The sequence below is a fragment of the Pelophylax lessonae genome (assembly GCF_965119305.1).
Source record: "Pelophylax lessonae genome assembly, chromosome: 1".
NCBI lineage: Eukaryota > Metazoa > Chordata > Amphibia > Anura > Ranidae > Pelophylax > Pelophylax lessonae.
In genome coordinates, this window is record NC_138768.1 from 59,425,197 (window position 1) to 59,497,285 (window position 72,089).

Below are 72,089 nucleotides of genomic sequence, written 5' to 3' on the forward strand. Positions count from 1 at the left end.
CCGCTTTAAAATGCTTTTAACCACTTGCCGACCGCTCACATGGAGCGTACTGCGGCACAGTGGCTCGTTCCCGTCCAGCGACGTAGACCTACGTCGCTGGACTCCTCCCCCTGTAGGCGGCGCTCGCCCGCCGCCGGAGGCGCGCTCCCGCTGTTTTCATTCACAGCGGGAGTCGGGTCAGGGGAGGAGCAGCGGCGATCGCCGCTGCTCTGCCCCGATCGTCGGGGAATCGAGTGAGGAGATCCGCCCGCCTGTGTAAACAGAGCGGGCGGATCTCCATAGTGACAGGGAGTGACAGATCGGAGTGTTCAGCATAGCTGGACATCCGATCTGTCCCTGACTCACTCAGTCACCTCCCCCCCCCACATGTCAGTAAGCACCAGGCATACATTAACCCCTCCCTCTCCAATAAAATTAACCCCTTCCCTGCCAGTGTTATTTTTACAGTAACAGTGCATATATATAGCACTGATTACTGCAGTAATGTCACTGGTACCCCCAAAAGTGTCAAAAATGTCAGTCAAGGGTCCGATCTGTCCGCCGCAATGTCGCAGTCCCGCAAAAAAAATCACAGATCACCGCCATTACGCGTTAAAAAAAAACAACAAAAATGACAGAAATCTTTCCCTTTGTTAGTAAACGCAATAACTTTTGCGCAAACCAATCAAAATACGCTTATTGCGATTTTTTTTACCAAACATAGGTAGCAGAAAACAAATTGGCCAAAAATTTAAAAAAAAATAGATTTTTACATTTTTTTGGGGGGGAATTTCATATAAAAAATGTTAAAAATATTGTTATTTTTTCAAAATAAACGCTCTTTTTTTGTTTATAGCACAAAAAGTAAAAATCGCACAGGTGATCAAATACCACCAAAAGAAAGCTCTGTTTGTGGGAAAAAAAGGACGTAAATTTCGTTTGGGTACGGCGTCGCACGACCGCGCAATTGTCCGTTAAAGTCGCACAGTGCCGAATCGCAAAAAGTGGCCTGGACGTAAGACAGCAAAATCCTCCGGGGGTCAAGTGGTTAAAAGTGCAGTGAAAGTTATAAAAACATGCCTAGGGTGTATTTAATAGGGTCTTTCTATTTTCGGGGATTTTCCCTTATTGCGGGTGGGCCTGGAACGTAACCCCAGCGATGGAGGGGGGGGGGGGGGGTTACTGTACACGCAAAAAACAATCTGCTACAGGGGAAAAAAAAATCCCTGACCCTTTCCAAAAACGCAGCGGCTGAAAAACGCATAGATGTGAATGTGTACCATAGGGAACCATGTCTAATGAATTGTAGTGCATTTCTGAAAACCACATTAAAACACACAGGTGTGACCCCTATAGTAAATGTTTATTCAGTACACAATAATAATCACTCCACACCAACATTATTTACACAACTGAGTGAGGGCGGGCAAATCACCGCCACACCGAACTATATGTATGAGCGCGTATCCCTCCGCTGGGAGGTCGGGGCGCGGAGGGGTACGGCGTTGCTAGGTGGCGCTGTGACAGTGGGAGAGGCGGCAGGAGTGGGATATGCTGGTGTAGGAGGACAGTGAGCGCTGCTGCTGGATGGAGAAGCGGAGGATGGAGTGCCCGGCTCTGCCACCGGGCTGGAAGAAGGAGGAGGTCATTAGGAAGCTCGGTCCGAGCCATGTCTACTAATTCAGGTACCCGGGAACACCGAACTTTACACAGACAGGAAACGCCACCAACTTTGCAGCGGTTTACTGATAGCGCTGAGCTGATTGGCTGCTACTCATTGTCTCCCTTTCCTTATTGGCTGTTGCGGCCAGCGCTGCCAACACAGGAATCCGGATAGCCAAGCTTTCTAGGTTTTCACGATTGGCTGGGTGACTGAATCTGTGCGCTCATTGGCTGCATTTATTTCCACTGTTTTCTGCTTCCCTCATGATTGGCTGTTTATCACACAGCTGAGATTGTTACATTGTTTGAATATGGATGTGGGTGCGAGAATTCCTCTTCCTGTATTTGGTTTTGGGTCACTTTCTTGTTTTATTTCTATAGTTTTAACTGGGAAGAAATAATTTTAAATTCTATTAACCACTTCTGGACCGGAAGGATTTGCTCGCTGAATGACCAGGCCATTTCTTTGCGATTCGGCACTGCGTTCTTTAATTGACAATTGCGCGGTCGTGCGATGTTGTATCCAAATAAAATGTCCCCCCCCCCCCCCCCACTAATAGAGCTTTCTTTTGGTGGTATTTGATCACCTGTGCAATTTTTTATTTTTTTGCGCTAAATAACATCCCCCCCCCCCAATAAAAAAATAAAAAATCAAGTTTTTTTTTTTTTCATCCTTTTAGGCCGATTTGTATTCTGCTACAAATTTTTGGTAAAAAAATTACAGTAAGCGAATTTTGATTGGTTTGCGCAAAAGTTATTGCGTCTACAAACTAGGGTAAATTATTTATGTAATTTTTATTTATTTATTTTTTTACTAGTAATGGCGGTGATCTGCGATTTTTTTTTTTTAGCGGGACTGTGACATTGCGGCGGACAGATCGGACCCCTAACTGACATTTTTTACACTGAGGGGACCAGTGACATTACTACAGTAATCAGTGCTAAAAATATGCACTGTTACTGTAATGATGACACTGGCAGGGAAGGGGTTAACCGAGGGGGATCAAAGGGTTCAATGTGAGCCCAAGGAAGTGTTTTCTTACTGTAGGGGGGATGGACTTATGAAATGACCATAGAGACATGCGACTATATAGAAGGATCACAGGCGCTCTGTCTTCTTTCCAGGGAGAAGGACGGTCAGCTGTGTTCACAACCGCTGACCGTTGTTCTCTCTCAGCGGGGAACGATCGCGGGTGCCTGCCGCCGACTTGCCCCCAGGAGCGCTCCCACGGATCGCCATACAGGCACAGTGATTCGCGCAGTATATATGCAGCAAGCGGTCATCAAGTGGTTAATGTTCAAATAGAAAAAAATATAAAGAATATTCAAATGTATCAATAAAAAAAAAAAAAAAAAAAAATCTAATATATTTTATTATTATACAGGGTTTATAAAGCGCCAACAGTTTGCGCAGCGCTTTACAACGTGAGCGTGAATATTTGATTTTTATATTTTATTAGATTTGATATATTTGATCATTTTTATATATTTTATTGGATTTGATGTTGGAATTTGTTCATATATTTTATTGGGTTTGATATATTTGATCATTTTATTTTTATAGTTTGTTAGATTTTTAACATTTCATTTTTTTGGGGGATTTTAATATTCATTTTATTTTTACCTGAGGTGATTTGTAGCCGTCTTATTGCATTTGCAACAGAAACCATAGCGTACTGTCTGTAAAACATTTTTTTATTTGCACTAACCTACAATTTTTCAGGACAAGCTTTCGGGGTTTGTCCCCTTTCAGTCCCCGTTCACACTGGGGCGACCTGTCAGGCGACCTGGTCGCCTCACAGGTCGCCTGCCATAGAGAAGCTGCGGACCCGTTCTAATAGGAGCGACACAAGTCCCTCCGACTTAGAAAAAGGGTCCGGAGCTTCTTTGGGGTGACCTGCATTGACTTCAATGTTATGAAGTCCGTGCCGGCCGCTCCGAGGTCGCGGTGCGAGCTGCGCGCCGCGACCTGTGAGGTCGCCCCGGCAAGTCGGATCGCCCCAGTGTGAACGGGGTCTCAAGGTCCAAGCAGTTATGACACCAGCCATTGTGATGGTTTGACACAAGCAAATGTGACAGTTTACATTCCCAGCATTCCAGGAATGTAACTGTTTTTTTTTTTTAAAACCGTTAAATCGATGGGTTTAGTTTTGCTCTATGATTTACTGATGCTCAGGGGCTCTGGGCTTCAGAAAAATGGCGGCCTCCTGCAAGAGGAAACTAGAGCAATGCTGGAAGCAATTTACAGCACGCACTAACGTTGGTAGCATAAATATTATTGTAGAAAATACACTCGCTGGACACTTTTTTTTTTTTTTTTCCTAGGTTCACCTGTAAAAATTGCTTGGTAACACAAATTGCTAATCAGCAGCAACTCAGTGCATTTAGGCATCTAGACATGGTGAAGACGACTTTCTGAAGTTCAAACTGAGCATCACAATAGGGAAGAAAGGGGATATAAAGTGGGTGTTACCTTTCGAAATAAATTTACTGCCAGTCCCTCTATTTTGTCCAGGCATAACACAATCTGTAAATTTTTTTTTTTTTAACTAAGCCTCTTTTAAAAAATAGTAAATTGGCTTTCTTTTAAAAGTGGGGTGCGGCCCTTGCCCTGACAGACAAAGGCTTCTTTCACACGGGCGTTCCAATTTTTTCGTCCCTTCAGTCACTTTTTTTTTTCACGGACATGGGAGACACAAGTGTCATCCGCTCCGTATGTCTGCATATCATCCCATCCGTTTGCGAATGATATACGGACATAATGCATGTCAATGGGATTGCGGATGTCAGCGCTGACATCCAATTTTGCGTCCTTTCAGTTTTTTAAATGGAAGAAAAATAGGGTTCTGTTCCGTTCCAATAAAACAGAACAGAACTGAAAGGACGAAAATCGGATGTCAGTGGATGGTCATCCTCTGACATCCGCAATCCCATTGACATGCATTATGTCCGTATATCACCCGCAAACGGATGGGATGATATGCAGACATACGGAGCGGATGACACTTGTGTCTCCCATGTCCGTGAAAAAAAATTCCCTTTGTGAAAGAGGCCCAAGGCAGAAAACGCTCAGCCCATCCTAATAGTTCCAAATTAATAGAGTCCATAAAGCTATTAAAGATCACTTTGAAGTCCAACTAAACATTGAGTTTTTAATCAGCGGCTAAACACATTCCAGTTGCACAAAAACAAAAAGGTGCAAAATCCTACAATTTGTTTTCTTTAGGAAGTGGCCAAAGTCTGAGTAAAGTAACCGATCTCCTGCCAGCATGCTGTGAAGAAAGACCCTTCCTCTCTGTGGAAGCAGCCAACTCTCTGCGGAGGTCCAGTGTGCCCTCTAGGGCAGGGATTCCCAAACTACGGCCCTGCTGTTGTTCAGGAACTACAATTCCCATCATGCCTAGTCATGTCTGTGAATGTCAGAGTTTTACAATGCCTCATGGGACGTGTAGTTCTGCAGCAGCTGCAGGGCCTTAGTTTGAGAATCCCTGCTCTAGAGCTATCCAGTCAACAGGTGAGCATAAGCTTTGCTGACTGGAGAGCTGTAAGACCTCTGCAGAGAGACCACTACTTCCACACAAACCTCCTTCTCAGCTTTATGCTGGCAGGGGACAGGCTTCTCTACCCTGTGGCTGCTTTCTAAGGAAGATGGCTGGTAAGATTTGAACACCTTTTTGGTTTTGATGCACCTGGAGTGTATTTGCTGATTAACCGGTTCCCGCCCGCCGCCGATTTACTGCGGTAGTGCAGCCCTGCTGCACAAAACTACTTAGATCTACACCGGTTGTGCGCCTGCAGCTAGGGGGCGAGAGTACGCCACTGGTGGCACGCTCTCATCCCCCCTCGGCAGCGGGGATTTTGATGCCCTGGTCAGGCGGCTCCAATTGCCACCTGCGATCGCTCCCTGCTGAGAGAGAACAGTCAGCTGTTGTAAACACAGCAGACCGTTCTTCTCCCTGGAATGATCACAGAGCGCCTGTGATCCTTCTATATAGGATAAGAGGTCTCTATGTTCATTTCACAAGCCCTGCCTCCATACAGTTAGAATCACTCCCCTAGGCTCACATTTATCCCCTTGATCACCCACAGTGTTAACCCCTTCCCTGCCAGTGTCATTATTATAGTAACAGTGCATATTTGTAGCACCGATTACTGCAGTAATGTCACTGGTCCCCCCAAAGTGTCAAAAATGGCAGTTAGGGGTCTGATCCGTCCGCCACAATGTCGCAGTCCCGCTAAAAATCGCAGATCGCCGCCATTACTAGTAAAAAAAAAAAAAAAACAATAAAAATGACATAAATCTTTCCCCTAGTTTGTAGACGCGATAACTTTTGCGCAAACCAATCAAAATACGCTTATTGTGATTTTTTTTTTACCAAACATATGTAGCATAAAACAAATTGGCCAAAAATTTTAAAAAATTTAGATTTTTACATTTTTTTGGGGGGGGGGGATTTCATATTAAAAAAATGTGAAAAATATTGTTATTTTTTCAAAATAAACGCTCTTTTTTTGTTTATAGTTCAAAAAGTAAAAATCGCACAGGTGATCAAATACCGCCAGAAGAAAGCTCTGTTTGTGGGAAAAAAATGGACGTAAATTTTGTTTGGGTACAGCGTCGCGCGACCGCGCAATTGTCAGTTAAAGTCGCACAGTGCCAAATCGCAAAAAGTAGCCCAGACGTAAGACAGCAAAATCCTCCGGTGGTAAAGTGGTTAAAGTAACGCAGTGCCGAATTGCACAATATGGCCTGGTCATTAAGGCGGAAAATCTTTCGGTCCAGAAGTGGTTAAAACAGAAATTTCAGCTTTGAGCTGAGCTTTACTGCAATTATTTACATTTTTCTTTTATATGGATGCCTGAAAATAAATCTATAAATGTAATCAAAAGGTGTTTTTATTTTTTTATACAGTTAGATTGCACTGAAGAGGCAGGAAGATGGCCGGATCCACATCTCCAGACTCCTCCATATCCATCTCCTCTCTCCTGGCCAGCTGTAGACTGGATAACAGTAAGAGGTCCTCAGGTTCCTCCAGCTCTGTAGAATACAAGGATAGGCTGTATGACTCGGCGACGAAAGCATTGGAGGACTATATTGAGGACTTTGAAGAAAGTCTGAGGTCTCCCATGGCCAGTACAGGGAAGATAAACATCCATTCTACAGCTACACTTGGTTCTCCTAAGAAGAAAGGTACGATATGAAACAAATGTATGCAGGTTCTTGGCCCTGGGAACATCTCGGCATCCCTGAGATTTTTTCTTTTTTTTTCAGGTGTTTTGACTAACTTTGGCAGAAAGTAGCACAAATGCCAGCGAGCATCAGAAGGTTTTATTCAAGCTGGCCATAAATGGTGCGATTACGATTGCAGGAAAGAAAATTGTGGATTTTCCCATCAACACAGTCAGTGTTGATGGGGGAATCCCTCCTGCGGAACTATTGTGTTCTCCTGGTGGGAGGGACTCGAGGAGCCATCCTTACCTGGAGAACACCTTATTTTTGCTAGCAGCTATAGCTGCTGGCAAAAATCCCACATGCTGATTGTGCTCAAGTCAATCGAACGAATGATTTTTGGGTACAATCAGCCTGCCCATAGATTGAATCCCAGCTGTTCCCTGCTAAAAGCCAAGATTCGAACCATCTATTGCTGGCTTTACTGCAGCTGAAGGCTGGGCATGATGATTTAACCACTTGCCGCCCGCCCTATAGCGGATTGACGGCGGAAAAGTAGTTGTATTATCCTGGATGGCCGTCGTATGAGGTCCAGCAGGATAATGAGCTCACTCTGACACACCGCATCTCCGCTCTCGGTAAAGAGCCTACTGACGTAGGCTCTTTACCATACCATGTGACCAGCTGTGTCCAATCACAGCTCGGCACATAGTAAATAGAAAGAGCCGTTGATTGGCTTTCCTCAGTTCGTGCCTGACAGGCACGAGTAGAGGAGAGCCGATCTATGGCTCTCCTGACCGGGGGGGGGGGGTGTGCTGGTAATCAGAGCATTGGTTACCAGTGCAGACCCTTGGGGGGTGCCACTAGAGCAGGGGTCCTCAAACTACGGCCCTCCAGCTGCTGCAGAACTACACATCCCATGAGGCATTGTAAAACTCTGACATTAACAGCCATGACTAGGCATGATGGGAATTGTAGTTCCTGAACATCTAGAGGGCCATAGTTTGAAGATCCCTGCACTAGAGCCACCAGGGATGCCCACCCATGGCCACCAGGGATGGCAATCAGGGCTCAGGGAGGCTGCCAGTGCCCTACCAGTCAGTGCTGCCTATCAGTGCCAACCAACACTGCATATCAGTGCTACCTATTAGTGCCCATCAGTGCTGCATGTTAGTGCCACCCCATCAGTGCCTGTCAGTGCGGCCTCATCAGTGCAATGGTTTACTGTAGGGATGGGGGTGCCTTCCTTCTGTTACAAGGCTGACAGAAGTAGTCACAGCGACATCACCACTTCTGTCAGCCCAGCGCTGGGAGTGGCGAGGAGAGAGCCAGGAGACGGTGTGGGCTGTGTTCTCTCCCCCCCCAACCAATACAGTCCCTACTGCACCTGGCGTGATTCTACCCTCACTAATTGTTGTAAATAGCAAACTATTTTAAAAGTCTTAGAGAGACAACACAAGCGTGTGCCCATTATTAAAAGTAAGCACTTCCAGGTCAATGCAAAACCTGACTGACAGATCAGGAGCTGCACAGTGATTTTGACAAGCAAGTGACTGCTAGGCGTAGGATCCCCTAAACTTGCACATCATGGATGGGGGTCTTCTTTGCCCTGGGCACCGGATGACCTTGCCCAAGCATTGGATTCGTATACTTACCTATTTTCAGCTTGCTCTGTTCCAGTCATATAATCCACCTCCCTTGTGTCAGCCAGCAGCAGCTGCAGGGGAGAGGAAGGAGCCCTGACAAAGGCTGGGACATGGCAGCCACCTCTAACAGGCATTCCCAGCCATTGTAGAGAATTCTCTCCTCTCCCTTTGCAGCTGCCACTGGCTGACAAAGTGGAGTCGAATCCCCTCAGTGGAGCAGGCTGAATACATTGATCAACGCTGCAGCCGATTAGCTGCTGGTGCTGATCGAAGGAACATTTTTCAACAGTCCCGGTCGGGAGAATTTGATCGTTAGATGGACTTCTCTCTCAAACTGGAACGGCAATAGATGGTTCCAAATTCACCCGTTCCCTGCTGAACCAGACAAATTTCAATCCACCGATGACCAACTTTTATTTTTGAGAAAGCTGGAAACCAAGTGTGTGTGTGTGTGTGTATGTGTGTGTGTGTGTGTGTGTGTGTGTGTATGTATGTATATACTGTGTGTGTGTATATATATATATATATATATATATATATATATATATATGTATGTATGTACGTGTTCCCAACCCCCCTCTTTGGTTTGAAGGACCACAGTCCAGGCTGGAAATAAACAAAAACTTTTTTTTTTTCTCGTAAAAAGTAAAAAATCAAATTTACATTTTGTTTTTTATCTCTTACGATTAATTGTAAGGGAGAGATTTGGGGGCTTTTGACCGCAGATATCTCAATAAACCGCACTTTTTTCTATTACAAGGCATGTTTACATGGCAGGCCAGGGTGTCTGTTCAAGTCTGATCATTAGAGGAGAGCAGGCTGAGTTCCCAGCACAGCTATAGAACTGACCAAAGTGTGCTGTCATGCTTAGGGTGGTCAGTTTTTTTTAATAGGAGAGCAGAGGGATACAACGAGAACAGGAGACTTTTTTTTTTTTTTTTTTGTTATACAAGTACATGGTACAGCAGGCACATATCAGGAAGATGAAATGTTGGGTTTCCATATTATTTAACCTTTCGCACCAGCACTAACGTTTGCCATATTATTTATGATTATCTCCTATGGTCATCAGCCCCATCTAGTGGCCATAATTAAGTATTTTTTTCTTTTTGATTGAAGTATTTCAGGGAAATTCCACGTTATGGCCACTAGATGGAGCTGACAATAAAAGGAGATAGTTTTATTACAAACAATTGTCTGTGCAAGTTGTAACAAAGACAAGGGCACAGCAAATGTTTTAAAAATAGACTCCTAGGTGTTTTAGCTGTACCCAGCCACAGTTCATTCCCTGGTCTGGTTCATTTGTGTAGTTTTGTGAGCTCCGAACTGTGCATGTGAGTGCTTGGAAGAAGTGGTCTGGGGTACAGTCTGCTTCAGTGTCAGCGCAAAGCCTTGCTACTGCGCAGAACACTCCATAGATCACTGAATATAGAAGAGGGGATTGCTGTGGTCTGGCAGGCAGAGATGATGATGGAAGCGTCCCCATGTGTACTTCCTTTCAAGCACAATGTAAGGGTAGACCAGCAGGGTAGACGATGGTAGTCGCTGGGCATGGTTCTACTTGGCTGTGCCCAGTGTGATAACACTCAAATTGTGTTTTTCCATTGTGTCTTTAACCACTTAAGCCCCGGAAGATTTTACCCCCTTCCTGACCAGGGGGTATTTTGTGATTCGGCACTGCGTGACTTTAATGGAGAATTGCGCGGTCGTGCGACATTGCGGCGGACAGATCGGACCCTTGACTGACATTTTTGACACTTTTGGGGTTACCAGTGACATTACTACAGTAATCAGTGCTATACATATGCACTTACTGCAAAATGACACTGGGAGGGAAGGGGTTAACTTTATTTGAGAGGGAGGGGCTGTGTGTGTCCCTAGGGGCGTGATTCTAACTGTGATTGGCTGTGGCTTGGGCTGTAGGAACACTGATCAACGGTCCTACATAGTAGAACCGTGTGATCGTTGTTTCTACACAGGGAGAATGACAGGCGGCTTGTTTACATCAGCCGCCTGACTTTCTCCCTCTGCAGCGGCGATCGCAGAGTGACCGGCGGACATCGGGTCCGCGGGTCACACGCGCGGGGGGGTCCGTGACCACGCGGGAGCGCGCCTCCGGGGGTGCGCGCTCGCTCCCTAGACCCTCACAGGCTAGCGACGTAGATCTACGTCACTTTGCTTGTGAGGGGCTGACTGCCGACGTAAATCGTCGTTAGGCAGTCGGCAAGTGGTTAAAAAGCACAGGGCTCTAGTTGTTGGTGCCTGAATGAAAACCGTTCTTTCTTGCTGTCTGCGACAACCAGATTCATCCCCATTCTCCCAGCAAACTTTTCCAGACTTTAAAGTAGTTGCAAACCTCAGACATGGAATATGAACAAAGCATATCCCTCTATAGTGTGTACTTGTCTCAATTAAGAGCAGTGTCATTTCTGTCTGCTGTTTCATTCCTCTGCTATCTGCATGAATCACTTCTGACAAGTTTCCCTGACACCAAGAGAAAAAAAGGTGACAGGGGAGGGACCTCCAGCTGATTGAGGGCCTCAGCTCTGTTCCTGTGTGAAGGGTGGTGTGTGCCTTCCCTCCAATCGGCTGTCAGCTCTTCTCACTGAGTTCTGCAGAGTGTAACTTCAGCTCTCCGTCCCCTTTTTTTTCTGAACTCTCAGAAAAGCTTTATAAATTCAGCACTTCGAACAGATGTAGAGAAGACAGGGATGCAGATAGACAGATACAACTTATGTAGGAGGATTTGTTTTATCTCTGTTTATCACTTAACGGAAGTCACTTCACTGGGTGTATGTAAGGGTTTACCAACACTTTTAAAGTGTTTCTAAACCCGGGACCCTGCAGTCACTATATCTGGTCTCCCACAGTACATAGAACATGGAAATCCAATTATTTTAGTAAATATAAACTGCTAAATACCTTTTCTCATCAGCAGTATATAGCAGTCTTGCGAGGTCTATCAGTGTCTGGTAAAGCTTGTAGGAGGAGTTTTCATTCTCCTCTGATTGTCCTATGAGGCTGCAGGACCCCTGACCCTCTTGTCTGGACAGTGCTGATTGGCCCTGTGCCGATCACATGCTCTCTTCCAAGAAAAAAACTCTCTAGAAATACACACAAGAGTGCCCCCAAGGCTCTGTACTATCAGGAGATGGTTTGCAGACAGTAAAATAAGGGGAGGATCAGAGAAGACAGGATCAAACAGCCTTTTTACACAATGCAGAGGATTAACCCCTTAGGTTCCACAGTGAGTATAATAAGCATGCTTTAATGCATATACAGACTGATTTTACTGTTGTGAGTTTAGTAACACTTTATTAAATAAGGGCCACAGCTGTTTTAGGGGAAAAGATTATTAAAATTGTACTGTGCTGCCTATATAGAAAATTTCTTGCGTTTTTTTTTTTTTTTTTCTCTTTAGATGCAGCTGATAAAAATTTTCGACCCAAGCATTTATCTAGAAGACGATATGTTGCCCGTAACACAGATCTATTGAGCCTCACCACTGACGATCTCTTGGGTTTCCCTTCTGACGGGTCACTATCGTTCTCTCAAGTCTCACATTGGAAACACTGCGAAAAAAACCTGAATAATTACTCTGAACCTTCCTTCCCGAACCCCACGTCTCTGTCCTCTCCTCTACGGTCCTCCTTAAACACGAGGGCTCACCGTTACGCTTTACGTCACCATTCCCAGTCTTTAGATCTACAGAGGCTTGGAAATGACGTCAAAGAAAACAAAACAAACTTTCTCCATGACATGGAGAGAGAAAATCGTCCTGCTTATTACAAAAACCTGAACTATCCATATTTGTGGAGAGGATCTGAAGTACCTAAAAGTTATCCAAGATGGCTGACTAGTCAAAAATCTGAACTAAGCGTGTCGGGAATCACCAGTATTCCAGAAGTTAAGTATCCCCTCTGGATAAAGGACTATGGTCTTCTGGGAGAATCCCATAGCCCCAGCACCAAGAACATGTACATGACCTCAAAAACGTCTGCTAGAGAACCCTTTACAAGCGTACATGGCTCCTCACCTGTGGGTTCTTTACATCCTTTGTTTTATGATAGACGTGGCAAAGAAGCGGTTAATGCCAACAGCCCCGGTGGAAATTTATATTCGGGACTTTCTGATTTGGATGTTCTAAAACATTTGCATACACCTCATAAGAGTAAGTGTACTTCCATCCTTCTTCCTGAGTTCACCAGCAGGAAATATTTGTCTTCCCGTGACATTTTCATATGTAAACTGTGATATGTAACATGCCTGATTGCTTTGTTCTTAGATCACCCTGATGACTCACCTTTGTGGAAATCGCAAGCCTTTGGGTCCCCAGTCAAGGAGTTTCCTGACCCTCCAGAGAATAATGGAAGCCCCCGGACAGAAGATGTGCTGGAGGCGGAGAGATCCTGGGAGAAAATCTCATATTCATTGTAAGATGAACATTTTATTTGTATTCTGATATAACATGATATGGGACTCAGTATTCCTTTTTCTGATTAGTTTAACCACTTGCCAACCGCTCACATTGAGCGTACTGCGGCAAAGTGGTTCGTTATCGTCCAGCGACGTAGTACTACGTCGCTGGACTCCTCCCCCTGTAGGCGATCGCCGCTGCTCTTCCCCGATCGTCGGGGAATCGAGTTTGGAGATCTGCCCGCCTGTGTAAACAAAGCGGGCGGATCTCCTAAGTGACAGATTGCAGTGTTCAGCATAGCTGAACCTGCGATCTGTCCCTGACTCACTCAGTCACCTCCCCCCACACACGTCAGTAAGCACCAGGCATACATTAACCCCTCCCTCTCCAATAAAATTAACCCCTCCCCTGCCAGTGCCACTTTTACAGTAACAGTGCATATATATAGCACTGATTACTGCAGTAATGTCACTGGTAACCCCAAAAGTGTCAAAAATGTCAGTCAAGGGTCCGATCTGTCCGCCGCAATGTCGCAGTCCCGCAAAAAAAATCGCAGATCGCTGCCATTACTCGTTAAAAAAAAAAAAAACACCAAAAATGACAAAAATCTTTCCCTTACTTAGTAAACACAATAACTTTTGCGCAAACCAATCAAAATACGCTTATTGTGATTTTTTTTTTTTTTTTTTTTTTTTTTTTTTACATTTTTTTGGGGGGAATTTCATATAAAAAAATGTTAAAAATATTTTTATTTTTTCAAAATAAACGCTCTTTTTTTGTTTATAGCGCAAAAAGTAAAAATCGCACAGGTGATCAAATACCACCAAAAGAAAGCTCTGTTTGTGGGAAAAAAAGGACGTAAATTTTGTTTGGGTACAGCGTCGCACGACCGCGCAATTGTTAGTTAAAGGCGCACAGCGCCGAATCGCAAAAAAGTGGCCTGGACGTAAGACAGCAAAATCCTCCGGTGGTTAAGTGGTTAAAGAGACTTCATCATAATATAAACTAAATGAAACAAAGACGTTTTTAAAGTGATTCTAAAGGAAATAAAAAAAAAAAAACTGACATGTTATACTTACCTGCTTTGTGTAATGGTTTTGCACAGAGCAGCCACAATCCTCTTTTCTTCTTTTAGGGTCCCCAGCTGGTGTTCCTGGCTCATCTCCCCCACCCCCTCGCTGAGTGCCCCCAAAGCAAACCACTTGCTTTGGAAGCACTTGAGCAAGCTCATTCCCAAGCCACGCTCTGTGTGTCCAAACATACACAAGAGCAGGGCTCGGGTCCACCCCCTGTGTGAGCCAATGAGGAGGAAGAGACCCGGGAGAGCCGTCATGCAGATCGCTAGATCAAGAAAAAGGAAGGGAAGCCATGCGGCTTCACAGGTTGTTTGTTACTGCGCATGCACCAGTTACGCTTTCTGAATGGTCCCGCCATGCCTTTTGGGACCTCTGTGTGTCCCAGAAGGCAGCAGGGGGAGGTGGAGGAGGGGCCGGAAATGTCATTGATCGCCAAGCGGTGATCTTACCTGGAAGTGTGAGCGGGTACCTTACCTCCCCACCCCAAAAAAATGCCAAATGTGATAGTGGAGGGGGAAAGGGTGCGAACAAGCAAACCCTTTTGGGTGGAGCTCCACTTTATTGTAAAAAAATAAAAGTTGTGGGTGCGGATCATAAGCCGCTGGCCTGGTTTCCGAAGGGGGGATGGGTGGGATGATGGGGCTTCTCGGGCTTACCGTTACAGCTGGTTCACCCGAGAAACGATCTGGCAGTGCGGCTGTCTGCTCTCATAGGCGATCGAAGAGTTAACTCTTTGATCAGCTCTGTGGCCTTGGAGGACCAGAGCAACGTCATGACGTCCCTTCCGGTCCAGGATGGAAGGAAAAAAAAAAACTAAAGCAAAAGTTCATCTTTTTTTTTTTTTGTTCTTTTGCTTTTAAAGTTAAAGAAGAGATTTGGGGTCTTTTTGACCCCCAGATCTCTTCATAAAAAGAGGACTGATCATCCTTCTATTACAAGGGATGTTTGCATTCCTTGTAATAGGAAGAAGTGATCCAAAAAGAAAAAAAAAACTAAACCATGAAAAAATATAAAAAATAAAATAGAAAAAAAATGTAAAGCGCCCCCTCCATGCTCTCGCGCAGAAGTGAATACGTAAGTTGCACATGCATTTGTAAACGGTATTCGAACACACATGAGATATAGCTGTGAACGTTTAGAGCAAGAGCAATAATTCTAGCACTAGACCTCCTCTGTAATGCTAAACCAGTAACCTGTAAAGGCGTTTAAAGCGTTATCTATGGAGATTTTTAGGTCCCGTAGTTTGCCATTCCAGGAGCGTGCGCAATTGTAAAGCGTGACATATTGGATATCTATTTACTCAGCGTAACCTCCTCTTTCACATTATCCCAAAAAGATGGTGTAACACTTTTTTTGTGTTTTTTTTTTTTTTGTGTTTTTTTTTTTTTTATTCATTCATTAAAGTGTATTTTTTCTAAAAAAAAAAAAAAATAAAAATAAATTGTGTTTGCAAAACCGCTGCGCAAATACTGCGAGACCTAAAAAAATTGCAATAATTGCCATTTTATAACCTAGGGTCTCTGCTAAAAAAAAATTATAATTTTTGGAGGTTCTAAGTATTTTTTAACAAAAAATATTGATTTAAACTTGTAAACAAAAAGTGCCAGAAAAAGCCTGGTCTTTAAGTGGTTAAGAGTCGACATTTGGAACTTGCTGACAGAAGGAAAGTGCTCGGCGCGATTGGTGCCTCTTCATTATCCATTTGCCAGGCAGGGGGCAGATCAGTATCTAAGCTGCATCGCTTAGGAAACGAAACTCTGGTGGTGCTGCCTAAAAAGAAAAGGGCATGCAGAGGGCTGTATGAACCCTGTGTTCTCCCAGTAGATGATCTTTATGATCTTTCCTCCATTGCTTTACTGTGCCTTGTTCTGCCGTGTCGCTTTCTGGAGGTGGCCATCTTGGTAAAGGCAGGGCTTTGCTTCTTTGTGCCTTCTATAAAGAGAACAGTGAGCAGCACAGTAGCCGAATATGTTTTTTTAAAGTGTAAGTACTCTTTTTCAGAAAATCTTTAAAGGTGACCTAACACTGGAATCCCCCCCCCGGGTCCCGCTGTACTTTAGTACCGCAATCCTGCTCTGTCAGGGACCAGGAACACCACTTCATTGGTCCAGGGATTTGAAATTCTCCTGGCCTTTTCTCCTCCCCTTGCAGCACTGACAGGACTACTAGATGGATTCTGATTGGTCAGCGCCGTCCATTTGATGGTGCTGACCAATTACAATACCTCTCAGAATGTATGGAAAAGGGGCATTGTAAGAAGATTAAAGCAGAGTTCCACCCAAAGGTGGAACTTCCGCTCATTTGTTTCCAAACCCCCCCCCCCCCCCACACACATTTGGCACCTTTCAGGGGGGAGGGGGGGGGGGAACGGGTACCTGTTTTTGACAGGTACCCTTCCCCCACTTCTGGGATGTGGCGGCGTCCCTCTGATGTTAGGTCCCCTCCTCCATCCTCCACCGCCGAGCCAATAGGAATGCGCAGAAGGGACCTGACCGTGAATCTGCAAGACTTCACTGCTGGGTTCCCCTACCGGCAATGGCGGCGGCAGCACCCAACAGCCGATGGAAACATTGACTGCGGTGCCTACATTGCTGGACTCCGGGACAGGTAAGTGTCCTAATATTAAAAGTCAGCAACTACAGTATGTGTAGCTGCTGACTTTATTTTTGGAGGGGGGGTGGAACTCCGCTTTAAGCAGAGGGAAATTTTAAAATCCCTGGACCCGTGAAGTGCCGTTCTAGTCCCTGACAGAGCAGGATCGTGGGACTACAGTACAGTGAGACTGGGGGGGGGGGATGGGGAGTGGACCCAGTGTAAGGTCACCTTTACAGATCGTGAACTTAGACTTTAAGGGCTCTTTCACACGGGCGGTCCGATCAGATCCGCCTGTCAGTTTCTTAGGCGGATCTGATCGGATCCTCCATGCAGCTCTATGGGGCAGCGGGTGTCAGCGGAGGTCACCTCCGCTGACACCTGCTGCCATCCGTATCCGATCCTGTGCTGAAATCTGGATGGATGGAAACCCTATTTTTCCATCTGTTCAGTAATCGGAGCGGAGCGGATCTGATGAGAGCGGACAAGCGGTCCGCTCTCCTCCGATCCCCCATAGAGGACAGCGGGTGCTGAGACACCTCCCTCTCCGCTCTTCAAGCGGAGACGGAGCTGTCATCTGCCCGGCTCAGCGGGGATCGCGTATCGATCCCCGCTGAGCAACACGGATCCGCCTGCGGAGGCGGACCGTGTGAAAGAAGCCTAAGGACGAGTTAACCTTTAAGAAAAAAATAAAAATGAATGCACATATTTTTCCAGGAAACAAAATGTGCATTTATTATCATTTTACTACATAGCCTGCAGAGCATTGCACCTGCGATCAATGGATGAGGGTGGTGTGTGCCGGGTTGACAACACTGCAACACACAAGAGACGAAACATAGAAAGATGGTTTGGGAAATGCTCTGCATACAATATGTTTATTTTTAATTTTCTTTGACATACACTTTCAGTAGTCCACATCGTGAAAAGCAACACAATAAAATAAAACAGGAAATTTCCACTACAGTGTCTCGCCTTCTGAATTCAAACAGTGTTTGCCTGTGTAGGATAAATTGTTGTTCTGATTACAGCAAACCTCCAGTCACTATACCGTGCCGGGATGAGATCAATGAGGAGTTTGCGGCCCCCCTAACATCGTATCTTGTGGAAGAATCCCTTAAAGACAAAGTGAAAGAAGAAAGTAAAGTATGTTTGAGATTTCTTTATATTGGAGAATTTTGTTTATGAAGATGTTTCATAATGACCATGATCAGCAATGAAACCGATCATACACTTTTTTTTTTGTGTTTGGAAGTCCATGCGATATTTGTTTTAGATAGAGCAGAGTAGGGAAGACTTAGAAACTCTGTCCGGGTTATATTCCTATTTGTGATTTTTCCATCATTTGCTTTGGGGTCATTAGGATGGAAAGGAGATACAGCAGGGATACAGACTGCAATAAAAACTCTCAGAGGTTCTAATAGCCCCACCCCCCCCAACCTTCCTAAAACTCCCCAGCCTGTTCAAAACAAATTTTTCAAAATGTTTTGGTTGTGCCATTTGATTAGTAGCTTTTCTATGATTCCTAATGGTTAGATATCTACATATAACCTGGTAAGACGTACCATACACAGAATTTTATAAATCAGTATAGATATCCTTCAAAGATTATCGCTGATTTTTTAAAAAAATTGTTATGTTTTTTTTTCTCTTTCGTTCATTGACAGACCCAGGTCCTGATCTTCTTAATCATTGGGTTATACTGCCTCCTACAGGAGTAGGACACTAGGCAGAAAAAGTCTGGCTACGCCTGTGGACAGTCCCAGGGGGTATACTCTCTCTCTGCTATAGGAACTCAGTTTTTTATTCTGTCTAGTCAGGAGTAGGGTCTTAGTTCCTTGCTGGGTCTCTGGTCCTGGCCTTTTTTTTTTTTTCTTTGTAGATAAGTTTTTTTTTTTTTTTTTCCCTGTGACATCTACAATCAACTGCCGGACTGGGCGACAGGCTGGATAATCTAGATCCAGTGGTCACCCCAGTCTGGCCAGCAAATGCGCCCGCGCAGACCTCAGCTCCGCACTAGGTCAGTCGCGACCTAGCCCCACCGGACAGGGGCTGACCTGCGAGTTAAACGCCTCGCGAGGTTACATACACCGGGTCTCTGCCCGAGTTGCAGCGTTCCTCCTAGCCAACAGCCCCCCCATTTCGATGTAGAGGAGGTTCTGTCTGGAGCGATGCCCGCCTGGTTCCTCGTATGGTAAGTAACTGTCCCCCCCTCTCCCCAGGAGGGTTTTGGCGTGGACGTTGGCCCCTCCTTGGGACAGTCGGACCCCAGGGTTTCCCTCCCTCCTGTTAGGCACCCCCCCAGAGTTCCTGCCAGGGGCCCCCCTTTCCTGCCTGTCTTGTTTTCTGAGGCCTAGGGATCCCTCCTGGGTCCCTGGGAGCCTTGTGGTGCTGCGCGGGGGCCACCATTTTGCTGTAGCCTGTGTGCTCAATGCACGGCGGCCATATTTGTGTAGTCAGGTGGCCATTTTGCCGTGGTTTGCCATTGAAAATAGTCGTGGCCATGACAGTGGAGCCCTATTGGTGGCGATTTTGGCGGTGGGAGCCCCTTCTCATCCCCTGTTGCTGATGCCTGGATCTTTTCGCTTCCTGATCACCGAACCTGGAGTGCAGATTATCCTGGTGGCTGCAGGTGCCTGGTTCTGCTGGGTAGTGACTCTAGTGGGGTCCTCTCCCTCTCTGCTGAGGATTGATTAGGTGCTCTGTTACTGGAAACTGAGTGGTGCTGCCGGAGGGGTCGGGAGGGGGGGGTTACACCTTTTTTTTTTTTTTTTTTTTGTGGGGTCCCCCTGTTGACTCATGGAGTCTTTTTGGAGGATATTTCCCCACCTGATCCCCTCTGATGCTGCGGGGCCCTCCGGGTCCCAGCCATCCATTGATACACTGACGGCGGTCCTGGAGTCCTTTGTGTCCCTGGTGGAGGTGCTTTTTGGAGACGGACTAGCAGAAAGTGCCTTACCTGTATCCTCAGATCCTGAATCTGATTTGGCCCCCGCGAATGTGGGTCACTCTGCTGGGTCTGCGACCACGCGTCCTGAGTTCTCAGATAGTGAGGATGATTCCTTCACTCCTGTAGCTGTACACAAAAAGGCGCTGGTGGATGCACTGATTGTATCTGTGCACGAGACCTTAAAAGTGGAGGACACAGCTGAAGCTGCGACTGAGGCGTCGGTTTCCTTTGGCACTCACAAGCCATCCAGAGCGGCCAAGGTATTTCCTTTCCCGGCCTATTTTGACAGCATTGTCGCTAAAGAGTGGGAACAGCCAAAACGTCCCTTTGTGGTCCCTAAGCGATTTTCTATGCGTTACCCCATCTTTCTTTTTTTTTTTTTTTTTGTCCCTCAGGGGCGACTGACAAGGGATCAAAGCCTTTCAGGAACTCCTCTGGTGGATCCAAGCAAACTTGGTCTGGCAAGTCGAGAGCAGGCTTCTCCAGACCCACGGACAAGGCTCCTTTAGCATGAAGGTGCACCATCACCCTTATTGGGGGGACGTCTTCGCTGGTCTGGACACTGGTCGAGTCAAGACTACAGATCTATGTCTTGAAACTCCCAGTGATCAGACTGTGCCTGGAACATTGGACGGATGATCTTCAGGGATATCCATTGCGCATTTAATCGGACAATGCCACGGCAGTGGCTTATGTCAATCACCAGGGGGGCACAAGAAGTGTCCTGGCAGCTCTGAAAGTAGCCAGCATTCTAAGGTGGGAAGAACGGTTCGTTCCAGTCCTCTCCGCCGTACACATTCCCAGGGTGGAAAACTGGCAGGTGTACAACCTCAGTCGGCAGACGTTTGACCACGGCGAGTGGTCCCTTCATCTGGAGGCGTTTCATCAGTTGTCTCCAGTGGGGCATCTCTGATGTGGATCTGTTGACGTCTTGGCCTAACAGAAAGGTGCATAGGTTTGTGGCTTGGTCACGGGATCCTCTGGCAGATGCCAGAGAGGCGCTGGTGGCCCCGTGGGCTCAGTATTGTCTGATTTATGCCTTCCTTTCTTTCAAGCTTCTGCCCAGACTTCTACCCAGGATCGAGGCAGAAGGAATTCCAGTCATCTTAGTGGCTCCTGGCTGGCCTCGCCGGCTTGGTACGCGAATCTGGTGCGGCTGGTTGCCGACGTTCCTTGGAAGCTGCCGCTCAAGGAGGATCTGCTGTCCCAAGGACCAATCTTCCATCCTGCTTTACAGTCACTGGCTTTTACAGCTTGGCTGTTGAACGCCAGGTGCTGATGGATATAAGTTTGTCTGAATCGGTGATTCCAACGCTGTTAAAAGCTAGGAAATCTACTTCTAGAAAGATCTACCATCGTACGTGGAAGACATATATTGCATGGTGTGAGTCTCTTGGGGTTCATCCTCTTTCGGTGGTTCGGGTCTTGACCTTCCTCCAAAAGGGGGGTTGAGCAGAAACTGGCTTTGAGTACTATCAAGGGCCAGGTGTCGGCCTTAGTCTTCTTTCAAGGACCCTTGGCCACACACTCCCTGGTGCTTACTTTTCTTCAGGGAGTTAGGCACTTGGCCCCTCCAGTGCGGTCTTCGTTGCGCCTTGGGACCTCAATTTGGTGCTCTCAGTCCTCCAGAAGCCTCCTTTTGAGAATCTTCGGGAGATGGCCCTGCTGATTTTCATTTGAATGAAGACATTGTGTTACCTTCCCTGTGTCCCAGGCCAAAACATCTGAAGGAAATTGCCATTCGTGCCTTGGATGTGGTCCGGGCAATTAGGATGTACCTGGCAGCTACAGAGTCTTTTAGGAAGTCAGGCTCACTATATGTGCTCACGGATGGTCCTCGGAAAAGGTTGTCTGCGACCATTTCCAGATGGATCAGACAGATAGTGATTCCGGCCTATTCCATCAAGGGTCAGGTTTCTCCTTTCCCTGTCAAGGCGCACTCTACTCGGGCGCTCAGTGCCTCCTGGGCCTGCCGTCATCAGGCGTTGGAGGCGCAGGTTTGCAATGCGGCCTTCTGGTTGTCGGTGTACACTTTCACTAATGTTCTATAAAGTGGATGTGTTGACATCTGCAGATGCTTCCTTTGGCCACAAGGTTTTGCAGGCTGCTGTTTAGAGGACCTGGTCTTCTTTGAGGGTGTATTTCTTTTTCCGGTGGGCTCCAGTTTTGGTTGAGGTCCTGTTTACCTGGTTGGCTATTGTTTAGCCTTGGGAATTTATTTTTCGCTGTTCCCACCCCTCATGTTTAACTTTGTATGCTTTGGGACATCCAAATGGTTAATATCAGGAGCTGTGTCCGTCATTGAACGAAAGAGAAAATGGGATTTTTGATTTACCATAAAATACATTTCTTTGATGTTCATTGGGGGACACAGCACCCACCCCTCTGTGGAGTTGTAATTCTTCTGACACTGCTTGTAACAAAACTGAGTACCTATAGCAAAGAGAGGGAGTATACCCCCTGGGACTGCCCATAGGCGTAGCCAGACTTTTTTTTTCTGCCCAGTGTCCTCCTCTTGTAGGGGGGGAGGAATAACCCAATGGTTTAAGAAGATCAGGAGCTGTGTCAATGAACATCAGAGAAATGGATTTTACAGTCAAAAATCCCATATATTATGTTTTTTTTGTTTTTTTGGGAGGGGAAGCAAGTACCTGTTTTTCACAGGTAGCCATTCCCACTTCCGCTCAGGTCACCTAGGCGTTTTGAGCGGAAGTTCTCCTCCCCCTGGCCGCAGTCCTTTGGAACACGTCACAGGCCCCAAAAGACTGCGGGACCAGTCCCTAGGGGCAGCACACAGTTGGCAGCCGACTGTGAAGCTGCAAGCAGTCACAGATGGCTGCCCACAGATAAGATGCTGGCGCTGAGCACCGACGATCAGTGGAGAAACTGGCCAGGTGGGGACAGCGCTGGATCCTGGGACAGGTGGGTGGCTATTTATTAAAATTCAGCAGCTACAGTTTTTTTGTAACTGCTGACTTTTCATTTTTACAAAGGTGACTGGAGAACCATTTTAAAATTGTCCATGTCTTTTTGTGTTATTTTTCAGGCCAGCTCATTCTCAGGTGGAAATCATCATGGCCCAGTAGAGGCTCTGAAGCACATGCTGTTCAATCTTCAGACCTTCCAGCAGAACTTTACCCAGGTTCAAACCTCTACACAAGCAGAGGAGTTTCAGAAAGTAAGTTTTTCATATTAACCAATTAAAGTAGAACTCCACCCAAAAGGGGATGTTCAGCTTTAAGCCCTCCTCCCCTGCCATGTTTGTCATTTTTCTTTTTTTTTGGGGGGGGGGGGGGGGGGGCGGTAGCAGGTACCAAGTTTTAACAGGTTCCTGCTCAGATAGCCTAGGTCAGGGGTGTCAAACTCCATGTTATTGCAGGCCACATCACCATTATGGTCGTCCTCAGAGGGCCAGTTCTATCTGTAGCCCACCACTATTAGAGGTCAGGAGCCCCACCCTCCCTGACATCACAGTGCGTCCCCTTTACCATGTGCTGCTGCTGGGAAGAAGCTGGAGGCAGAGCTGGCAAGCAGCAACTGCAGGGTCTGGAGGAGGGCTGGAGTCAGCTGCCGGAGTCTGCTGAATGCTGAGACCAGTGGAGGCGGAGAGGTGGGGGTGCTTCAGCTGCACAGAGATGTGCAGGATCTGTAGGAGGAGTTGTGTCGTCCTCTCTGCTGCCAACTGCTGAGTTGGGGGGGTGGTCTTCTTTGCAGCTGCAGGGGGAAGCACAGGATCTGGCAGGGGAGTTCTGTCCTTTCTACTGCCGTCTGCTAAGACAAGGTGGGGGCAGGGATGAGGGAGATGGAGCAGCTGCAGGAAAGATGCTAGGGCCTCGTGAAATGGCCTGGAGGGCCGGATTCGGCCCGCAGGCCTTGTGTTTAACACCTGTGACCCAGGTGGTCAGAGCGGAAGTTCTTCTTTCCCCCTTCCTCCCCGCAGTCTTCTGGGACACGTTACAGGTCCCAGAAGACTGTGGGGCCATTCACAAAGCAGGGTTTGGACATTCGCAGTGGTCTCCTGGCTGCTCACAATTAGGATGCTGTCATTGGGAACCCGAAGGCTAGTGAAGAGCTAATACACACCTGTTTTGTTACTCAATGATGGAATGCCAGATTGCATTTGTGTCTGTTTACATGTTTCCACCCTCGGATATGTCACGTGTGTATCCCCAGAGGCTGCAAGAAGAGGCTTACAAACGATTCTTGACATGGGGGAAAAAAAAGTCCTTCCAAACAGCTGTTTTAAATTAGTGAATGGGGTGAGGTTAGAAAACTTTTGTTATTTTGGTGTGAAAGTCCTCCTTGGTTTTTTTCTTTTTTTTTGTATGCCCGAACATAATTTTTAACCATGGTTCCATTGGGTTATAAGACCAAACCAACAAGAGCGCACTGACCTAGTGCAACAAAGCTACTTTAATCAACATAAACTCCAATATTTAGACACACTGACAATGGTAAAAAATTTCCCTGTGTGGAATCCAGGTGTCCTATTGCATTGGCCTATGGTAGGGCACTGGCCACAGCATCTAGGGATGCTGGTATCGGCAAGAAGAAGCTGGACCAACCAATGTTTTAGGAGGGTGCTGACTTCTTCCCCTCCCATTTCCTGGGTTAGAGCATTCTATCACCAGGGAATGTGTTTTGGGGTGGAATACCCATTTTATTAAGCCCAACATCTTAGTCAAGTCCCCCATTACGTGGCTATCCAGAGGGCCGTTTACAGATGCTGACACCACATGAGTTAATACATAAGAGAGCAGGTTTAAAAGCCAAACTATTACACGCAATTTTAAAAAGCGCATTTTTACCATCAAAGCAAAATATAAAGAGATCATCTTAATTTAAAAAAAAAAAAAAAAAGAATGTGCACTTTTTTTGTCTTTCCTAGGACTAAAAATAAATCTTCTACGATGAATGTATATATTAATGTAAATAAAATCATTCCCTAGAGATAATTTTGTGTGTATATGTAATATGATGCAGTATATAATAAAAGTAGTATATTCTGCATCAGCGCACAGTTGGAGTTATGCCCTCTGCTTCCATAAATAGAAAACAGTCCAGGATAGTAGTTCTGCAGCACTTCAAGTGATTTATGTTTGCAAAATCTATATATATATATATATATATATATATATATATATATATATATATATATATATATATATATATATATATATATATATTTATTGTGTGTAGTAGATGTATGTATATAACATAGATGTATGTATTTTTTTTTATTGTTAAAACTAACTAATAAACCATTCCTCACATAAAAGATCTCTGTAAGATGCTGTAGGTTGCAATGTGAGATAACTAGCAGATGCCAACAAGCTTCTATATTCTCCTGTGTTTGCTTACTTCATTCCCACAGTATCTGTAAAATTATACTGCTTCAAAGATTTCAAAAAAGTATCCTTTAAGAATTTCAATACTGGGCCCTTTCGTGCCCAGGCCCGCTTTCAGCGCTGTCGCACTTTGAATGAAAATTGCGCGGTCATGCAACGCTGTACCCTAATGAAATTTTTATCATTTTTTTTGAGACATGGCTTTCTTTTAATGGTGTTTAATCACTGGGTTTTTTATTTTTTGCTGAAAAAAGACCGAAAAATGTTTTTTTTTTTTAAAGTAATTTGTATCCTTTACTGATGTGCTCTAATGAGGAGACACTGATGGACAGTGATGAGACAGCACTGAAGGGCACTGATGAGGTGGCACGAATATGCAGCACTGAAAGCCAGCAATATCTGGCATCACTGATCAGTGCAGGTCTCTCCTGTGAGAAAATGCTGCTGATCGGCATTTCCTTATTTACGTGTCTGGCCCATTTCCAGACGATGTCATATCTGAGGAACCGCATAGGGTGGGGCCTACGACAGTAAGTTCATCACGTTTGTCCATCCACGATTGGCTGGTTTGTTTTTATGCCGGGAGGGAAGCCCACAGACGCTGTTCTGCTGTGTCTTGTACCCGTTGACTCTCTGTTATTCATGGATCTTGTAAGTGATCAAATCTTGCCTAGCCAATAAAATCTTTTTAGTGTACTGCACTATGAGAGCGTTTTATTTGTTTAGATCTTTGAGTGCTTTTGGAACCACTAGGAACTACTTTAAAGTTGGAGGTAGACCCTAATTCCCCTTGTTTTATCTGACCACCTATGACTTAGTGGTCATTGTATTCTGGTAAGCAGATCCAATACTCTGTCTGGCTTGTGGTTCAAGGGTTTCTTTTTGCTGCCAACTCGGTCCAGCTTCACAATTTCTTACACCTGCTTGTCTATATATCACGGTGCAATTAGAACGTCTTTGAAGATTGCTGTGTTTTTTTGCTTTATGGACTTTCTTTCATCATTGTTAGTTTTATTTGTGCACATTTATTCGTGTGACTTTGAATCACTGTGTGGTTTTTAACGTGGGTTTTATCATTTCCCTCTTATATAAATATAATATTGTCACATTTTTTTACTGCTGCACTTTATCTTTTAATACCTTGTTTACATGTGATGAGCTGTGATTGAAAAACAGCTGATCACATGGGTAAAGAGACTCATCTGCTCTTTCCCGAGATCGGAGATGCGCTGTGTCCCATGGACACAGCACACTGCTGATTGCTACACGGCGAGAGTAAGACAATGTCACATGCCACCCCGCCACCATCATTTGGTCTATGTGGCGGGCAGGAGGTGGTTACATTGAAATACTATTGCTAAAAAGTTCTGTAATGAGTGCCATAATATTATATATTCTTTTTTTTTTAAATTCGTTTATTGAAACAAAAAATAAGGCATAGAACAAACCACCAGATAAACACAGTAAGCAGTAATAGTGTAACGGTAAGATGTACAGCTCTCAGGTGACATAGACAACATGGTATAACAGGACATCAGCGTAAAGAATCTTGGGGGCGGACATCCCCCGACAGTCAAACCTAGACATAACAAACATAACAACCCCCCAGAACCCTGCAAATCGGGAAATATGGCACCCAGAGCGTAAGCAGGAGCCCCAGGGCCACCGTGGGGCAGACCCCCGCCACCACCGGCATCCAACATATGGCCGGCCTCAGGCGCGCGGAGGGCCGCCCCCCGATAGCCTCCCAAGAACCCCCGAAGGGTAGGGGGGGACCGACATCTATACCTCCGTCTGAGAGCAAGATAAGAATCCCAACGAACAACCACATTAATATGCCTGTAAGAGTAAACCGGACAGAAAAAATAAAAAAAAAAACAAAAAAAAATAAGAAAACAAAAAGAATAAAGGGAGGGATGGCAAGAAGGAGAATGGGAGGAAAAAAGAGGAGTGAGGGAGAAGAGCGGGGGGGGGGGGGGATGGTAGGACAGCTCGGTCCAACATCACCCACAGCACAGAGCATTATAGCAGCAGATCACGGTATTCCGCTGAAAAAGTAAATTCGTGCCAATAGAACCAGCGCTTCGTGAATTTCTCTCTGGTTCCCCTCTCCGTCGCCAACAGATCTTCCAGTTCGTTAATGCATTTGACTTTACTAAGCCACATGGCCACAGTCGGGGGCTGGGTCTGCTTCCAAAGGGGGGGGATGCAACTCTTTGCTGCCGTGAACAATAACGGCAAGATGGATTTCCGATAGGACGCTCTCGGGAACTCGTGATGGTGGAGCAGGAAAAGCGCAGGGTCCAGCGCCAAGGAGTGGTCCGTGAATTTTTGGGCAATAAGGCGTACCGACGCCCAGAATGGTTGCACCCGTTCACACGACCAGAAAATATGGAGGTAAGTCCCCCGCTCCTTACCGCACCTCCAGCAGGTGTCAGCACTGGTCGGAAACATCCGACTCAACCGCGCCGGGGTATAATGCCATCTAGTCGGACATTTGTACCCCACCTCCTGGTAGCGAGAGCAGATGGAAGTTTTGTACGCGAAAAACAGTAGGCGTTCCACCTGCTGGTCGGTGAAGGACAGACCCAGATCTCTCTCCCAGCGAGCCACATAGGGAGGTCGGTACGGTGCCTCAGGAGTGACCAGAGTCTTGTACATGAGGGAGATAGTATGTCGTAAAGGAGATGTAACGGAGCAAAGTTCCTCAAAATAGGTGAGACGTCTGGCAAACAGGGGCGCTGCCGGTAGAGATCGCAGAAAGTGCGAGAGCTGGACCTGTTGCCAGAAACTCAGCCCGGAGAAGGCGGCGTCCGAATGAAGGCGAGACCTGGTGATCCACGACCCGTCCCGAACAAAGTGGCGGGCCTGACCAACTCCCGCATTTCTCAGAGATCGAAATCCCGGCTGGTCCACTCCCGGCGGAAAATCGGGGTTGTCAACCACCGGAAAAAGGGGGGACGGCAAGGTAGCCAAGGAGCCCCCGTGGCACAGACGCCTTCCCACCCGCAAGGTGGGGCCAATAGTCGGGTGGTCGGACAATTCCCTCTGGACCGCTGAGGAATATATTCTAATCTAATAATATTGCTTAATAGAAACCTAGCTAACCAAAGGGAGTGGGGGCACGGAATGGCAATACTGCTTTGTTTTTGTCACATTTGTGAAGTTCAGTCTTTACATTTGTAAATCCAATAAGTTTCTTGTTTGCAGAGAATTTTATATCTTTCTTTAGGTCATTTTAGGAGTGGTTTTGATAGAAAAATTAGATAGACCTTCACAGCTTTTAGTGTGTACAGTGGAAAAATTTGGCACACTGTTGTCGTCTGATCGGCTTTCTGTGTTCTGGCCATATTTGCCAAACTTGGAACGCAGGAACCTAATTGTTCTCACACAATAGAGGCCAAAAAGTTAAACCATATGCAATGCGGTTAATTGGAACAATGAATAATAGTCACCTTATTACCTTGGCTTATCGTGGAAATATTTTCTACCTTGTTTGGGACATTTGCAGGTGAAGCATTTCCTTTTCTACATTGATCTATTATTCTAGGTTTGGGGCATGCACGTACGCACCCCCTGCTGACCTGTGCTGTGATTGGACATCGCACGAGGTTTGTAGCAGATTTCGGCCATTGATTTTGGCTAAAACCTGCTAAACGGCTGTGTACAGAGAACAGCGATCTGGCTGAAAAGCAGGGAGAAAAAGCAGCCAGATCTGTTAGTAAAAGCAGCACACGTTACACATTGTTAGGCACACATTTAACCCTTTGATTGCCCCTCAATGTTAACCCATTCCCATCCAGTGCCATTAGTACAGTATACAGCTGTGGCCAAAAGTTTTGAGAATGACACAAATAATAATTTTCACAAAGTCTGCTGCTTTAGTGTTTTTAGGTCTTTTTGTCAGATGTTACTATGGTGTACTGCAGTATAATTACAAGCATTTAATAGGTGTCAAAGGCTTTTATTGACAATCACATTAAGTTTATGCAGAGTCAATATTTGCAGTGTTGACCCTTCTTTTTCAAGACCCCTGCAATTTGCCCTGGTATGCTGTCAATCAACTTCTGGGCCACATCCTGACTGATGGCAGCTCACTCTTGCATAATCAGTGCTTGAAATTTGTCAGAATTTGTGGTGGTTTTTTTTTTTTTTTTTTTTTTTCCACCCACCTCTTGAGGATTTACAACAAGTTCTCAATGGGATTAAGGTCTGGAGAGTTTCCTGGCCATGGACCCAAAATTTCGATGTTTTGTTCCCCAACCCACTTGGTTATCATTTTTGCCTTCTGGCAAGGTGCTCCATCATGCTGGAAAAGTCATTGTTCCTCATCCTAACTGTTCTTGGATGGTTGGGAGAAGTTGCTCTCGGAGGACGTTTTTGTACCATTCTTTATTCATGGCGGTGTTCTTAGTCAAAACTGTGCGTGAGCCCACTCCCTTGGCTGAGAAGCAACCCCACACCTGAATGGTCTCAGGATGCTTTATGACACAGGACTGATGGGTAGCGCTCACCTTTTCTTCTCCAGACAAGGTTTTTTCCAGATGCCCCAAACAGTTGGAAAGGGGATTCATCAGAGAAAATTACTTTACTCCAGGCCTCAGCAGCCCAATCCCTGTACCTTTTGCAGAATATCAGCCTGTCCCTGATGTTTCCACTGGAGAAAAGTGGCTTCTTTGCTGCCCTTCTTGACACCAGGCCATCCTCCAAAAGTCTTCTCCTCACTGTGCATGCAGATGCACTCACACCTGCCAGCTGCCATTCCTGAGTAAGCTCTGCACTGGTGGTGCCGCGATCCCACAGCTGAATCAACTGTACTGTCCTGCCAGATCAGAGACGCAAAGTAAACTTACAACCCTTCCGTCAGGGAATCCAAATCTGTTCATGTCTCTTCGGTGATCCTTGCCTTTCAGACAAATGTATTCTGCTGGGTACTAAACTTATTAAATGACACATTTTATTTAAAATAATTTTTCTCTCTTGTAGGTTTATACAGAAGCAGAATCGGAAATCCAGCGTGTGGACCAAGAGGCGTTTCCTGTAAATAAGTCTCTTCAGAAGTAGGTTCCCAGTTCAAAATTCTACCAAACCCAACGCCATGTATAATTGTTACTCATTTAACCACTTAAGCCCCGGAAGATTTTACCCCCTTCCTGACCAGGGGGTATTTTGCGATTCGGCACTGCGTGACTTTAACGGACAATTGCGCGGTCGTGCGACGCTGTATCTAAACGAATTTGGCGTCCTTTTTTTCCCACAAACAGAGCTTTCTTTTGGTGGTATTTGATCACCTGTGCGATTTTTTTTTTTGATCACGCGCTATAAACAAAAAAGAGCGTAAATTTTGCAAAAATAGCAATATTTTTTACATTTTTTTATATGAAATTCCCCCCCAAAAAAATGTAAAAATCAAATTTAACATTTTCGGCCAATTTGTTTTATGCTACCTATGTTTGGTAAAAAAAAATCGCAAAAAGCGTATTTTGATTGGTTTGCCAAAAGTTATCGCGTTTACTAACAAAGGGAAAGATTTTTGTCATTTTTGTGTTTTTTTTTTTTTTTAACGCGTAATGGCGGCGATCTGCGATTTTTTTTTTTTTTTTTTTTTTTTTTTTCCGGTACTGCGACATTGCGGCGGACAGATCGGACCCTTGACTGACATTTGACACTTTTGGGGTTACCAGTGACATTTCTACAGTAATCAGTGCTATACATATGCACTGTTACTGTAAAAATACACTGGCAGTGAAGGGGTTAACTTTTTTTTGAAAGGGAGGGGCTATGTGTGTCCCTAGGGGCGTGCTTTCTACTGTGATTGGCTGTGGCTTCAGATGTATGAAGAGTGATCAACGGTTCTACATAGTAGAACCGTATGATCATCCTTCATACACAGGGGAGAATGACAGGCAGCTTGTTTACACAAGCTGCCTGACTTTCTCCCTCTCCCCCGCCGATCGCAGAGTGACCGGCGGACAACGGGTCCGCCGGTCACACGCGCGGGGGGGTCCGTGACCACGCGGGAGCGCGCGCTCGCTCCCTAGACCCTCACAAGCTAGTGACGTAGCACTACGTCACTTTGCCTGTGAGGGGCTGACTGCCGACGTAGATCGGCGTTGGGCAGTCGGCAAGTGGTTAAAACCTTACAGAAAAGATTTGACTTATAAAGGATAAGTTCACCTTTTGAAAAAAAAAAAAAATAGATATGCATCGTTTTGCAGGTAAAAAAATTATTTTTTTTTTTTCTGCGGAGCCTGCAGAGCATTGCACCCACAATCTTGTCCAGCTCCTGCAGACTCTCAGGATAGCTCTTTGCCTTTACCTACGACACAGGCAGGCAGTTAAGTGGATGCTCACCAGTGCCCTCATAGTTCATTGAGAGCTACAAGGCGTCAGCCGCAAGAGCTGACAGTACTTGTAATCTATTCATTCACGGGAACTGTGACTGATTGATGTCATACTGTTTTTACATTTCAACGGTGCGGGGAGTGGGGGGCTGACTACTGTCACAGGGAGGGGGGAGGGGAGAAGATGCAGATGCTGGAACATGTTGAATCCTAAAAACAGGTGGAACATGTAACCTGTTCCAAAGGTGAACTTATTCTTTAAAGCAGTGGTCTCCAACCTATTTTGCACCAGGGATCGGTTTTGTGGCAGCCAATTTTTCCAGGGACTGAGGGGTGTGGGGATGCGGGGGTGGTTGGGTATTCAGGGAGGTCTGTGAAGAGAAAAGAACCGCACTGTAATATAAAGGGGGGGTGCACAAGCCCCATTAGAGTGCAGTCCTTTTTTATATCGCAGTGCCCCTTTATATCACAGCCCCCCCCCCCCCCCTAGTCACAGTGCCGCTTGTAGCCCCTTCCCTTTCCTTTCTAAACACAGTGCCCCATTTCAAGGAGGATATCTGCTAGCACAAGAGACATACTACTGACTGTAAGTGATGTCCCTTGTGATTTTTCTGTTTATTGCAGCTATACTTAAAGTAGAAGTTAATTTTAAAACTAAAATCTGTAAATCTACTGGCATCCAGAATCTAAGACTAATCTATCTAGCCGATACCTGTGGTCGGGTGGCCGATACCTGCTCTATAATTACTGTTTGCTGAATTTGTGAATATGCATTTACTATAAATTAATAAAAACAAATAGTACTGCGCCCCTAGGATGTTTTAAAGTAGAAAATAAAGGTGCTCCAATATTCCTACTACCCACAAAAGGTAAATATCTATATAAGTAAGTATGCATAAATAAATATTGTACCAATAAAAAAAAAAAGTGCTCCAGTGTTTTAGTGAATGACTATAAAACGTGCATAGCTAGACAAATCCTGTATACCAAGGATATTTTTAAACTTGGATAAAGTGCATATTTCTCTTACGTCCTCCGACAGTCGCCGCCTCTTCATATTCGTCACATATGGGGTATTAGACTTTGCTCCGAAGGAGTAGCTAGGCAACAGAATATGTTAACAATAAAGCTTTAACATATCCCACCCTCAAGGGGTGGTCCCCTCAGTCAATACCCTCCTACTTCCTGCAACCATATCTCAGTTTTAATGTCTAGCTTGTCAGGAGTGGCTGGCTCTCTCTGTGCTGGGACTTTTTGTCCCAGACTCTTTCTTCTTTTTGATATTTTGTTTGAGTTTTCTCTCTACCTTTACTTAGCTGTTATTTTTGTCAGCATTAGTTAGTTCTTCGGACGAAGAGGATCATGCGGACTGGGTCTCGGGCTGATCCCCCTGGTCGCAGGTCGTGGGTCAGTGGCTTCCCAGTCTGCCATCGAGCGTTCAGCCAGGTAACGCTCCTGGCACGGTGAACGACCCATCCCTGTTCGGTGCAGGGATGATTGGTGAGGTGGCTACCTCACCGGACGCTGTGCGGTTTCTGAACCGCCATTGTGTGCGTCTTGAGTAGCGACTTTCCCTGCCTCATGTGCAGCGGCTTGTTCGCCTGTGCGGGTTCCCCACGCCATGTGAGGTAAGTGTATCTATGTGGGGACCTGTCTGTCTGGGGGGGTCTCAGTCTGGGACTGTGTAACCTGCCTTTAATCACACTGCTTGTCTCCCTATCTCTCGGCTGCATGCTGTGGGCTGCAGGGGGGGGGGGGAGCTGTATGACACTGAGTATGTCAGGCTGGGCAGTGTGAGGAGCTGTGTGCTGTGGGGCATGTTTTTAATGGCATGTTGGGGCATATACAGCGATCGCTGCGGCGATCTAACATATATCCATATTATGGGATGATATTGTGTGTGATTTTATGCACTGTGGAGCGGCGATTTCGGCGCCAAACGGCGCCATTTTACCGGCGCCCGCTCCGGCCGCATGGTTTACATGCACGGCGGCCATTTTCTTGTAGCCTCCATAGGCTTACATAGAGCGCCCTGGCAGCATCACTTCCTCTCTCCTGGAAGCACCGATCGAGGCAGCAGCAGCAGCGGAGTCTCCTCAGGTTTTATCCTTCTATTCCTGTGTTCCATTGCCTGTATTCAGTCTGTATATTCCCTGTGGGGGTCTCATTGTGCCTGAGTGTGGTGCGGTGGGCTGCGCTTGCCGCGCTTGCTGTAAGGGGGCAGTTAACCCTTGGTTGTCTGGCATACAGGGGCAATGGATTCTCAGGAGGGCAAATTTCCCACAGTCTTGGTGGAAAGCCAGGGGACCGCTGTTTCCCCCCCAGGGGGGGATTTGGCCACTATTGTGGCTGGCCTTGCTGCACAGGTGCAAATGCTGGTGGCTGCTCAATCTACTAAACGGCCCAGAGTTGCTCTGTCCTCTGATTCTGAGGGTGAAGGTGATGGGGCTGTTCTGGCGGGGACCCCCCTATCGGGGTCCCGCTCCTCTCTGGATCTAGTGGGGTCTGAGGTAGAGGCTGAAGTTGAGGGGGTTGATAATTCTCCCCCTGGCTCGCCTGAAGAGCTTGCAATCATGGATGAGTTGATTGCTTCCATTAAGCAGACGCTACGTTTGCAGGACGAGGTGTGTCCCCCAGCTGCCTTGGCGGCTTATGGGACGCAGAGAAAACGCAGGACGCCGCAGGTCTTTCCCTGCAATGCTGATTTTCAGCGCGCTGTTAAGGACCAATGGCGCGATTTGCGCAAGCCTTTTGCGGTACCAAGTAAATTTAAGCTGCGTTATCCTTTCTCGCCTGCCACTGATGAACGGTGGTGTGTGCCTCCGCCAGTAGATCATGCTATTGCGGTTTTGAACAAAGCCACTGCGATCCCGGCAGAGGGATCCCCTTTTTTCCGTGATGCCACGGATAGGAGACTGGAGTCTCTTGCCCGTCATACTTATTCTGTTACGGGTTCTATGCTTAAGGCTCTGTTTGCTTCTCTCATGGCGGCCCAGGCGATCGCAAGTTGGACGCAGATGCTTAGGCGCGTCCTAGTGGCCGATTCGGCCTCAGCGGCGACCCTGGATATGGTGGATCAGATCCACCAGGGTGTCATGTATCTGTGTGATGCGGACCTGGACCTGATTCCGTTGGCCGCGCGTGTGCACAGCGTGGCGGTGTTGTCTCGCCGCCTGGTTTGGTTGAAATGTTGGTCGGTGGACCAATCTTCACGTAAAACCTTAGCCAATCTGCCTTATGATGGGTCTCGCCTTTTTGGGGAGTCCCTGGATGTGTTGATTAAGGGGATTACTGGGGGTAAGAGCACTCTCTTGCCCCATTTCCCCAAGGCTAAGGGGGCTTCTGGGAAGAAGCATGCTAATTTTCGGCCCCCTCAGGGGTCCTTTCGTGCCTTTCGGCCGCACTACAAGGGCAAACCGTTCAAGGGCCAGGGCTCTCAGAAGAAGCCCTGGTCTGGAAAACAGAAGTCCGGCCAATCCGGACCTGCGGCCCATAACAGTTCGGCCTGAAGGGGCGCCCTCACCCAGTTTTGGGGTGGGGGGACGCTTGCTCGGTTTTCTTCAGCCCTGGTTGGCCCGTGTGCGGGACAGATGGGTTCTGGAAATCGTTCGATCTGGTTACAAGATCGAGTTTCTCTCTCGGCCAGAGAGCAGATTTTTTCCCTCAAATCTACAACTGTCTCCAGAGCGCCTGCGGGATCTGCGCCTGGCGGTGCGGGACCTGAGGGCTCAGGGAGTGGTGGTTCCGGTGCCTCATCGGGACAGATTTCGGGGGTTTTATTCCAATCTGTTCACTGTGCCCAGAAAGGAGGGCAAGGTTCGTCCAATTCTGGACTTGAAAGCTCTGAACCGCTCTGTGCGGGTTCGCAAGTTCCGCATGGAATCCCTGCGCTCGGTGGTGGCTGCCCTGGTTCCGGGGGAATTCATGGCCTCCATCGATTTGAAGGATGCGTATCTTCACATCCCCATATTCGAGGGTCATCAGAGATACCTTCGTTTTGCCATTGCGGAGGATCACTACCAGTTCGTGGCGTTGCCCTTTGGGCTCGCCTCGGCTCCGCGGGTCTTCACCAAGGTGCTTGCACCGGTTCTGGCATTATTGAGAGCCCAGGGCATTTCTGTCCTGGGGTATCTGGACGACATTCTGATTCGGTCTGCGACCAGTCAGGGTCTGGAGAAGGACCTGTCTGTCACGATGCAAACTCTGCAGGAGTTCGGTTGGACGATAAATGTTCCAAAGTCGACTCTGAGTCCGTCGGTTCGTCTTCCCTATCTGGGAATGATACTGGACTCGGTGCAGGCGAAGGTCTTCCTGCCGGAAGACAAACTCAGGACTCTTCAGGAGGAAGTCAGGTCCCTCAGGGACGTTCCGAACTCGTCTCTGCGGACGTGTATGAGATGTCTGGGATTGATGGTCTCGGCTTTCGAGGCGATTCCTTTCGCGCAGTTTCACACGCGGGGTCTCCAAGCGGAGATCTTGTCCAAGTGGGACGGGCGACCTCAATCTCTGGATCTTCAGATCTCGTTGAGTCATCGCACCAGGGAAAACCTCCTGTGGTGGCTCCAGTCCCCGTTGGTGTCCGGGGACAAGTCGTTTCGTCCGATCTCGTGGACGATAATCACCACGGATGCCAGCCTGTCGGGCTGGGGTGGTGTTCTGGGCGTTCTGTCCGCCCAGGGGACCTGGTCGGAGGGGGAGTCTTCCCTCCCGATCAACATTCTGGAATTGCGTGCGATAAGGCTCTGTCTTCATCGCTGGACGGACCGGCTGCAGGGCTGCCCGGTTCGGGTGCAGACGGACAATGCCACGGCGGTGGCCTACATCAACCACCAAGGGGGCACCAGGAGTGCCCGAGCGGCTCGAGAAGTGGCCGACATTCTGTCTTGGGCCGAGACTCATGTCCCGGCGATAACGGCGGTTCACATTCCGGGAGTGGAGAACTGGCAGGCGGGCTATCTGAGTCGCCAGACCCTGGATCAGGGGGAATGGTCTCTCCACCCGGCTGTCTTCCAGATGTTGTGCGCGAAGTGGGGTCTTCCAGATGTGGACCTGTTCGCGTCTCGCCTCAACTACAAGGTGAAGAGGTTCGTGGCAAGGACGCGCGACCCTCGGGCGGACGCGTCGGACGCGTTAGTGGCCCCGTGGCATCAGTACAGGCTGATGTACGCGTTTCCACCGATTCAGTTGCTGTCCCGGTTCCTTCGCAGGTTACACTCGGAACGCAGCACGGTGATTCTTGTGGCACCGGACTGGCCTCGCCGGTCCTGGTACGCAGACCTCGTGAATCTGGCGGTCGACGCCCCCTGGCGTCTGCCTCTTCGGGACGATCTACTGTCTCAAGGACCGATTTACCATCCTGCTTTACAGTCGCTGGCTTTGACGGCCTGGCTGTTGAGACCGAGGTCCTGAAGGAGAAGGGTCTCTCTCCAGAGGTTGTTCATACCTTGATCAACGCGAGGAAGTCTTCCTCGGGAAAGGTTTATTACCGTACTTGGAAGGCCTATTTTGCCTGGTGTGAGTCCAGGGGGTTTTCACCCCGCACGTACTCGGTTTCCCGTGTGCTGTCTTTCCTTCAGACGGGTGTCGTTCAGCGTTTGGCGCTGGCTACGATAAAGGGTCAGGTGTCTGCGCTGGCCGTTCTGTTTCAACGTCCCGTGGCTTCCAACTCCTTGGTTGGCACTTTTATTCAGGGTGTGCGGCATCTGGTTCCTCCTAGGAGGGATCCCTTGCCCCCTTGGGACTTGAATCTAGTCCTGTCTGTGTTACAACGTGCTCCTTTTGAACAGATCAGGGAGATCTCGTTGTCTATGTTGTCCAAAAAGGTCGCCTTTTTGGTGGCGATCACTTCGGCTCGCAGAGTGTCGGAACTGGCGGCTTTGTCCTGCAAGTCTCCGTACCTGGTTATTCATTTGGATAAGGTGGTCTTGCGACCTAATCCTTCTTTTCTGCCGAAACGAGTTTCGGAATTCCATCTTAACGAGGATATTGTTTTGCCTTCGTTGTGCACGAAGCCTAAACATCCTAAGGAGGTGAGATTGCATTCTCTGGATGTTGTTCGAGCGATTAGGGTTTACCTTAAATCGACTGAGTCTTTTCGAAAGACGGACTCCTTGTTGGTTCTTCCAGAGGGTCCTCGGAAGGGCATGGCGGCTTCCGCCTCTACCATTGCCAAATGGATCAGGCAGACCATTGAACTGGCTTATGCCTTGCAGGGGAAGGTTCCCCCTGTGCCTGTGAAGGCGCACTCTACTAGATCTCTGAGTACGTCTTGGGCCTGTCGTCATGGGGCTTCTGTAGCCCAGGTGTGTAAGGCGGCGACTTGGTCGACCGTGCACACTTTCACAAAATTCTACAAAGTAGATGTTCAGGCATCGGCGGATGCTTCCTTTGGCCGCAAGGTTCTTAGTGCGGCTGTTCCCTAGGGTCCCTTGTTGGGGACTCCTGGCTGTTGGGATAAGTTTTGTATCCCCTGGTTTTTTGTCTTTTCCTGGGTTGTTGCTCCTGTTGAGCACTTATTTTTGCTGTTGCCCAGCTAGTTCCTTCCTTTGGTAAGGTTCCTTTCTTTGATGTGGAGACTGCGTTGCCTTTCGGCGCGGATGCGTTTCCCACCCCTCATGTTTGCACTGCTTTGGGACGTCCCCATATGTGACGAATATGAAGAGGCGGCGACTGTCGGAGGACGTAAGAGAAAACGGAATTTTTGTAAAATCTTACCTGTAAAATTCCTTTCTCTGAGTCCTCCGACAGTCGCCGCCCCCGCCCCTCTTTTGGGGTTTGTATGTATACTCTACTGCTATTCCACTAAAACTGAGATATGGTTGCAGGAAGTAGGAGGGTATTGACTGAGGGGACCACCCCTTGAGGGTGGGATATGTTAAAGCTTTATTGTTAACATATTCTGTTGCCTAGCTACTCCTTCGGAGCAAAGTCTAATACCCCATATGTGACGAATATGAAGAGGCGGCGACTGTCGGAGGACTCAGAGAAAGGAATTTTACAGGTAAGATTTTACAAAAATTCCGTTATTCAAATCTGTGCAAAGGTACAATTGTAAAATATAATTTATATATATTTGTTGAATATTTATTTAGAATATAAAGTGCAAACAATTGTGCGAAGTGTCTAGACCATTTCAAATTTAGAGTGACTCTTCAAAGTGTATTTCCTTTAGTAGTGAAGTCCTTTATATCATATATTAAGATCCTCCAAAAGAAATGAAAGTGATCAGAGATGCTCTTCAGTGGTGACACCTATATGTGTACTAACTGCTCACCTCCAACTAAAATCAGCAATGCCTGTAGGTATTAGGAGTTGGATGGCTTGTAATCCTCCTGTGTGTGCTCCGTTTTTCTTTCCACAGAGTATAGTAGAGAAATGGGGAACTTTTTCACCTTTACAGCTTTCGACTTTAAACGGTTCTAATGGCGGTCTCAGTTTACAGTGGTTTGTCCATCACATATCCTTTCCCTTGCCTCAATGCTGCAAGGGGTGACATCAACATCAGACGATATCTCAGGGAATGTCAGGTACCCTAAATCTTGTGAGATCACACTGCAGCACAGTGCTGTAGAATATTCTTATGAGATTTGTGCTATTCACCATTCTCCAAGATATTGACTGAAGGATGCTGACATAGTTCTATAGTGGAGATGGGGACTTCCCAACAGACCATATATTCATCAGCTGTCTCACAGGAGTTTCTCAGCGCTCCAGCGTTCAAAGGTTTACATCAACACTGTTTAGCCTTTAGAAATTTGAAACTGGCTGATTGCAGAGCTGAAAAAACAAAATTAAACCCGCGCTACACAACGTGAAAATAATTAATATGAGTAAGGTAATGAGCAGCTGCTGCAGACTCTAAGAAAATTCTTAGGAAAATGTGATAAAAACGAATTTATGCAGCACTAGCTTCAATAAAGTGATAAGTGCTGTGATATATAAACAATATTAAATAATTTTTAAAGTGCATAGTAAAGATCATATACACAAAGTGCTAAGTGCTAAAAAATATATGCAATATCCAATAAATTATAAAGTGCATGTATACAGATAAGTGGTTAGATATACTCCAAAAGAATGTTCAGTGCTTCAAACAAAAAGTCCTTATGGTGATCCAATTAAGGTGCCAAGGTGCCAAAAATAATTCAGGTGCTTGCAAAGTGACAAGGTGCCCCTCAAGGTTCCCCACTCACCAGATTGCAGATAAATTAAGACCTTCAAGATTAATGCACATTGCCCAGGATCTTTAAGGACCAGAACTTCTCCTGTGTAGCCTTCACACTTGTTGGGTCAGCTTCCGCCTTATGAATCCAGGTTGCAGTGATGGGATGGACCGTAATGTCACTCACATGGGATTGAATTTTGTAAGATGGAGATGACAGATAACCGCCTTCCAGCGGTGTAGCCTCTGACGTGAGATGCCTGACGTTCACACAGTGACGTAACCACGAGCGGAGAACATTAACTCCTTAGAGGATGATGCTCACTGAGCGGTGATGGTGTTCCTGGAAGATTCCTGGGCCTTTTCTGTCTTCAGCCAGTTTCACATTACAAAGGCTAAAAAATGTGGATGTGAACCTTTGGACGTTGGAGCGCTGAGAAACTTCTGTGAGACAGCTGATGAATTATATGGTCTGTTGGGAAGTCCCCATCTCCACTATAGAACTATGTCCGCATCCTTCAGTCAATATCTTGGAGAATGGCGAATAGCACAAATCTCATAAGATTCTACAGCACTGTGCTGCAGTGTGATCTCACAAGATTTAGGGTACCTGATATCGCCCAATGTTGTCACCCCTTGCAGCATTGAGGCAAGGGAAAGGATATGTGATGTATAAACCACTGTAAACTGAGACCGCCATTAGAACCGTTTAAAGTCGAAAGCTGAAAAGTTCCCCATTTCTCTACTATACTCTGTGGAAAGAACGAGCACACACAGGAGGATTACAAGCCATCCAACTCCTAATACCTACAGGCATTGCTGATTTTAGTTGGAGGCAGGTGAGCAGTTAGTACACATATAGGTGTCGCCACTGAAGAGAATCTCTGATCACTTGAATTCTGGTAGAGGATCTTCATATATGATATAAAGGAAATACACTTTGAAGAGTCACTCTAAATTTAAAAATTGTTTGGACACTTAGCACAATTGTTTGCACTTTATGTATATTTGTTGAATATTTATTTAGAATATAAATTAGATTTTATGATTGTACATTTGCACAGATTTGATTATATGCACTTTATCCAAGTTTAAAAATATCCTACAGAATTTGTCTAGCACATTATGCACTTTTTTAAAGTCATTCACTAAAACACTGGAGTCCTTTCTTTCTCTATCGTCCCTTTGACAGACGCAGCTCATATGCTTCTTCACTATTGGGTTATGCGCCATCTACAGGAGTAGACTAGGCAGTGAAAACTTTTCACTCGACACACCTATAGGGGCTGTCCCTCAAGACATAACCCCAGACACACTGTGCTCTCAAATCAGTTTCTTGCTGACTAGTTAAGAAGTAGGACCTAGGTTTCCCGCTGGGACTCCGGTCTCAGTTTTTATTTTTAAGAATGTTTGTTTATTTATCTTTACTCACTATCGCTAGCTAGTGTCAGGGGTATCCTCCTGGTGAACTACAAGCGACAGCCGGGCTGAGGTTTTGCACTGGATAATCTAGATCCTTCTCCCAGCCTGGCCAACAAGCGTGAGCAGGTTGTGGTCTGCCCAGGCCTCGCCACAACGGAACCCCGGTGAAGGGGGACAAGCCTGCGAGCGGATGCCATGCCGGGAGGCATCGACCTGGAACGCCCTAAGTTGCAGCGGCCCACTCCTGAGGATAACAGGGCTGTGTTTCTCTGAAAGATCCCCCAGGCCTATCAGGACAGGCCCTGACCTCCCTGCTCCCACTGGGGGCGTTATAGTTGGTGTCTGATGCCTGGGGGGGGGGTTTAATGAACGTTACCTTGTCCTGGGGTGTCCCTTTTATGTGGAGTCCTGCGGTGGCCTCACGCCTGGGTCTCCTAGGAGCGCAGTACTAATTTTTTTTATTTAATTTAAATTTATTTACACTGTTTGGGTAATCAGTTCAGTATTAGCAGCACCTGGGAAGGATTTTTTAACAGCTTCAGTCGCAATCCGCGAGAGTCACCTTATTTTATAATATGCATTTACTATTGCAGTAATGTTGGGTTTACTTCTATTTTAAAGGAATAGTGCACCTATTTTTTATTTAAGACCTGCTGCTTTGCAATCTGTGCGCAGTCTGCTTGACCTAAATACTGTCACATGACAGAGGGGGCAACATTACAGCTCTCTCTGAATGGTTATGGACTGCTGGTGAATTATGTATCACATGTTATTACCAATCATCTACATCATGGGTGTCCAACCTTTTTGACTTCTCTGGGCCACATTGAGTGTAAAGAAATTTTCTCGGGCCGCATATAAAGTAATAAAATGCTGCCGCGCCCTTCCTGCGCCGCCGCGCCCCCCCGCACTAATTTAACACAACTAAAGGATGATCAAATGAAATGGAATCAGTATACAGAGGTTTACTTCTTCTGAGAGATAATAAAGGAACACTCAAACCACCATGACCACTTCAGTGATTTGAAGTGCTCATGGTGGTAGGAGTCAGAAACACTGCACATGCTCCCCTCCCCTCTGAGGCAGCCTCTGCCTACCGTTAGTTGGAAGCTGCTGTGGCCATGCCCCCGACCTGACTTCCTTCCTCCCCAGGAAAAAAAAATTGTCAGGGGGCAGTGGGCCGCATCGCCCGCGGTTCTGGGCCGCAGGTTGGACATGCCTGCTCTACATGCTGCAAAAATAGAAATGCTGCATGATTGGATCAGTCCTGAACAAGGAGGCAGACATAGCTGGGAACCAGGTGATCTCAGTAAGATCATTTTAGGTGAAGTTGAAGTATGTGATATGAATTTTGTGGAAATGTTTAGAACTGTAACAGATAATGCATCCTATCTAATGAGGATGATAGGTGGAGTGATTCTTTGGAAGTTTATTTAGTGACTGTTCTATCAAAAATGCTGTGTCGATAATACCGGCAATAAGGTCATAAAAATACCTGCGTTTTAAATAAATGATAAGAACTTGCTAAGAGGATGTATTTCTTGTTGATTGTGGGTGGAGTAATTTAGCGGAATTTTTTCCTGTAATAGAACTATAAAACGATCAGAATAAAAATAATTGATAAATTATGGGGTGAGGCCAATACCTCTAGTAGTATTACGATCCACAGGTCGAGAAACCTTTTGCATACGGCCTCTTTGATTTAAAATGTATATCTAGGGTAAATAGGAGTTTATTTTTCTCCGGATAACGTTTAGCATAAAGATTGGAATCCAGTTTGCTGTATAACTGGTGGAAGACGGAACATAAATGCAATTGATTGCTAAATCCAATTATGGCAAAAGCACTGCCATGTGTATGAAAAAAAAGGACTGTACATGCGTAGATACATATAATCTTACAAAATATATTGTGTACCTAATTGAAATGACCTCGGATAAAGATGTTAAATGTTTAACCCAGTCACATACAGATATTGGGGCTGTTTGACTTACTGTGTGGTTTATAGGGCTTGATCCACAGTCTGAATAACAGGGTTAGCTGTCTGTATATTGGGAATTAGATCTTCAGTCTGTATAATTGTGGTGGGTTTAGATCCTTGGTCTGTATAGAGATTTGGACCAGTGCACAAAGCAAGGTACATAAATACATGGATAAACGAGTTTGGGGTGGAGAAACTTGACTGGCCTGACTCACTAATAAACCTTGACGAATAAGAGCAGAAGATCCCCGCTGCACATCAGAACAAGACCTGCTGTGTGTATACAAGTGGCAGTCTCTGCCTGGACCCCTGCCAGCCCATGCCCCCAACACGTTTCACTCAGCCCACTGGAGCTTACTCATAGACACAGTCCTAAACCTTGTGGACAGTCTTCCCAGAAGAGAATCTATTATAGCTAAGGATGGACCAACCCAATAGAGAACCCTATGGACGAAGACTGGGATGCCATTAAAGTTCATGTGTGTGTAAAGGCAGGCGTCCCAATACTTTTGACAATATAGTGTGTGTGTGTGTATATATGTATATATATATATATATATATAATTTTTTTTTTTTTTTTGTGTGTGTGTGTGTATATATAATTGTGTGTGTGTGTGTATACATTTTTTTTTCTTTTGTGTGTGTATAGCCAATCTTCACTTGCACTCTCCAGCGTGTTTTGCCGGCTACCTCCTCAGTCCTGCGTCGGTGATCCTCTTCAGGGCATTCTGCCCATTTCCTGTGAGCCTATGCATATAAAAGTGTCAAACGTGAACAAAACCAAGTAGTAGCCAAGTCCCAAACCCGGGGAGGGCCAGGGCAAGGGGTGAAACAACAGTGCCCCCCCTATTCCCCCAGGGAAGTCCATAATAGCACATTGCCCAGAACACATGAATTAGGAGATCAACATCCTCACCACCAAGGTAAGCCCCGGAAATCTAAATCTGCAGAGACCTGGCCCCAAGCCACGGATCCCATATCTTCCCAAACTTTTGGGGGCATGGATGTCCCATATAGGTCAGTTTATATAACGGAAGAGCTGAGTCCACCAACTCACGCCACTGGGCGACCGTGGGGGGAGCAGACCCTCTCCAGCTCCGCAAAAGAGCTTTCCTGGCATAAAAATACAAATAAAACAACAACAGTTCCAAGTACTTAGCCCGCGTTACCAATCCACCCTAGCCCAGAAGAAGTATCCTAGGGTCCAGGGGCACCTGTAGGGCTGATACCGCACTCATCTACCACCTCCCTCCAGTACTCCTGAATTCTCGGACATTCCCATACAACATGAAAGAAGGGTCCCAACCGCCTGCTGACATTTAGAGCAGGAGAGACCTTTATATGTAAATATGCATTAAAGCAGTAAACTTTGTAAAATAATTAAATAGAATACAAATTTCACCCTGCAAGTTTCCACCCACAAGGCAAAGGCATAATGTGCTAATATGCATTGCATACTAGTACATTATGAGAGACTTACCTTTAAAACGAAGCCCTCCAGCGGTCCTTCACTGCTGACATGGCTTCCATGTTCACCCCGTCTTAGTTCCATGTTTGTGGACTTGCCTGACTGGCCGAGCTGTAATGACGTCACTTCTGCACATGCGCATAGGAGTCATGGTTTGGCACAGACCTCTGAAGGAACAGCATGGTATGCTGGTCCTTCAGGGTGCATGCACTGTTGACCTTATCGGTTGCTACTCTGTGGAGTATCTCCTGAACTGTGCACATTTAGGAGATATTCATTTTACTTACAGGTAAGTTGTGTTTTTTTTTTTTTTTTTTTTTTAGAAGTTTACCTTTTTATGTAAAAATGGCTAAAATGACTTTACTACCACTTTAAATACATTAGATGTATGTATAATCTTATGGAAGATTTTAGTTGAAATGAATGGTCTCTTTTAAGGTAATTTTATTGGTATGGGGTCACCTTTCCGTGTAAACTGCTGTTGCAAATGGATACCGCTGTGTTTGCTTTGTTCACAGCAGTTCAGCCTTTAATGGTTTTGTTAAGAGCTCTTAATTTGTTGTCTATGATTACATTTTCTTGCTACTAAGGCCCCTTTCACACAGGCGGACCGTTCAGATCCGCCTGTTTGGTTTTTTTGGCGGATCTGAACGGTCCCCCCATGCATTCCTATGGGGCATCGGATGGCAGCGGAGACATGTCCGCTGACTTCCGATCCGTCAAATCTGGACGGATGGAAACCCTATTTTCCATCCGTCCAGCGGATGGGATGGGATCGGATGAGAATGGACCGACGGTCCGTTCCCATAAGATTTACCCCATAGAGATGCATGGGGAACTGACAGCTGTGTCTCCGCACACAGCGCAGAGACGCAGCTGTCATCCTTCTGCTCAGTGGGGGATCGGCGGATCGATCTCCTGCTGAGAAAAGCGGAGTCCGTTTGACGGACACAGTGTGTGAAAGAGCCCTAATTATTTTGCATAACCTTGTATTTGTTTTTGTTGCAGAGCTTTGCAGCATTTGGCAAGACTGAAAGAGCTGGTAGGAGACGGCACTACAAAACAGGACCAAGAAAAGAATGAAGAAATAAAGTTCGAGAATTAGCTGATTTACTATGAGTGAATAGTAAATGCTCCATACAGAAACCCTGGCAGACATCCAATGTTGGGTATTCAGCTTTTTCCTCACAGCATGTAACTGCATTGGCTGAAGTGAACCGACTAGACTGTAATAAACCGGCTTCATGTTATCTGACCCTAGAGCTACTCGCTGCTGCCCCCAGTTTGATGTATGTCTGTACTGTACACTGGCTGCAGTGTATCTGTTTAGCCCTCTATTCTCCGCATCCATCTTTGCCCATCTTCCTTCTGGGTTTGCGGACTCTGGCTGTATTACTGGCCGGAGCCGCGTGACGTCACTCCCGCGCATGCATGCAGGAGCTGCTGGTCATGGCACTGGGCTCTGAAAAAAATGGCTGTTGCACCAATGATGTCGTCAGCTGCATGAAATGTAAATATCTCCTAAACGGTGCAAGTTTAAGAGATATTTACAGTACTGTATGGTAGGCCTTATTAAAGGCTCACCTATAGGTACAAGTTAAGGTGGGCTTACAACCACTTTAATCTCTCCAGCGTGTTTTTTTTTTTTTTTAAATATTTATTGCAACCTAACATTTCCTCATCAGATGTTTTAACATTGGTATATATTTTGTATGTATAAATCTTTACATATTTTAACACTTCATGCAGAAAAAGTTGTTCTTTGCAAAGTGTGTATACAGTATTTTAAAATATTGCACGTGCCATATTAAAGTTATTTATTTTGTTCAGTTTATGGATCCCCTAATTTCTAACGTTCAGTGCAATTTTTTGCACTGGTTAAAATCTGTAATTTTTTTGGTGGAAAATTAAAATTGCTTGAACCCGCCAAGTATGTTTTTATTGAAGGCAGAGGCCCTGTGGAATAAAAAGCAATTTTTGTAAATTGCATAATAATTATCAAAGCCATATTTTTCAGGAAAAATACACTAAACTGAATCTTCTTAAATGTAAATCACAGGAGGTAATATTCATGACTACGTGCAGCAATCCCCACCCAGGCATAACCCCTTCCAGCTTCACGAAGTCTCGGTTTTGTGCTTGTGTCTGAAGGTGATGGATGTGCTTTCCTGGCTCCTAAGATCTTTTTTACACACTACTTTATTAATCCCAAAGGGAAATTGTTGCGACACAGCCACACTCAACAAAGACAACACAAGGGCACAACAATAAGCAGAACAAGAAACAAATACACAACAAATTACCAATAACAGTCATTAACCCCAAATAAAACAAAATTAAAACTACACTACAAATAAAACAATCCATACAATTAAAATAACAGAAAATCAAACTACCAAACACAAATAACTCACCGCTTTCTCTAACATTACCCCAAATAATAATTACCAACATACTATAAAACATAAAATCCTAAACCAGAATTCAAGCTTCACCTCAAGTCCTCAGAGGGAAGACTTTCATAACTTGATGGCCACAGGCAAAAATGATTTCCTGTGTCGCTCTGTGGGGCATCGAGGTTGTAACAATTTGTCACTGATAGTACTCCACCGACTGATCAGCGTATTGTGGAGTAGTGCCTCGTACACACGCACCAATTGTTGGCCGTGAATTTTCGGCCACAGTCCGATCGGCCGATTATCGGCTTGTTAGTATGATGCTTCCGACAACCAACTGCGACTTTTCGGTCGAACAAAATCTGGTGTGCATGCTATAAAATTTTTGTTGGCCGTCAACAGAACGGCTGATTTTTCATCAGTCAGTACAGATTTCGGCAGACAAAAATCTGATGAGCAAGACTGGGCATGCTCAGAGAAGAAAAAACACACGGAAAGTAAACCAGAACATGACATAACTTCTGAAGTTGGTTTTTGTTGGCCGATAAAATTTGTGTGCAGTCTAGAGCACATTTCAACCAACACAACAACACTGGACAAAAGACGGCCGATCGGTCGGCCAACAATCGGTGCGTGTGTACGAGGCATTGGTGGGACGAGTTGTCCAAGATTGAACGTACCTTGAACAACATTCGCCTCTCCAACACTGTTGTTAAAGACTCCAATTCCAATCCAACATCATCACTGGCCTTTGCGAATCAGTTTGTGGAGTCTGTTGGTGTTGGACACCCTAATGGGCCATACACACTATACAGTTGTCTTTAGATTTTTTCCTTTAGATTTACCAAAACCATATAATATGAGGTCAAATCTAAACACTTTGTATGCAATCAGGCAGGCCCTTATACTACATAGTTGAAGGTAAATCTAAAGGAAATCTAACAACAAAAGTTGTATAGTGTGTATCCAGCTTAAGTCTGCTTCCCCAGCATGCCACTGCATACAGGAGAGCCGCTGGCCACCAGACTCATAAAACACCTTCAGTATCATCTGGAAGATGTTAAAGGACATCAGTCTCCTCCAAAAAGTAGAGGCAGATCTGGCCCTTCCTATAGAGCACCTCAGTGTTCCTGCTCCAGTCTAGCTTATTATCTATGTCCACCCTCAGATACTTGTAACTCTCTACTATCTCCACCTACTACACCTCGGATGGAGATTAGAGTCACTGGTGGCTTCCTCTTTCTGAAATCCACAACCAGCTCCTTTGTCTTTGTCACATTTAGATAATGATGATTCAGATGGTTATCCTCACACCATGTGACAAAGTTCTCCACCACAGTCCTATACTCAGTCTCTTTCCCATCCTTGATACATCCCACTACTTTAGAGTCATCAGAAAACTTCTGAAGGTGGCAAGATTCTGGTAGCTGAAATCCGTGGTATAGACAGTAAAAAGAAAGGAAGAGAGAACTGTCCCCTGTGGAACCCCAATACTGCTGATCATCCTATCCGACACACAGTCTTGCGAACGCACATATGCGGTCTTCCTGTCAGTCTACAATCCCTGACCCAAAGGAAACCTCAACCTGTATTGCTGCTAGCTTCTCGCCCAAGAGATCTAACCTGATAGTATTAAGAGCACTGGAGAAGTCAGAAAACATGACTCACACAGTGCTTGCTGCCTTATTCAGGTGTGCATGCAAATGATCCTCAACCCCAGTCTTGGCTGGTATACAGACAGCAAAGGATCTAAACAATTATTAACCATGGGTCGTACTTGATGTAAAACAAGTCTCACCAAGGTCTTCATAATGTAGGAGGTCAAAGCCACTGGTCTATAATCCTTGGAGCCACAAGGACATGGTATCTTGAGCACAGGGACAAGACAGGACGTCTTCCAAAACACAGGAACATTTTGTAGACTCAGGTTAACCACTTAAGGACCAGAAGGTTTTACCCCCCCTAATGACCACGCCCGTTTTTGCGATATGGCACCGAGTTACTATAACTGATTGCGCGGTCGTGCGAGGCTATACCCAAATGAAATTAATGTCGTCCCCCCCCCCCCCTCAAATAGCTTTCTTTTGGTATAGGATCACCGCTGCAATTTATTTTATTTTCATTTATTTTTTTTTATCTTTTTCTTTCTGCTATAAAACATTCCCAATATTAAAAATAAATAGAAAAAAACAATGTTTTTTTCATCATTTTAGGCCAATATGTATTCTACTACATTTTTTTGGTAAAAAAAATATCCCAATAAGTGTATTTTGATTGGTTTGCGCAAAGGTTATCGCGTCTACAAACTAGGGGAAAGATTTGTCATTTTTATTTGTTTTTACTAGTAATGGTGGCGATCAGCGATTTTTAGCAGGACTGCGACATTGTGGCGGACAGATCGGACCCCTAACTGACACTTTTGGGGGGACCAGTGACATTACTACATTAATCAGTGCTAGAAATATGCACTGTTACTGTAATAATGACACTGACAGGGAAGGGGTTAACACCAGGGGTGATCAAAGGGTTAAATGTGTGCCATGGGGCTGTTATCTAACTGTGTGGGGGATGGGCTCACTGGATGACCGCTGAGACCTGTGTTCCTAAATAGGAGGAACACAGGATCCCTCTGTTTATCACTGACAGAACAGTGGTCTGCCGTGTTTACATTGGCAGACTGGCGTTCTGTCTTCATGGGAAGCGATCGTGAGTGCCCGGCGGACATCGCTGCTGCCAGACCTGCTGATTGGCTCCCCCTCTAGCCAATTGGCGCGTGTATGCGCGCGCCCCTACACTAACTGCTACGCTAAGCGACGTACCTGTATGTCGTTTCATGTAACAGCCGACCTGCCACAGTTTAACTATGGCGGCTGGTCAGCAAGTGGTTAAAGACCCGTTGAAGGACACTCTGTAGCTGGTCTGCACATGGGCTAACTCCATCAGGGCCTGCTAAGTTTCCTGCCCTAAGTCTCCTCAGCTGTCTACTCACCTGATCAGCTGTAAAAGACATTGATGCACTTTCCTGTGAAGGAGAAGTAGAGTTGTTATAAAGAACAACCGGTAAAAGTATCCAGTAGGGGGGAATCGGAACACTATAAGGAATAAGGACATCTAGTAGGAGGAGTGAAGGGGAATAAGGACATCTAGTAGTGGAGGGTACTTTCCGTAACTCTGCTCTCCTACAGCTTTGTGTTGAATCTATCAAAGCCAGGGCCTCTGAATCAAACCTATTGAAAAAATTGTTCAGTAAATTTGCCCTCTCCACATTACCCCTAGTCCCTCCACCAACCGACTTAGGACCTGTAATGGTTCTCATGCCACTCCAGACCTCTCTCCCTTTGTTTTACTGGAGTTTTAACTAGCTTTCTCCTATATTTTTTCTTAGCCACTCTATTCATTATCTTTAGGTCCCTCTGAATTATTTTTAACTCCTTCCTATTACCTACTCTACAAGCTCTCTTTTTAAAGTTAAGAATATTCTTAATATCCCTAGTTACCTGCAGTTTATTATTTGAATAACCATTCCCGTTGGAACAAAAAAATCTACACAGAAATGAATATGTGCTATGCACTCAGTAAGCCCATCAATGTCCCTTCTATGTGGCTCACAGAGTGCATTCCAATCCATTCCCTCAAAACAGCCCTGCAATAACTCAAAGGACTCCTCAGACCATCTCTTCACTGATCTGATAGTCACAGGTTGTCTCTTAACCATGGGCACGTAACGAGGCTTGAGGTAGACCAAATTATGATCTGATCTGCCCAAAAGGTGGAAGAGGAGAAGAGCTGTATGCATTCTCCACATTGGCATACAGCAGATCCAGGGTCCTATTCTCTCTAGTTGGGCAGCTCACAAACTGTGAAGTTAGTCAAGGTTTTCTCCATGGTGACAATATTAAAATCACCTGAGATTATGATAAGGGCATGGGGATGCTTGGTTTGAAGTTTTGCAATAAAACCATAGATGGGATCACTTGCCAACGTTGGGTTGGCAGAAGATGGAATATACACCCCCACAACAATAGTATGTGGAATCTCCATAGGCAAGTAATAAGGCCAAAGCCCTATAACCTATAGTTATGTGACCAGGGTTACACCATCTATTGTTTACAAAATTAATAACAATCTGGAAACCACTTATAGTAACGGGAATATCTCTGTTCAGCCATGTTTCAGAAAAACACATAATGCTAAACTCACGTTGACTCTGAACTAACCCCATTAGCTCATCTACCTTTTTCGCCAAAGATCTAACATTACCCATTATAATGGAGGGAATATTTGGTTTAAATCTTCTTTTCTCCCACTGTACCTCTGTCTTCTGCTGTGGCAGATGGGAGCATTGCTTAAAATAGGTACTCCCCTGCTGTACACACAATACTGAAGATGATGAGGATGAACCTTGCCTCAAAAAAAGTTGAGTACTGCGGATCATGCTGATTATATGATGAGCTTTGTCCATTTCTCCTGTCTCTTCCTTACACCCTTGATAGAGCAGAGGTGGGCCTTATCTAGATTGGTCCCTACAGCCAAGAGGGACTGTATCCAGCTTTACCTAAAACCAAGAACAGAAACAAGATATACCTGTGCTCAAATCCCAATATCTTGTACATGTATTTAAACTATCAGGGACTAAAGGGTGTGGCCACATGTTAACACTACAAATTCTGGATGAACCCTCTGCACACTGCTATACACCCTTTCCAGCAAACTATGCAATGAAAAACAGATTTTTAGTTCACACATATTGCAATACGTGTTTAAGCTGGGCAACTGCGTCAAAGTAATCCCTCCTACGGCCAGTCCAGCACCAAGAACAGCCTGTAATGTCTACCGGTCAGTGCTGGATTTTATGGCTTAAGTGTTGATTGGCGGGACTTCTCCGCAAGAAACAGATAGAGAGGCTTTGAGGACATATGCTATTATAGACCATCCTTGAATGCCTTCATTCAGAAGGGGATGGTGGGTAGAAACACACTCTTACTCCCAAAGAAAAAGACAGAGATGATGGGTCAGAAAGCAGTGGCGCCTTCTAATCCATTAGATCTTTTTGCCAGCAGCCAACCTCAGGTTCTAAACAGAAGCCTGTGTCCTAGTTCCATAAGTGGAACTGGACCCCAAAGTCCTCCTGTTATCCTAACAGTGAAGGGACGCCACACTCACAGGGGTGGTGGATACTTCTATTGGCTTTTGTGGTCATCTGGACTAAGGAATCTTAGACAACTGGGTCAGCAGTATGGTGTCCAGAGGCTACAAACTGTTTCACTGCTTACCCCCTCCACACTTTGTGTTCATGAGTGTCTATGGATCAACAAAAAAGAGTAGTTTTCTTTGTGGCCCTTGAAAGACTGTCCCAAGGGACATTGTACCTGTGCTGGCAGAGGAGAGGTCTCATGGCTTCTTTTCAGGCCTCTTCATGGTACCCAAGCCAAGCGGAGATGTCTGGCCTATTCTGGACCTCAAGTATCTCAACAAATACCAGAAAATACAAAATTTCAGGAATTAGTCCACCTGAACGGTGATTGTTTTGCTCTATCAAGGTGTCCCAAGAGTTTAGGATGCTGGCTCTGGTTCTGGGGTTGTTGCGGATGTGGGGGTATCACCATTGTGGGCCATCTAAGCTAAGCTCAGGGAGCAATTGGTTCAGAAACTGGAATCACATGTCCAGCAGATGGTACAAATCTTGAAGATCGACTGAGTGCTGAACCTTTATAAGGCAGCCTTTTATCTGGCACAGCATTTTGGAGTAGTTGGGTAAGTACATGGCACAGCAAAGATGGTGCTGCTTCCATAGGCAAAATGCCAGTCCAAGCACAACACAGCCGACCGTCCTTCTCCCTGAAATGAGCACAGAGCTCCTGTGATCCTGCTATATAGGATCGCATGTCTCTATGATCATTTCACAAGTCCAACCCCCATACAGTTAGAATCACTCCCCTAGGGTCACATTTAACCCCTTGATCACGTATACTGTTAACCCCTTCCCTGCCAGTGTCATTATTACAGTAACAGTGCATATATTTATAGCACTGATTACTGTAGTAATGTCACTGGTACCCCCAAAATGGTCAAAAATGTCAGTCGGGTCCGATCTGTCTGCCGCAATGTCGCAGTCCCGCAAAATATCGCAGATCGCCGTCATTACTAGTAAAAAAAAAAAAACATTAAAAATTACATAAATCTTTCCCATAGTTAGTAGACACGATAACTTTTGCGCAAACCAATCAAAATACGCTTATTGCGATTTTTTTTTTTACCAAAAATATGTAGCAGAAAACAAATTGGCCTAAAATGTTAAAAAAAATTAGATTTTTAAATTTTTTTTTGAGAATGTCATATAGCAGAATGTGAAAAATATATATATATTTTTTTTCAAAATTGTTTTGTTTATAGCGCAAAAAATAAAAATCGCACAGGTGATCAAATACCACCCAAAGAAAGCTCTGTTTGTGGGGAAAAAAAGGACGTCAATTTTATTTGGGTACAGCGTCACACGACCGCGCAATTGTCCATTAAAATAACGCAGTGCCGAATTGCAAAATAGGGCCTGGTCATTAAAGAGGTTGTAAACCCGTTTTTTTTTTTTTTTGTTTTTTTTACACCCTGCAAGAGAAAGACATAATGAGCTAGTATGCATCGCATACTAGCTCATTATGCAATACTTGCCTTAGAACGAGCCCCTGCCGTGCCGCTCACTCACCTCTATGACGGGCGATATGTCCAGTCGCCCGTCTTCCGGGATCGCGGCATCCGGCCATCTGATTGGCCGGAGCCGCGGTGACGTCACTCCCGCGCACAGGAGCCGACAGTCACGGCACGGGACTCTGAAGGAATGGCATGATCGGCCGTTCCTTCAGAGCGCATGCGTCAGTGACGTCACTGGCGGCATGTAAGGTAAATATCTCCTAAACGGTACATGTTTAGGAGATATTTACAGTACCTATAGGTAAGCCTTATCATAGGCTTACCTATAGGTACAAGTTGTAGAGGAGGGTTTACTTCCTCTTTAAGGGGGCAAATCCTTCCGGTCTTAAATCCTTCCGGTCTTAAATCCTTCCGGTCTTAAATCCTTCCGGTTAACAAAAAAACCTAGAAGCTGATTGGTTTCTATGCATAACTGCACAATATTTGCACTCTCCAGTTTTAGTAAATCAACCCCAATGCCTACTGTTTATATGAGTACTTGCAATCTTAGATCATTGTTGGAGTTTTTCAGTACCCAGAAATGGTTAAATGCAGGACCAGGGTGAAGGGGTAACACAAATACGATGTCAGAAACCCAAGTGGACTTTCAAGCTGAAATATATGCAAAATAAATATAGTCTAAATACTAGAGCAGTCTTTTTCAACCAGGGTGCCTTCTGGATTCTTCAGGGGTGTCTTGGGAAAATGCCTAAAAATTGCTCAGATGGCTAAATCTCGCCCTCCCTTAGTGCCGCAGTGGCACATTAGTCCTGCCTGGCTTTAACTAGGTGATTTTTTATAACATTCCGATACTTATTTCTTATTATGCCTGTTTTGCACAACTTATCGTACTCTGGTTGTCTACGGAATGGGTATATAGCCATTTTTCCTGTTAATTTTCTTGTCATGCTCATGTTCTGTTCTGAATGCCATTTTGCTGTTCACTGTAACTACTGATTCTCAATAAAATGTTTATGGGAAAAAAAATTGCTCCAAATTGACATAACATTGTGTACAAGCCAGTGGGTGGATCAAGCCTGCCTTTTGTTGCACAAAGCTACAGGTTTTCATTCTAAAACATTACAACTTCGGGTGCTATATGGTGCCCATCCTTGTTTGACCAAACAACCCCCCTGGCACTGGAGTTATATAAGCTCTGTGTGGAAGAGAAAACAAGGGAGAAGGAATGCTGGAATACCAGTCAGAACCACTGGGCAAAAGTGTATTTGCTTAGTAAGAAAAAATAAAACCACCTCTAATGTTAGGTGTCCTATGTGCCTGTGTCACCATGTAAAACTATCAGCTTCATTTTTTTACATTTTAGAATGGGGTGCCTTGAAATTGTACCTAATTTTAAAGGATGCCATGACTGGAAAAAGCTTGGTAAACACTGCACTAGAGGCATATGTAGTATCACTTGACTGTTGGTGTCATTTGTAAATTTCTTCTATATCTGTGCAATAATCAGGGTTGCCAACCATCAGTAAATATATGGACAGTTTGTAAAAATCACAGATTTTTTTACAACAGTCTGTAGATATCAGGGGCTTATAAATTGCCACGCAGTGTTGACTTTTTAAGTGTAATCCAGGCAAATTACTTGCTATGGGTATTGTCAGTGTTTCCATATTGTAGCACAAAAAAGGAGACATTCAGGCCTTGTCCAAGTAATCTAGAAAAAGGAATAGGTATCAGTTGCAGCAAAAAATCTCCAGTTACCTATCAATGTGGACTACAGCGGCACAGCACAGGAGACAGCAAAAACTAAGATGAAATGTATTCTGTATTTATATAATAATAAAAAAGATAAAAACCTCAATGTTCATGGGGACACTGTGACAGATGTTTTGTGCACTGGTACAGATGTTCATGGGGACACTGTGACAGATGTTTTGTGAACTGTGACAGATGCTCATGGGGACACTGTGAGAGATGTTTTGTGAACCGGCGACATGGGGGCACTGTGGCAGATGTTCATGGGGACACTGTGACAGATGTTTTGTGCACTGGTACAGATGTTCATGGGTACACTGTGACAGATGTTTTGTGCACTGGTACAGATGTTCATGGGTACACTGTGACAGATGTTTTGTGCACTGGTACAGATGTTCATGGGGACACCGTGACAGAGGTTTTGTGCACTGGTACAGATGTTCATGGGTACACTGTGACAGATGTTTTGTGCACTGGTACAGATGTTCATGGGTACACTGTGACAGATGTTTTGTGCACTGGTACAGATGTTCATGGGGACAATGTGACAGATGTTCATGGGACAGGGACAGTGGTGCTTGGTGTACTATGTGTGGGGATGGCTGCAGTCTGTGTGATCTGTGACAGCTCAGTGTGTAAAATCATCTCTTACACACAGAGCTGTCACACAGGCTGCAGCTTACCCCACTCTTACCTCGCACTGAGCTCAGCGGGGAGAACTGACTTGGGTCACTGTTTACACTGTGAAGGCTGTGATTGGACACAGCCATCACGTGATCGGGAGGGCCATTCACAGCCATCGCAGGATCGCGCGGCCCTGCATTTGTATGGGTACGTCGGCTCAGAACGGCAAAACTCCCACCCTGCCATTTATGTACAGTGGGCGGGGTGGAAGTGGTTAACTAATGTAAACCATCACTAGATGATATTACTTTAAGTGGAAGTAAACCCTCCTATCGTTTTCAGCCAAAGAAGCTGCCATCTTGGCCTCTGACTCAACCAATCAGAGGAAGCTTTGTATTCGTTGCTAGAATACATCGCTTTCTCTGGCTGAGTGCCGCTGTGAAAGACTCTACTGTGTTATGGGTTTGAGAATGGTAGTCTCGGCTTGAACCCGGAACACAGCGGCCTCACATGTTAGTGAGAGACATAGTTTGTTTGGGCCAGCTTGGCCCAAACAAACTACATAAAGTGTATGGAAAGCTGGAGTTCAGATTTAAATCTATAAATGGGCATTTTGTTTTTCTGTAAACAAATGAGGATGTTTCTTATATTGTGTCAAAACAGATAGATTTGGTACTGGATTAAGCAACGTCTCTGCGAAATGTTTCTGTAGAAAATTGAATTCTCAATACTTCAACATGAATTTCACAATGTCTTCTGTAACACATTCATGACTTAACAACTTCAGAAGAAGAAATATTTCGGTTAGGTATTTAGGTATCGCTAAAAACCTGGCACAATTCTTTTCCTTGTTATAAAATGTATTGTTAAAGGTCATTGCACCATATAATGGATCTGATCCTCGAGACAATGAGGAAATGTTATCAACATCAATTTACCAAATTGTCCCCAGCAAAGCAGGAACATTGGACAGCCACTCGTCAGACATGAAGAATGTACTTAAGATAAAATTGAATATTAAATTGTTTCCTTGTTTTGATTATTGGCCTTTATCAAAGATAAGTCACCATTGATTTTTATGTTCTAATGCAATTGCCAACTTTTTTAATCAATATTTGAGATATTCAAAAGACTTTACTGTAGTTTTAAAAAAAATATCAATGGTTATGACATATAGCATTGCTTTTGTCACAGTAGGGTAAAAAGAAAAGAAAGCAGTCATATCAGTATGACACAGTTTCTCGTGGAGTTTTAATCTTGTTCCATGAGTATTTTGTAGGTGTCATTTAAGGAGAAGTACGGTCAAAGCTTGTTTGGCTGTGCTTCTCCTGTGGTTTACAGGAGTGCAGGTCATTCGTTGAGCTATTACCTCTATACCTAAGGTCCAGCCATCGCTTCAAATTTTGAAGGGGTGGCTTTTGATGTGAGTCCTTTTTAATATTATCTTTTTATCTTATGTACACTGTACTGTTTTTTTCAGTGTTACAACAATTTATTAAAAATAATTTTTAATTTCGTACTACACCACGCGCCTCTTCTTTTTTGAACTCTCCTATATGATGTGCTGAGCTGTTAAACCTGCTGGAGGATGTCCTCATGTCCGGATGTCACCGTCAACCCAGGTTTCAAGTGATCATGGAGTTTACTGTTACACACCCTATTGCTGTCCTATAACATAGATAGCATTTGGCTCTGGTGAGTTTGAAATTCACTTATACGGTGGAGGACTCATCTACACGTGTCATCTTTTAAGATATATCCTCTCACTGGGATACTTCTAATGAAATTTTTATGAACATTTTTTTTTGATATACCCACCATTGGGACACGATATTTATTTTTATATACATTGTTATGCACTTTAATTTGCCTACACTGTATCATATTTGAGCGCTGCAATTTTGTTTTACTTCTGTGACCCGTTTTCAGCAGACAGCGAGCTGACGTCCAAGAGCTGGTCCAGGCTTGGGCAAGATCACGACAATGGAGTTGAGATCTGCCCACATGCCTAGACCAGCACCCGGCTCAGCCTCTCAGTGAACCGCTGAGAGCCTAAGTCGGTCACTCCTGCTCCTGCCCCCTCCACAGTACCTCGTTCCAGTGAGCGAGGGGGGAGCAGAGCAGACATCGGTGATTGACAGTCGCCAGCTCTTTGGTCAGGGATCCCTGAGAACCGAGCGATTGGCGGTGTTTGATCACTCGGTTCTCAGTGTTAGAGCCGGAATCAGACCGATGCTGCATCCATCTAGGTAAGTATGATTCAGAAAAAAAAACAAACCCCATACTTCCCTTTTAGGAAATTCTCTGTGAAGCAGTTAAGATAGTTTTTTAGATAGACCTATTCTGACATTCCTCTCCTATATGTAAAAGTCAGCATATTTTTTTGGTAGAAAATTACTAAGAACCTCCAAACTTTATATATATTTTTTTGCAGAGGCCCTAGAGAATAAATGGTGGGTGTTGCTATTTGTTTTGTCATGCGATATTTGCACAGCGGTTTTTCAAGCGCAATTTTTTTTTTTTTGGAAAAAAATTTGCATGTTTATTAATTTTAATGTACAAAAACACAATATAATACCCAATTGTTTGTAAAATATACAATATGATGTTACTTAAAGTAAATAGATACTTTTTTTTGGGAAAAAAATTCTACGTTAATTAATTTTAATGTACAAAAACACAATGTAATGCCCAATTGTTTGTAAAATATAAAAGATGATGTTACTTAAAGTAAATAGATGCCTAACATGTCACACTTTAAAATTGTGTACGCCCATGGAATGGTGATAAACTACGGTACTTAAAATTCTCCATAGGCAATGCTTTAAAATCCTTTACAGATTACCCTTTTAGAGTTGCACAGGAGATCCGGTGCTAGAATGATTGCTCTCCTTATAACGTTTGCGGCAATACCTCACATGTGCTGCGAATACCGTTTACATATGGGTACGCAACCTGCGTATGCATTCACCTTTGAACGGGAAACTATAATTTTTTTTATTTTTTCTATTTTATTATTCTATTTATTTATATATTTTTTACACTGTCTCTTCTTCATCTCATGTGATAACAGGGGTGGTGACAGGTTCTCTTTACTAAGACATCTGGTTTCTATTAGACCCCATAGTTCTCCTCTGATGTTTTATAGGGTGGTAAAGGCCTGTGTATATTGGACCGAAAGGTGACCTTCTGAAGAAGCCACTTGGGAGAGCGCTATCACAACTTTTTTCTTTACCGATTGTACTGTATGTGGGAACACATTTAGTGATAGCAGCAGCAGCTTCACGTTATGTATAGGAATTAGTGGCATCACACAACATCTTTATTATTTTTGACATATTTAATGGCATTTATTGCAGTCATTGCTGGGCAGAGCTTAAAAGCACCAGGTTCCTTCTCCACTCTCACAAAGTCTACCTGAGTTGGATCTGGATATGCCTTCTCTAGAAGAGCTAGACATAGAGGGGAATGGAGAGGATCCAGAAGCTATGTTAGAGGAGGCTTCACACGATTTCTCACTGTGACTGAACCGCTTTACACTCCGCTTGTGTGCTTCCGTCAGTATACCGATTCCTCCAGTCTGAACATAGATATCAGATATTAGAGCCGCATATTTCAACCAAAAACTAGATGGGACTAGCTCAGCTGCAAAACTGGAACTGTTTATTGAACAAGAATACAGGCTTTTTTTACACTTGAGAAGTAGGTTAGTCACTACATCAACAACTACCAAATATTTACCCAAAACATCACACAATGGCTTAGATAAGGAGGTATAGCTGATTTATGGTTTAACCCATCATAGAGGATCCTTAACAGTTTAGTCAAATTAGCCAACATATACTAGAAACATTAGGTTGATTAAACAACTAGCCACCTGAACAATCAGAGGTCTCATTCCAAGTCAGACTTGCTGGCATCAAGCTCACAAAGTACAATACACAATATTACAAGTATAAACACATCCCCACAATAGTTTGCTAGCAGACAATATGTGTGCTAATTAGCACAATTAACAATGGGTGAAAGACAGGTGGCTTGAGCTGATGAGATTACCATCTGCTAGGAGTTTCCCAGTGTTGAGCAGTCATTGTTGGTAATATGCCATCTTGGCCTTTAACATTGATCCTGGGCCTAGACTCCCATAATCCGTGTGTTTTGGGGAGACACGAACCTGAGTCAGAAACAAGACCAATCCAAGGGTCCCCTAGGAACCCATCTCTAAAAGAGTAGTGTTCTCTTGAAAGCCAGGCCCATAGTCAGTAGGAAAGAGGCTAGCCTGCAGTCCCCTCCAAAAAGCCCTGTCCCTGGTGAGTCTGTCACACTCACCCCTAGACTGCTATGCACCTGATGTTACAGCTTCACACAATATGCTTGCCCGTAGTGATCTTGCACTTCCGCTGTGCAAAAAAAGGTTGGGCATTGTTGCACTTGATTCTCCTTCGTCTTGCCATGTCCCTTTGGGTATTACGAGGCAAGCTATGTCTATAAATAAACAAATAGAATGGCAATTTATGACAATTGGGTAAATCCAGAAATTATTTTCATCCCTTCTGGAATTGTTGCTGTGCTCTATCCAGTGGAAAAAGAGTTCACAAAAAAAGTGAGTTGTTCCGGTATCAGGCCCTGCCGTTTCAGTCTTGAAGTGGTGGTAAACCCAAAAGCAAACATTTATTATATTGCAGCTTACCAATTCTTAGATGTGATGGCTGCATTCATTTTTTTTTTTTTTGTAGACTTTCTTTCTTCTATTTTCATTTGGCCTGTTGGCCCAAGAATCTGTTGTTTTTCAACAAATCACACTCTCCTGCAAATGTATCTGTTAGACCCCGTTCACACCGGGGCGACCTGTCAGGCGACCTGGTCGCCTGACAGGTCGCCGTAGGTCGCCTGGCATAGAGAAGCTGTGGACCCGTTCTAATAGGAGCGACACAAGTCGCTCTGACTTAGAAAAAGGGTCCGGAGCTTCTTTGGGGCGACCTGGAGCGACCTGCATTGACTTCAATGTTATGAAGTCCGTGCCGGCCGCTCCGAGGTCGCGGTGTGAGCAGCGCCTCGACCTGTGAGGTCGCCCAGGGAAGTCGGATCGCCCCAGTGTGAACGTGGCCTAAGAGTGATGAGACAAACCATTTACCTCTGACCGGGATGCTTACAATGATCAGATTTTATTTATTCATGTAAAGTCTTTATCCAAAAAGGAAAAAAACTGTTGCTGTAACTGCAGTTTGAGCTGGGCTTCAATTTGTTAGTGTATCTAAATCTTCTAATCAATCTAACACTACCTTCTCCCCAGACTGACAATGCTGCTGTCTAAATGTATATCTTTAAACATCTTACTGTACCTATAAAAGATGTTCCTACATTTAAAGAGAAAATATATACCTGTGCTCAAATCCCAATAGCTTGTAAAGGGAAAAAGTATTTGACCCCCTGCCTATTTTGTACGTTTGCCCACTGACAAAAAAATGATCAGTCTATAATTTTAATGGTAGGGTTATTTAAACAGTGAGAGACAGAAATACAACAAAAATATCCAGAAAAACGCATTTCAAAATGTTATAAATAAATTAGCATTTTAATGAGTTAAATAAGTAATTGACCCCTTCGCAAAACATGACTTAGTACTTGGTGGCAAAACCCTTGTTGGCAATCACGGAGGTCAGATGTTTCTTGTAGTTGACCACAAGGTCTGCACACATCTCAGGAGGGACTTCGTCCCACTCCTCTTTGCAGATCCTCTCCAAGTCATTAAGGTTTTGAGGCTGACGTTTGGTAACTCGAACCTTCAGCTCCCTCTTTATATTTTCTATAGGATTAAGGTGTAGAGACTGGCTAGGCCACTCCAGGACCTTAACCTCCCTGGAGGTCTGATTATGTCAGAATTTCTGTGCTAAAAGCGGTACATTCTTTTGCATGGAAATCTGTTGTTTTACATTTGAAAACTCACCTTCCCCTGCAATCCCCCGCTGTCCTCCCCCGCCATCCTTCCCCGCCGTCCTCCCGCTGTGTGCTCGGCCGATGCTGGCACCTGTCTTCCGGTTCCCTTCCCTGCAAGCGTTGCGATGCAGGAGGGTGGAACCGGCGGCAATTAAAAAAATTTAAATACACTAAATGAGATGATACAAAGTTGTGATCCTAAGGGATTACACTGTATCATGCCATTTCACCACAGGATTTCACCTGGTGACATTTCCAGTGCCCTGCCTGTGCTTTTCCAGTTCTTTGTGCCTGGAAAATAGAGAACGACCATGGCATCCAAAAAGCATTCTTTTTGTGCAAAAGCGCTTTTAGATAAACTTTCGCTGTTTTCCAGTTCATCTAAATGCACTTTTGCGCAAAAAGAACGCTTTTTGGACGCCATGGTCGTTCAAAATTTTCCAGGCACAAAGCACTGGAAAAGTCACCAGGTGAAATCCTGTGGTGAAATGAGATATTGCATGGAGCACCAGACCAAGGGAGATTGACAGTTATTTTTGTGTTTCTTCCATTTGTAAATAATCGCACCAACTGTTGTTACCCTCTCACCCAGCTGCTTGGCGATGGTCTTGTAGCCCATTCCAGCCTTGTGGATGTCTACAATCTTGTCCCTGACATCCTTGGACAGCTCTTTGGTCTTGGCCATGGTGGATAAATTGGAATCTGATTGATTGATTGCTTCTGTGGACAGGTGTTTTTTGTACAGGTAGCAAGCTAAGATTAGGAGCACTCCCTTTAGGAGAGTGCTCCTAATCTCAGCTCATTACCTGTATAGAAGACACCTGGGAGTCGGTAATCTTGCTGATTGATATGGGATCAAATACTTATTTCACTCATTGAAAGGCAAATCAATTTTATAATTTTGTTGAAATGCGTTTTTCTGGATATTTTTGTTGTTAATCTGTCTCTCACTGTTAACCGCTTGCCGACTGCGCACAGTATATTTACTGCGGCAGTCGGCCCCGGCCAGGCAGAGTGACGTAGGTCTACGTCGCTCGCCTGTCACTCCTTCCAGAGCCAATAGCGGGCGGGCGCGCGCCCGCCGAGACGCGCGCCCGCCTCGGCTCGTTCACGGAGGAGTGCGGGAGTGTGACTGGCCGATGTCCGCCGGTCACACTACGATCGCCGCTACAGCGGGAGAAAGACAGAGCGGCTTGTGTAAACAAGCCACCTGTCAGTTCTCCCTGTGTAAAAGTGAAGATCAAACAGTTCTACTATGTAGAACTGTTGATCTTTGTTTTTACACTAGTAGACCTGTCCCTACACAGTTAGAATCACGCCCCTAGGACACACTTAACCCCTCCCTGTCCAATACTGTTAACCCCTTCCCTGCCAGTGTCATTTTTGCAGTAACAGTGCATATGTATAGCACTGATTACTGCAGTAATGTCACTGGTACCCCCAAAAGTGTCAAAAATGTCAGTCAAGGGTCCGATCTGTCCGCCGCAATGTCGCAGTACCGCAAAAAAAATCGCAGATCGCCGCCATTACTCGTTAAAAAAAAAAACACCAAAAATGACAAAAATCTTTCCCTTTGTTAGTAAACGCGATAACTTTTGCGCAAACCAATCAAAATACGCTTTTTGCGATTTTTTTTACCAAACATAGGTAGCGTAAAACAAATTGGCCGAAAATTTTAAAAAATTTTGATTTTTACATTTTTTTTTGGGGGAATTTCATATAAAAAAAAGTGAAAAATATTGTTGTTTTTGCAAAAATTACGCTCTTTTTTTGTTTATAGCGCGTGATCAAAAATCGCACAGGTGATCAAATACCACCAAAAGAAAGCTCTGTTTGTGGGAAAAAAAGGACGTGAAATTAGTTTAGGTACAGCGTCGCACGACCGCGCGATTGTCCGTTAAAGTCACGCAGTAAAAAATCGCAAAATAACCCCTGGTCTTTTAGCAGGAAAATCCTCCGGTGGTAAAGTGGTTAAAATAAACAAAAGTAAAAAATGGATATACCGCGCTAGTGCTAACAATAAATAATTAAGCAGCAACTTCAAGTGTGACAGCACCCCAAAAGCATAAATGTAAACAAGTGATTAAATAAACTAAAGTGAATATGAGAATGAATCAGAAAAACCAAACATAAATTGGTGTGATAGAAATGTCCAGTAAAAATGATGTGAATAGTTCAAAAAAAGATTAAAAAATGTCCTATCCACAGGTAAGGAACAGATAAATTGAAATATCCCAACATGAATAAATCCGCAACCGATAAGTGTTCTGCTTACCAGAAACGAGTGAATAATACGCCCATAAACTGATCACACACAGCCAGGTATGGTAAGCCTGTAGACAGTTCAAATACCAGGAACCACTTCAATAAGGACCACTTGATTTGTCGCAGTGATACCGTCAGATCCACTCAGGTGAAGACACAGTCGTCATATATCACCATTAGCATGAAATTTAAAAAAATATGCCATAGCATAAAACCAACAAACAATGAGTAAAAGCAGAAAAGGACAAAGAATGCACTCACAAAGAATGCAGAGTATTGCGCCTTCACAAATAGGTAAGTGTGAGGAAATATTGAGATCACCGCTGTGCTTGTAACACGACCTGCATATATACTTCTTACCAGAAAACAAATAAGTGTGCTCTGTGTATCACCATCCAACGTGAAAGGAAAAATGTGCAGAGAATGCAGGATGTTAAGCCTCCTCACAGTGAGGGGTACAGAAAGGAGAGACTCACCCCTATAGTGGTCCGCCACCAGTATATATAATCCTTACCAGATACCAGTGAGGACTCAGCATGTAACTCAAAGGGCAATCTTATGATGGATGTTGTTTCCAAAGGGAGCCTGAAGATCTCTAAATATCCCACAGCAGAAGCCAATTCAAATAAACCCAGCGTGCATCATAGTCATAAAATGAGAGATGAAGGCGCCATAGCATAAAACCAGACAGACATTTATTATAAAAAAACAAATAAACTCACGTAGTTATGCAGAATATTGCACCTTGGATAAATAAAAGCTAAGCCGCCGGCCGGTCGGCTTATCGTCCGTACTTCCTGGATGCAGGGGGTGACCTCAGCACGCCGTATGCGACGCGTTTCGTCAGAGCTATTTATGTTTAAATAAACATACTATCAAAATTATAGACTGATAATTTTTTTGTCAGTGGGCAAACGTACAAAATCAGCAGGGATCAAATACTTTTTTTTCCCTCACTGTACATGCATTTAAACTATCAGGTACTTAAGGGGTGTGACCACATATTAACACAACAAATTCTGGATGGACGTTCACAGTTATATCTTTTTTTCTATTGTAACGCAGGTCAGTGACCAGACCTGAACCAAGTCGCTTTCCCCCACCTTGTGTCTCTATGCCCCAGGTTGCCATGGTGTCCATGGTAGCATTTGCAGTGGAAAAGCAGCGTTGGACTGGCCATTAGAGGGGTTACTTTTACGCAGTTGGACATCTTCAGAATGTATTGCAATATGTGTGAACTAAAAATCCCTGTTTTTCATTGCATAGTTTGCTTGTGAGGGTGTAGAGCAGTGTGCAGAGGGTCCATGCAGAATCTTTGCTCTTAAAGGCTGTCTGTACATTTGCAGGCTCAGCAACCAGCTATTGCTGAAACTATAAAGTGGGTTTTCTGGATGTGGTCAGATCATTCAGAGTATCCTTTAAAGCCACAGTTTCTATTGGTAAGATAGATTTATTTTTTTCATCCAACCCTCAGGACCTGGCAAGTGACATCCTGATCCAATGGTGATGATGATCCACCATCAATAAATGAATAAGAAAACGAATCTCAAGAGCGTTCACTCTAAAGAATAAAGCACCTTCTGCACTAATATGTGCTCAGTCTACCAGATTGGTAGGGGTTTCCTGGGCAATCTGAAATCAAGACCAGCTTTGTAAGGCCACCACCTGGTCCTCTGCTAATACCCTTTCAAAATTCTACCAGTTGGATTTCCAATCTTCTTCGGATGACTGCAAGGTTCTTGCAGCTGCACTCTGAGGTTGGCTCTGTTGACTCTTGTTTTTCTTGGACCCGGTGACACAGTTTTGTTTGCCAGGTTGTTGCCTACCTTCTTGTTTATTGTTTGCAGGTTTCCCAGGGTCTATAAATATTGAGCCTGTACTGTATGATTAAAATAAAATGCATTTTTATCTTGAAGTACAGTAGTGGACATAAGCCAACCTCCTCTTTGTTACAAAACTGAGGATTCATGGAGTGGGGAGGGTTATAGGGGGGACACCCAGGGGGGCATGTCCTCAAAAGCATTGCCAGAGTCCAGTCACTTAAAGATATCAGCCTATAACCCAGGGCCTATGAATATCAAGCCCATACCATACTGTACTCCAAGATATGGAATTTACAGGTTACCATTTGGTTTACCATCTTGTGATTATCGAGTGATCAAGAAACTACAGTATTTATGTCCACATGGAACCTTCTCTAGGTTTTGTTTATTTAAAAAATATTGTGTCTTGGGTAGAACTTGATTGTCCACAAGGCAGTGTAGGCCAAAACCTATGGCCTGATGGATGTCCAGCTACAACCTTCTTGCTCCTGCAGTAAACTTCACAAGGGATGATGCACTCTCTGATGGGACAATGTTAATACGGACATTGCAAATGGGGTGGCTTTTCTGTGTCTACTGCAGTCTATTGCAATAAAAAATAAATGGGCTGTTTCAGTGCAATGCACATTAGGGCCCATTCACATTATCACCACGATGATATAAATGGGCCCTAAAATGTGAAATTAAAGCTATAGTATCAAACATTTAATGTGGATAGTGATGTATTTGTCATTTTTTTTAGTTGGATAGAGTGGAGAGGGATTAGAACCCCTGTCAATTGTTATAGCTGTCTGTGTCCCCATCAAGGATATTTGTCCTGTTTTCTATTATCATTAGGGAAGTGAAGTAAAAGTGAAAGTAAAGAAAATCCCAAATTTTGGGTTGCCCCCAGAAAAGTAATTGAGGGGAAATCTTCCAATGGGAGACTAGTTCTGGTGACCTGGGGGTCCCCAAGGGATTCCCCCTAATTTGCAGGGTTTTTCTCTCACTTCCTGTTTGGCTATGGTACAGGAAGTGAAGTGGAATCTCCTAAATGGGACACAGATGGTGAAAAAAATCTGACCAGGATTATACCCCTCCCTTGCTCTATCCAGAACTGAAAAAAAGTTTTGCCTATAGTTCTACTTTAACCACTTGCCGACTGCTCACTAGAGCTCTACTGCGGCAAAGTGGTTCGTTATCGTCTGGCAACGTAGACCTACGTCGCCAGACACTCCCCTTTCTCGGCGGCGCGCGCGCACCGCCGGAGGCTCGCTCCCGCTGTATTCAGTCACAGCGGGAGTCGAGCCAGGGGAGGAGCAGCGGCGTTCGCCCCTGCTCTTCCCCGATCGTCGGGGAATCGAGTGTGGAGATCCGCCTGCTTGTGTAAACACAAGCGTGCGGATCTCCTAAGTGACAGGCAGGGTCAGATTGCAGGGTTCAGCATAGCTGAACCTGCGATCTGTCCCTGTGTCACTCAGTCACCTCCCCCCACACACGTTAGTAAGCACCAGGCATACATTAACCCCTCCCTCTCCAATAAAATTAACCCCTTCCCTGCCAGTGTCATTTTTACAGTAACAGTGCATATATATAGCACTGATTACTGTAGAAATGTCAGTGGTACCCCCAAAAGTGTCAAAAATGTCAGTCAAGGGTCCGATCTGTCCCCCGCAATGTCGCAGTCTCGCAAAAAAAATCGCAGATTGCCGCCATTACTCGTTAAAAAAAAAAACACCAAAAATGACAGAAATCTTTCCCTTAGTTAGTAAACGCAATAACTTTTATGCAAACCAATCAAAATACGCTTATTGTGATTTTTTTTACCAAACATAGGTAGCAGAAAACAAATTGGCCAAAAATGTAAAAACATTTTGATTTTTACATTTTGGGGGGGGGGGGGAATTTCATATAATAAAATGTGAAAAATATTGTTATTTTTTCAAAATTTACGCTCTTTTCTTGTTTATAGCGCAAAAAGTAAAAATCGCACAGGTGATCAAATACCAACAAAAGAAAGCTCTGTTTGTGGGAAAAAAAGGACGTAAATTTTGTTTGGGTGCGACGTCGCACGACCGCGCAATTGTCAGTTAAAGTCGCACAGTGCCGAATCGCAAAAAGTGGCCTGGACGTAAGACAGCAAAATCCTCCGGTGGTAAAGTGGTTAACCACATTCTCAAAACATTGCAGCATTTTTTATGCTACTGTTTAATACATACATACTACATAAATGCCAAAATTCTTCATTGTATTTTTCAGCGCTGAAGTTTCCAGCTTACTGCTTTCTACATTTAGGGTTTTACCTTTTACGTAGCTGGTATTTGGTAATTATTGTTGTTAGTATTATTATTATTACTAATAATTGTATTCTATGTGGGTTGTACAAAGTAATAGATATAACAAGAGTGGGTAGCAGAGATAATACAATACATATGATGTTCCAAAGAAGAGTACATACAGTTGCACAGCAAACAGTAGCAATATCAAGAAACAATAAAAAGGAGAAATCCCTGAGCCCATATGTATGGTAGAGATATAAGTGTGGAAAAAAAATGGTCTCCCTTAGCCGCACATCTGAATGATCCCTCTGATCAATGTGTTAGTGGCAATCTCAGACTGGACTCTGACAGGCCATGTCCCCAACGTGTTTTTCATACCCAGTAATTACAGGAGATGGGAAAAGCTTCCTCCCAGACCGGCACTCATAGCAGTGGACATTAAGGATTTACACCCCATCTAAGAGGCTGAGCGGCTCACTCGTGGGTCTTTTGGGTCGGTGTGGAAACAAAATGTTGCTTATTGGTTCATCTCTGTATCCGCTGCAGGAAATATGTGTAAGAAAAAAATTAGGCTCTAGACGTTACCCAATAATACACCATTTTCTCGAATGTCGGTACAGCTTCCTGCAATAAATTTACTCAACTGGCATTCTTTTACTGTTAAAGGAACCTTTGAACTTTATTGCTTTAAATTAACTTTTTGTTTCCTCACTGTTGTGAGTACTTATCTATGTTTTTATTGACTGGTTATATTTGTTCAGTGTCTGAGTAGAATGATAAAAAGGTGCCACTGCTCATAGACATTAGATGGAGGTCAGATGACCCTACAGAAGAATGGATCTGCTTTAAAATAGTAATTGGATGCATGGTACATTATAGGCTTTCATCATTTCTAATTTTTGTAAAGGTTTCATTTGCTGGCTCTAATGATGTGGCACCGTCTCCTTATAGACATGACTAGGGCATAAAAGATGATTTTGTCTCTGTAAACTGCTTGACCTACACTCTCCCTTATTTCTTTACCCAAGTAAAACACTAGACACCATAGTTGGAGTTTAATGGCCAAAGCAGCCTTTTATTAAACCAAATTGTATAAATAACATATATAAATCATACCAGCAACAGTAAGTACATTCTGAAATTTGGAGCCCCAAGGTCCTTGTAGGCACCACTACTTCACGTACCTGCTTAACCAAACTTAGGCCTCCAGCCGCAAACACCGACTCGGAGACAACACCACTATTAGCAGATACAACCCAGACAAAACCACAGGGAGCCGTACCCAAGATGGGTCCCTACCAATTTTCATTTATCAAATAAAGCACATACAAGGACCTTGTACCCCAACAGCTGCCTTGACATACCACCCAGGGAAACAGCCCAAAATTACACAAGAACGTAACCACCAAACAAAAGGGGAGGGAGGGTAGGAAGTTGTTCCGACGTTGTCTCTCTCATGATTGAAGACCTCTCCAGGACCCTCCTACTGTTTGACCCCTAAAGCCCCACCTGTTCCCTACGCTCCACCAATCCGGTAAGTATCCCTTTACTATTTCCTTTAAACCCTCCTTAAATTACTACTCCAAACCCCCTTTTAACCCTGTCATGTCGGCCCTCCGTCTAGGTTTTTCTTCCCTTACTCTGGGCCTTGCTGGATAATGCATCCTATGCTTGTTTTTTTTTTTTTATTTCAAGCCCATGGTGCGCAAAAACAAAACATGTGATTCAAATAAATGCATGTGAACACGCCCAAAAAAGAGGGTGTGTCAATGGTCCCCTGCAAAAGAGGAAGGAAACCCCCCATCTGACAGGGGCAAGGCACTATTAGAAGGGGTTCCTGCACCTTATAATGACAACATTTTTTAAAGAAAATTAAGTCCACGAGCAATCGAGCAATGTATCCTTTATTGACAGATTATACAAAGGCTGAAAACAATTAAAATGTCATTATATAGGCTGTAAATAAAGGATATATTATGACATAAATGCTCTAGGTTTTTACCCTCTTCAGAAAACTTGGATATTACACCTACCATTGAGTGCCGAGACCTACATTTGAGATAAGGATGTACAGGGGGGATCCCTTGAGGCACATTCCTTGTAACAGTAACAGGTGTCTGCAATTTCCCTTGGTATACGGTAAGTGCCACACATCTTCTTTCTAATATTACAATTACAGCAAGATGCTGTTCGTCCTGAGTAAAGAGATCTGACACCAATCATAAAATTGTAGGGTTGCTGTCTATTCTTTGGGGAGATCCTGTCGGACCTGATGCTGCAGCTTGCAAAAATTGATTTTAATTCAGGGGTTTAATTCAGAGGTTACTGGTTAGCTTCCAACTCCTATAAATGTTCCACCAATGGAGCGTTGGAGGTCCCCAAACAACATATGACGATCACTGCATCAGGATGGACTGTTAGAGATAACAGTAGAGCCAATAGTTTTTTTAAAAGCAAAACCATATAACCAAGAATGATATGTAAAACAATGCCATACGCAGAGCAAATGCTAAAGAACACATCTGATCTGCTTTGTCTGGGAAGGGTTGTTCAATTACTGAGGCCTTAGCAATGTGAAAGGCACAATTAATAATAATATTATTGATAATATTTATATAGCACTTTATAAGTAGGAGATCTTTCCAAATTTGTTGGAAATGTGACTGTGAATCAGGGACCATGCTTAATATGTGATGGGATTGTCCCCATTTACAGGACTTTTAGTGCAAAGTCTTTCAGACTTACAATGCTGTCACGGACATGCTTCTCCAGGCATCTCCTACCATAGCTCCACCTTCCATACTCCCAGGACCTGTCTCAGTGGCCAAAAAAAGGGTCTCCTGATCTTTCTCCTGGCTTAATTACTAGATACTGGAAGTCCACCTTTGTCCCAAACATGGCAAAATAGAGTGCTGAACTGGCTCGTTTATCACTAATGTAAGAACTAACAGCACAACATCATGGCAGGTAGCCTTGCATACAACAACCATGAATTATTTGAATTGTCTTCTTGGGTTCATTGGGCGTCAGTCATACAGTATGTGGTATTATTTTTGTGAGTGCACACGTCAGAACTGAGGGAAAGGGTCTGTGTTCCCCCAGTCTGGTGCCTATTACCCAGTCCTTTTTATTTCCTACCAGTATACTTTTTTATTGTTGTAGCCGTCTCTCTAGTCGATACTCTCGACTTCTGCAACTCTTCCACAATGAGTAGCCTGGCTTCTGCATTCTATACCAGCTGCAAACAATGAAGTTCTGGCTGCACACATGGTCTGGGAATATAAAGAGTTCTATTTCCAAGGTTTAACCACTTGCCGACCGAGTACGGTAATAGTACTGCGGCAAAGTGGTTCGTTATCGTCTGACGACGTAGTATTAACGTCGTCAGACACTCCCCCTTCTGGGCGGCGCTTGCGCGCCGCCGGAGGCTCGCTCCCGCTGTTTTCATTCACAGCGGGAGTCGGGCCAGGGGAGGAGCAGCGGCGATCGCCGCTGCTCTGCCCCGATCGCCGGGGATCTAGTGTGGAGATCCGCCCGCCTGTGTAAACACAAGCGGGCGGATCTCCATAGTGACAGGGAGTGACAGATCGGACTGTTCAGCATAGCTGGACATCCGATCTGTCCATGACTCACTCAGTCACCTCCCCCCACACACGTAAGTAAGCACCAGGCATACATTAACCCCTCCCTCTCCAAGAAAATTAACCCCTTCCCTGCCAGTGTCATTTTTACAGTAACAGTGCATATATATAGCACTGATTACTGCAGTAATGTCACTGGTAACCCCAAAAGTGTCAAAAATGTCAGTCAAGGGTCCGATCTGTCCGCCGCAATGTCGCAGTCCCACAAAAAAAATCGCAGATCGCCGCCATTATGCGTTAAAAAAAAAACACCAAAAATGACAGAAATCTTTCCCTTTGTTAGTAAACGCAATAACTTTTGCGCAAACCAATCAAAATACGCTTATTGTGATTTTTTTTACCAAACATAGGTAGCAGAAAACAAATTGGCCAAAATTTTTTTTAAAAAATTGGTTTTTACATCTTTTTTGGGGGGAATTTCATATAAAAAAATGTTAAAAATATTGTTATTTTTTCAAAATAAACGCTCTTTTTTTGTTTATAGCGCAAAAAGTAAAAATCGCACAGGTGATCAAATACCACCAAAAGAAAG

At 44.7% G+C, this 72,089-nt stretch overlaps 1 protein-coding gene across 1 annotated transcript; it reads left to right on the top strand.

Moving 5' to 3' along the window:
- The first annotated feature begins 1,531 nt into the window (after positions 1-1,531).
- Positions 1,532-45,328, top strand: LOC309544584 (lung adenoma susceptibility protein 2). Its single transcript, XM_082243492.1, has 8 exons — positions 1,532-1,664; positions 6,554-6,832; positions 11,879-12,628; positions 12,743-12,890; positions 17,574-17,688; positions 22,539-22,670; positions 29,827-29,900; positions 45,225-45,328. Exons 2-8 carry the CDS (start codon positions 6,580-6,582, stop codon positions 45,319-45,321), a joined length of 1,569 nt encoding a protein of 522 aa, XP_082099618.1. The 5' UTR covers positions 1,532-1,664; positions 6,554-6,579; the 3' UTR covers positions 45,322-45,328.
- Positions 45,329-72,089: the final 26,761 nt, after the last annotated feature.

Coding starts and splice junctions, on each gene's coding strand:
- LOC309544584 (XM_082243492.1), top strand. CDS start 6,580: ATGGCCGGATCCACATCTCCAGACTCCTCCATATCCATCTCCTCTCTC. Junction 12,629..12,742: donor TTTGCATACACCTCATAAGA/GTAAGTGTACTT, acceptor CTTTGTTCTTAG/ATCACCCTGATGACTCACCT. Junction 17,689..22,538: donor AAGTGAAAGAAGAAAGTAAA/GTATGTTTGAGA, acceptor GTTATTTTTCAG/GCCAGCTCATTCTCAGGTGG.